Source organism: Phaseolus vulgaris, chromosome 7 (assembly GCF_000499845.2).
Source record: "Phaseolus vulgaris cultivar G19833 chromosome 7, P. vulgaris v2.0, whole genome shotgun sequence".
In the NCBI taxonomy this organism is placed as follows: Eukaryota; Viridiplantae; Streptophyta; class Magnoliopsida; order Fabales; family Fabaceae; genus Phaseolus; species Phaseolus vulgaris.
In genome coordinates this window covers 30,743,638-30,814,983 of record NC_023753.2, presented here as the reverse complement: position 1 = coordinate 30,814,983, position 71,346 = coordinate 30,743,638, and the positions used below count along the sequence as shown (strand labels likewise).

Sequence of the window (71,346 nt, the reverse complement as noted above, 5' to 3'; positions counted from 1 at the left end):
ACCTGCAGCACCCCCAGCAGCACTGCTAATAAAAAAAGTCCTACTAATCCCATGTTTGCTTTGGAAAGCCTTTTCCTTGCGCTCATGATTAACCAGCATGTCAGAAGGCTGAGGATTAGCACCAGAGAGATCTGTGTCATTGACCTTGAACACCTCCACCCCATTGAGTAACGCATCATAAAATTCTGGCTTTGTTTCAGGTGCAGGGTGCAAAGCAAGCCAGAGTTTATCATCACCTGGCTCATCTTTCACATATATTACATAATCCTTGTAAGTTGGCACTCCTTTACCTCCTGACCACCCAAGCACATCAGCACTAGTCTCCGCTGTGAGGTTGTTGATGTAGATTTTGAAAGCAATCTGATTCAATCTGGAATAGTGATATTCGCAGAAATGCAACCGGGCAAGATACATAGAATCCGGATCAACTTGGAATATCCACGTAAGATTATAGCCCATGTTGACATTCTTATCGCCTCCCATGGATCGAGAACTGGAGTAGACATTGAGAGGAGCAATGGACTTTGGCAGGGTTTTGTAGTCAATTTTTTCTTCCTTGGTAGCTTGGTTGGTGACACCAGTGGCAGAACCATAAATATAAGGCCTGTCATCGTACCACATTCTGGTCAGACCAGAATCTTCATTTGGAGGTATGTATTGTCCTCCAACGTTTAACCTGAACATGGTCTGAAAATGCATAGTCTTGGTATCCATGGTTTGGTCATCGAAACCCACCAAGGGAGCCTCGTCAAAGAAGTCAGGCATTTGGATGAGCTGAATCCCATTAAGAAAAGCAAAAGCTCCATCGTGCTTGTCAGAGGGCGTGAAGGTGACGGTGAGAGTGTCGGAATCCAAAGGCGCAAGGGAATACTCGCGGTCGAGATAGGCTTGTGAGAGAGCTTGGCACGTGATGGAGGCGCTGAAGTTGGAGAGAAGCTTGAGGCCGTTTGCCGTGACGGAGAAGTAAGAGTTAACGGGGTCGTAGGTGTTGTAAACGGAGGGGTAGAAATGGAGCCTGAGCCAGTAACGTTTGTCGCCTTGAATGGGGAACTTGTAGGATGCTTCGGCTGTGAAAATTCGTGCTGTCATGTATGGAACCTCGGACAAAAGCGAAGGGTCTTGGAAAGAGGCTTTGAACGTGAGGGAATTGGTCTCTGAGAGGTACTTATCGTCGGGGGTCCATTGTCTTCCGTCGCTGTCTTTGCCACCTTCTTTGGCCAACCCACATCCCAGCAAGAAGGAGTCGCCGGCAGCATTGTCGGAGGAGGGTGCGGCGTTTAACAAAACGGGGAAACAAAAGAGCAGCAAGAGACTGGCACGGGTGTGCATGGTTGAAGCAGGGAATCGAATGAGAAGTGGAAGATAACAGGATGGGGCGTACAGGAAAAGATTTTGAGTTGTGGTGTGATGATCGAGGAGCCAAAAAGGTGAATAAAAGGTTTGCTTTCTTCCGTTTTCCTGTACGCCAGAAACTAACAACAAACGGTTTTGGATTGGTGTTTGTGCTATGTGATGGAAACGATGGTTGCAACTCTATTCCATCATCGGCGTGGATCGTTCATGCAGGTGTAAACGTTAAACCTGGATTGGTGGAACCGGACCAAACCAGGCAAGAAACACGACACCACCCTGAATTTTATTTTTATGAGGAGTTAGTTTAGTTTGGTTTGGTTTGCTCCCCAATTCGGATTTCGGATTTTTTTTTTGTTGCCCTCTTAGGAACTGACGATAGAGAGCGAGAATCGTAATTGAGCTTTTAGGGGTTGCCACATTAACATCAGCTATTTTTACTCTTAAAGTGCTTACTTTTATATAATTTAATTATATACAAATGTTTTGTTTAGAAAAGTGTTGTAAGAAATTTAAAAGATGTAAATAATGTAATTTACTAAGAGCTAGTAGTGTAATTTTTTATACAATGGGACTCCTACATGTTGTGAGAGTTTTTTTAATACAAAACTGGAAGACACGTCACGTTAAGAAAAAACTCTCACCAAGTTTGATATTTATTGGATAATCAATTTAGGATAATAACTAATTACTTTTTTTTCCTTTCTGAAAAGTGTTTAAATATGAAAAATCATAACCATTACTAGCTAAAATCATGCACAATGAAATCTAAGAGTGTTTAAATCCAAATTGATCTGAAAAAAAATCTAAATAAATGATTTTTTTTTGTAAAACAATATATATATATAGTAATTAATATGGTTTATTTATTAATTCCATTATATTTTCAAGTAAGACTTGTTTTTACTAACCTACTTGCATTGTCATAAATAAAATGAATGGATATTTCGTGACGGTCAAATCTTTTAAGCCATATTTGTAAAAACATACATATTTTAATAGACTAAAATAAATTATGCATTTGATCTTGTTACACAATCATATGCTGATTAAAAAAACAATTATAATATGAAGCAAAATTTTCCAAGCAAGATAATACATGTACGCAAAGTATGAATCTAAAACCTTTTGAGAGTTTAAAAAGATAATTTTTCTTGTGGTTGTTCTTGTTTATATTAAACTTTTTTTAACAAAATAAATTCAAACTTTTAGTTAAATTCATTGAATAATAAGTCAATCTTGAACCATCAACTTATTTGTAAGTTAATTACAAGTTACAGGACCCTCATCAACTTAGTTCCACTGCTTATGTAAGGTTTGAAAACTTATTTCAGTATTTATTGCATCAATAGAAAAATTAAATAAAAAACGTGTCGATAAAATTCGAATCATTCAATCAGAGCAATAATGAGTTACATCAGATTTTTTAGGCATCCAATGATAAGTTCTTTTGATATTTAAATTGCATAAAATTTTAACTAAAAAATCGATGGCAAAGTACTCATCCTGAAATCCCCCAAGTGATTGTTAAAAACAAAGTGTTGGTTCAAATTAATTTAAGGGCATTCGCGACGAACAGTGTAAATTTTTTTGGGTGTATAAGCTAACAGGCATAAATAAATAATTTTTTTATCCTTTATTCATTCTAGTTTTCTTTTACTTATTGATAGGCCTAGGTTTCATTTCGATCTTTATTTTTTTTTTTTAATGAAAATTTTCATGTTAGGCATCACTATGCAACTTGACATCTCAGCTAGGCTGACATCTCAAGTAACAACAATCATCTGCCATCACATGAAAAAAGTATTATTAAAAAAAGGAAAAAGAAAGAAAATACAAAAATATGGGGGGACTAGACCAAAACCCACATGTTAACAAAAACGATACATAGGTAGACTATACCTATTCATAAAGAATTCTAAGAACAGACTAGATGGAAGTCTATTATACCAATGAAATGATTGTCTATGAATGAACCCTAAATTAGCCAACTTATCAGCACATGCATTTCCCTCACGAAAAATATGAGTAACCCTAAACCTGATTGTCCTACAGAAATTAAGACAAGTATTCCATCGATTACGAAGCATCCACGGAACAGTAGTCCTAGCAGTAAACGCAGCACAAACCAAGACAGAATCACATTCAAGCCAAACATTAGTAAGTCCCATCTTTTGAGCTTCCTCCATAGCATGTATAACTCCATAAAACTCAGCAACCAAAGCAGTTTGAACTTCAAGAAACCCTGAAAAAGCACCAATAAATTCTCCCATACTCCCACGAAAAATACCTCCACAAGTAGCAAGACCAGGATACCCCCTAGCAGCCCCATCAGTGTTAATTTTAACCCAGCCTGGTGAAGGAAATTCCCATCTAACTGGAAGAGGATGAAGAACTTTCCCACTACGAGTCTTAATACCAAAAAACTTAATCACGTTGAAATCCAACATATCATTCTTCATTGAAGCTTTAGACGAATTTCCCACTAGACGAGTTAAATCTTTAATTACCGAAATAGCCTTAGAAACCTCAATCTTATCCTGAAATCTAGCATAATTCCTCATACGCCATATCATCCATATAGAAAAGGTTGTCACAGCAAGCTTAATCAATTTAACCAAAGGACTACCATCACTCTTAATAAAAGAAAGAAGATCATCCTTATTAGAGAAATGAGAAGTAAGAAAAATCTGTCGAACCCAACTCCAAATATGTAATGCATTAGAAAATTCAAAAAATAGATGTTGAATAGATTCTTCATGCTTTTCACAAAGCGTACACATAGAACATATATGCAAACCCTTATTCTGAATATGCAGATCTATAGGAAGTCTCCCATGAAAAATTTTCCAGAGTACTAAAGTTTTGGAAGGTGGAATAGATGAAGACCAAATGAACTTACCCCAACCACCTGGAACTCCTGGTTCCAAGAAAAAAGTCCTAGCCGATTTAAGAGTGAAACGACCAGACTCATCTAGAATCCAATTAGGAATATCTTGTTCCTCTATAACCATGATATGATTAAAAAAATGCGGCATCTGCTGTAAAGATAAAGGAATATTCCAATCATAACCTGACCAAAATTGAGAGACTGTATCCGGAATGTTAGCCCCATCAGATAACCCTGCAATATTTGCTAAAGAAGTAGTAGAACACCATTTATCATTCCAGAAATTAATAAAAGAACCTGTACCAACAGTCCAAGAAGTATAATCAAGTATGATAGAATAAAATTGTTTAATTCCAAGCCAAAGAGAGGAGGATCTATAAACCATTCTAAACTCGTATTTTGATTTAAGAACTCTGGCTTTCAAGAGTAAAGACCAAGGTTTGTTGCTATAAGCGAAGTTCCAAGCAAGCTTAAGAAGATATGAATTATTTTCATGATGAAGATTAATAATATTCAAGCCTCCATCCTCAAGAGGTGAACAAATTTTCGCCCAATTAACAGTAGCGATACCTTTTTTCATAATATCACCAGTCCAAATAAAATTCCGGCACCAACTTGCTTAATAAGAGAAACTGGCCATTTATACATATTAAAACTATAAGCTAGAAATCCAGTAATCACTGTATTGACCAGCTGGATCCGACCCATCATGCTAAGAGATTTACCTTTCCAAGATGCTAGCTTCAATTTGACTTTATCAGCCAAAGGTTGAAGAAATCGACACTTTGGAGCACCAACAAAGATAGGCACTCCTAAATAATTGAAAGGCAAACAACCATGACTACAAGAAAGATTATTTTGAATTTTGGTGACAAATCTTGGAGAATTATCCATGGTGAAGAAACTAATTTTAGAGTTATTAATATATTGACCAGAAAAATCACCATATGTTTTAAGAAAAGTACTCAAATTTCGAAGAGACTTAATATCCCCCCTACAGAAAATAAAAATGTCATCAGCATACAAAATATGAGAGGGAGTGAGATAACCTTTCGGACTAGCCATATTTAAAATCTTCTTATCATTCACAAGTTTAGAAATACCTCTACTAAGAACTTCCTCTGCAAGACAAAAAAGTAAAGGAGACAATGGATCACCTTGTCTTACACCTCGACTGCAGGGAAAAAAACCCACCAAACTACCACTTATTCTGATAGAAAGCATAGCTGAACGGAGAATTGTACTAATCCAACTGACAAACGAGGGGTGAAAACCAAAGCGTTTCAAAACTAATAATAAGAACTTCCAACTCAGAGTGTCAAAAGTTTTATGAATATCAACTTTGTAAGCCACATTACCTCCTCTAACCTTTTTAGAAAGCATATTAATAGCCTCAGAAGCAATACCAATGCAATCCTGAATCTGTCTACCCTGCACAAACCCATATTGATTAGGAGAAATGATTCTAGCAGCCACAAGAGCAAGCCTATCCGCCAGTATCTTGGAAATAATTTTAAATTTGAAATTAGCAACAGCAATTGGCCTGTAATCTTTAATGGAATCAGCACCCTGAATCTTAGGAATAAGAGATACCACATTACTGTTCATTCCAGGGACATCTTTATTTATTTATTATGATTTTGTTGTAATTATACGCCTAGGTTTTTCTGATTTTCACACTGGGATTGGTCTCCCCTTAGCTTCAGTCAGAGTCAGAATGACACAGAAAGTAACGTTGAAATTAGAAAATAAATTAAAATTTATTTTTAAATTATAATTCTTCGTGGTAATACATTGATGTATCTGTATGTTTAAGGTAGTTGGATATAAAATTGCATTTTTTTGTCCGAGTATGTGAAATAAATAAAATTATACATATTCATTCTCATCGTAATGTTCAATTTAAAATGTTCAATATTAGTCAATTCAATCTCTAGATATGGATTCAAATAATATGCATGTTTATGATTCCTGTTCACATAATTCAATCTTTATTCAAGTTGAATCTAAGCGGAGATAATTACTATTGTGTATACTATAATTTTTTTAGAGTGGTCACTTCTATCATAGAGCAAGCAAGAAAACAAAGAATTATGCAAACTAAATAATAGAGTTGTAAACCCTGATAAAACTCAATGTTTTTGTTTTAATTGCTATCTTAAAAACAATCTTGAAGCTAAAACGTGCGTAGCAAAATGGGTAAGAAAATTCGTATGTAGCAAAAGGTTGTACAACAAACAACAGAGATAGCTTTCAAATTCCTATGGGTGACTATCACCAAAGCTTATTCTGGCTGATGGTGTATTGTAGTAAGTCTTCATCTCTATGCTATTTTTGCCTTAAACCTTGTCTTTGCTTTAGATGGTTGGGAAAGGTATGTTTAGTGCTTGCAGGGAACATGAAAACGAGTAAAGGAAAGCATAAAATCAGAAGAGGTTGCAACAGTTTTGGAGGTCCTTGACGCTTGAGGATGTGTAACAGCAGACACCAATGTGCTCAAAGTGGAGGGCATCACAACAGAGTCTCAACACTCAGGTGGTATGCAGAAGAAGGATAGATAGCAAAACATGCATATGCTTTGTTTCTGCATCAAATGCTTATAATGACAGAGATAGAATGGCAACAGAACCATAAAAGGAATAACTTCGGCTTTTGAAGTTAAGAAGAAGCAATATAATTGCTGGTAAGGAAAGTTGAACCATGGGATCTTTGCTGGAGCACTCTCAATCATCGTACACATAAGACTTTTTTCTGATACATAATTGTAGTGATGTTTTTGAATTGCTAACACTCTCTTCTTCTAGGACAACACTTCAAGAGTAGGAAGTTGCATTTGTGTATTTGGTTATCACTGTAATTACAGGTTCTATGTATAAGGTTATAAATGAGTTAGGTGGTAGTGATTTGTAAGGTCTTTTTTTTATGATGATTTAGATAAGCCTTTAACCTTTCTATATATGCGTTGGAGTATGCTCAATATATTTTTATTTTTCAAAATCAATTCCACGTACATTCTTACGTATATAACTTTCATCACTTTGACTTGCCATTGATGAATAGCCTTTATGCTCAATCCAATTTTTGATTAATTTATTCAATAAAAAAGTAATGGAAATGAAAGTTAAAATAAATTGTTATTTATCAAAAATATGTATTCAATTTTGCTTCTTCTCTGCTTTCCAACCAAATATATAATCATTTACATTTTCTGTTCATTTACTTTCTCATTTAACTTCGATCAAACGATTTCATTTTTCCCTCATTTTTTACGCATTCATTTTCTCTTCCACCTTTTCAATTTCTTTCATTGTGACCAACAAAGGCTAAGGGCTATGTTATAAAATTCTTTTCATTTAATGATGATTTTTTCAAATCATAAATATTTTAGAAATATTTATATACATTACTTAGAAATTAAATAATGTTACAATTAGTTTGAATATAATTTAATGATTTTTTTTTTAATTATTTATCATACTAAATAAATCAAACGATATAATATTATATATTTTTTCATTATCTCATGAGATAAATACAATACTCTTACAATATTAAAACTTTTTTTCTAGTTAAAAAAACATTTTTTTTTTTACTTTTACCAGAGTAAAATGTCGTTAATAATGAATCATTATTGGAATGGCCTTTTAAATAATTATTCTAAAATTTTAAAAAATTATGTCTTAAATTTTGTAATTAGCTGATAAAATAAAATTAATTTACTCAAATTCTTTTAATAAAAAATAAATATTCTAAAAAATTCAGATTGATGGAAAACTAAAATACTTTTATATATCAAACACTCAACTTAATCTCTAATGTATAGAACTATTATAGTGGTTTATTTTGTGGTTGATTTTGTAATATAATTCTACACACCAGGCCTAACAGAGAATTTGAAAACAGTGAGGTGCATTCGAATTCTGAAACCTAAGCAATAACTAGAAACAAGATTACTTCATTTGATGCGTGAAATGGGGTATATGTTCCTTTATTTTCGAGGCTTAACGAGGAATTTTTTGCATGAATTTAGGTAGTGATGGTTTAAAATGCAGAAGTGAAAAGAAGATTGAAGTGGACACGTCACAGGGAAGTGAATGAGTTGTGATGGCAATATTAAGCAAAGCAAAACCTTCTTAGTTGAATTATTGTTACGTATGATCCCAAAGATTTCACCAGAATGTAGCAACGCCCTTGAATAAAGGCGAAGATGCAACATATTGTACTAAATATTGCTCCTAAAATGTTGGTGCTGACAGTTACAAATGGATGGTGGAATCTCAAAGCCCCACCCAAAACCTGCCAATATTAGAACACTCTATCCTCTCCCTTTTCCCTATCGCACTCCACCAACAATTCATTAATTTATCCGCCATAATCCGTTTTCCCTTCACGGCGAGGACACGCAGGGTGCTTCCCCCTTGCTGCCTCCGCCGTCACAACATCAATTTTAAGTCCTTCATAACCACCCTTTGCCTTCCAACTATGCGCGAGGCAAAGCAGAAGGAGCATTATCATCATCATGATATGACGGCCTTTTCCTCCTCTTCTTCTTCTTCTTCTTCTTCATCGCCCAGCGAGTCAGACGAGGAGTTGCAACACATGTTGTTGGCACCGCCGTTGTGGTCGAACAATAAGAAGTTGTCGAAGCAGTTATCTATGTGCGAGAAGCCAAGAGACATTGCATGGGAAAGAAGGCGAATGCAGGAGCGGAGGAGAAGTTCGACGGTATGTGATGATTTGACGGACGAGGATCTGCATGAGCTTAAAGGGTGTATAGAACTAGGGTTCGGATTCAACGAGGAAGATGGCCAGAGACTGTGTAACACCTTGCCTGCACTCGACCTTTATTTCGCTGTCAACCGCAGGTTGTCTCCCAGCCCTGTCTCCACCCCTCAGAGCCGTGCCTCTTCCCTCGGAGGTCGTTCTTCGTCGTTTGGAAGCCCTAGAAGTGACGCTGACTCTTGGAAGATTTGTAGCCCAGGTCTCTTTATCTTCTTCATTCAATCCTCTTATAAACTTTTTCTTATATCAAATATGCATGTAGTTTCTCAGTTACTTTTCATTCTTATACTCTTTCTTAACTTACATGTTCTGCAATGTTAATTGGCATAATAATGATTTGGTAATTTGAAGGCATGGTAAAAGTAAAAGTATTTTTTGCAGGGGATGACCCTGAACACGTGAAGACCAAGTTAAGGCATTGGGCTCAAGCCGTAGCCTGTTCTGTGATGCAATCTTCTTGAGAAAATAATTTGTGGGATGTTCTATATACAGTGAGGGGACGAAAGAAAAGCAGAAAACATAGAAAAAAGGAAGAAACTGGGAGAAAAGAAAGAGTATGCTTAAAGTTTGATATGATTAATCTTTGAGAAGGGATTTTTTGTTGCAGACTAAGAAATTGAGTTTGTTGGATTGAATTTGGAAGTTGGTTAGAGCAGAAAATTGTCTTGACGTATTCTCTTCTTGCTGTTCTAATCCCAAACTGTCTCTGGCAGGGCGTATAAGAATTGGTATAGCTACTTTTGGGTGGCAATGGTAAAAAATACAATAACAATAGCAAACTGGGTTTAGGATAAGACCTCTCCTTAACATGCACTGTCAAGACACTCAAGAGATTTCACACCAATCATGAGTATATATGTATTAAGTAGATTATCAGTTATGCCCTTCCTTAGCTTAGGACATCCTTTGATTTGTTGTGACTTGATTGTAAAACATACACTTGCAAAATGTAATTGTTGATTATGCCATATTGCTTTTCTTTCCCTTCTCACTATCCTTTTCTTTTATTTTCTGGATTCTTGCTAGTAAAAACAAAAATTGCCCTATTATTTTTTATTTGAAATACAAATATATTCATACATGACTAATTCTTTTACAAAGAAGGAAAGAAATGTTTATTATTTACCTGTCAAAATATTTATTAAATGTAAAAATCAAAACAAAGAAATTTTTTCTCTTGAAACTTTTAATGTAAAAATATTCATATATTTTCTTCTCTACTACTAATAACATAGAAGAAATTATAATTTTATAAATTTTTAAATAAAATATAAATAAACTAAGAGTGTTTTAATAATTTAAAGCATAGATAAACAAGTATATATATCAACATGATAAATATCTTTATGCCCATTCATGTATTTTATTTGAGAAGTTAGGTACTTATATCATACACAATAAATTTAGGTATTTCATGCTAACATCAAGACAAAATTTAGGTATTTTTGAATATGAAATTTTTGGATTGTACTATCATAATACATATATTATAATAAGTGGGTGTTACGAATTTTATAATTCGGTATGCACGAAAAAAAGGGAAAAAAATTAGTAACAGGAAATTCCAACATATTCATAAGGGTAAGGTTGAAATTAAAAAAATATATGAAGGTGTAAGGAGAGGTATGGAGGTGTAAGAAGAATTTATCCTTCCTCAACTTTAGAAGTAATAGCCCAAAAGATATCTCCACTATGAAAGTAGGATCACAATCTTTTGTTTCTCTCACTCTATGAGGATAACAATGAATCTCACCCAACTAAGATGAAATACAATGTCTTTCTAGCCATTCACTAGACTTTCTAATCTCACACTATGCTGAATATCAATTCTCTCATTTACTCACTATGTTGTTCTTCTCACGTGCTTGTCTTTGTCTTCCTCACAAATACTCTTTTATATAGATAAGAACAAAAATATTTATTCATAAAGAGATAATGCACAATTAATGTTTGTCACATTTTCAAGATACTTTGAAAAAACTATCTTCAACTATTTAGACCGAACTTCATAGTCTTCAAGAGTTAAGATATAATTTCAAGATTTTGGAATGGTCATCACTGAATATATTCAGTGGATTATTTATCAAGATTCCTAACAAACATCCTCTTTCCTGATTTAATTAAGGGATATCATTAATCCAAGTCCTAAAAAATAGTCGATTAACTTTTTAACTAAAATTGTCTTGGTCAACATGTCAGACCAGTTGTCCTTTATATGAATATTCTCTAGCTACAACTTAACATATTCAATGATAACAATAATCAATGTACTTTGTCCAAAAATGAAATGTAGGATTCTTAATTAAGTGGATTGCACTTTGGTTTTCATGGTGAAGAACATTTGAGCATGACCCAATTAATGGTTTTTTAGATATTTTACCTCTTTCCTAGCTTCAAATGTGGCAATGTGCTCTGCTTTAGTTATTGATAAAGCAACACACCTTTGGAGTTTGGATTTCCAAGAGTAGTTAGATACCCTGATGTGGATTTTCTAAAATCTACATTTCCAACCATGTTTGCATTTGTATATCCTACCAACACAAGATCTTTATTACCAAAACATAAACATATTTTGGTAGTTCTCCTAAAATATCTCAATATCCACTTCACTACATTTCAGTACTCTTTGACAAGATTGGACAAGAACCAACTCAGAACAACAACTACATGGACAATATCTCGTCTTGTGCAAATCATGACTTACATTAGAGTTCATATCACAAAAGAATAAGACACTATGCTCATTTCTTTCTTTTCTTCTTCATTGTTGGACATTGCATTGTGCTTAGCTTGAAATGTTCAAAAAGTGGAACACTAACACATTTTGCCTTATCCATGTTGAATCTCTTGAGAAATTTCTCAATGCACTTCTCTAGTGATATCCATATCAACTTCTTGAAATGATCACTGGTCACCTACTCTTTTTCAGGACCTAAGTCTTTGATGGCAAAAGATTTGCTTAAAAAGTTATTCAAACCAACAATTTTGATTTTATTTTGTCCAATGATCAACACATCATCGACATATAATAGTAGGATAATAAAGTTCTCATGTTCATACATATTGATGAACACACAATGGTCACCAATTATCTTCTTGAAATTGTGCTTAGTCATGAAGGATTCAAACTTCTTATACCAATGTATGAGTGTTTGCTTTATACCATACAAACTTTTTTTCATACGACACATTAAGTGTTCCTTGCCTAGTTCTTCATAGCCTATTGACTACTCCATATAAATTTCTTCTTTTATGCCTCCATGTAAGAAAGTTGTTTTAACACCAAGTTGTTCAACTTTTAAGTCTAAATTAGCTGCTAGACCTATTTAAGAGAACCAACATGTTAAAGAGACTAACTCAATTAACAAGTGTCGACTAACTTAATTGTAATTTATCTATGAATTTTCTTAACAATAAAAAATCAACGTACATAAAATAATTTTTAAAACAAGTTTTATCGAAGTCATTCTCTTTCGATTTTAATGTAGTTATTTGAATTTAATATCCATAATTAGACGCGTAAAATAAGTAAATTTTAGTTATTCATAATAAAACCAATGAATGATATTTAAAAAATGACACGTGTATATTATTTTTTTATTATGATTTGATCAGTAGCAAGTTTAGTAACTTCAAAAAATTGAATCTATGATATCTACGGCTCTTACATGAATAAATTAAACTGATGTTTGATATGTCGCATTAAATTAACTTTTAATGCTCATTTTCAACTTAAGTTTTAGCAAAAAGAGTTTATAATCTGAGTTTTAACACTACTTTTTGAAATTTAATAGATATGCAGTAAAAGATGGTGGAAATGTCATCCTAAGGTGTTAGTTTTTAATAGGATTCTTCAAAATTTCTTTGGAGGAGCATTACCTTTCAAGTACCACGATATTGGAACTTGTGTTGTGTACATGAGGCCAGAGTTTATTATTAGTTCCAGAAAGAAATGTAAAACTTTTATTTTAAAATCAGTTATACCACAAAATAAAACTTCGGCACAAAGAAATTTTAAAAAATTGCGTTAATACTAATAAATAACGTATATATATATATATAAAAATTGGAGGGTGTCATAGTTTTGTTAATTAATATTATCATTATTAATAAAAATAAGTAATGATGAAATACTATTTATTATTATTTTACTTTATTTTTGTTGCATTTCTTTCACTCTATATTTTTCATTATTTTTATTTTCATTCTGTAAAAAAAATTAAAATGTGTGCTTTGTGCTGGTGGGCGTTAATTTTTATTCTGCATTTTTTTAATTTATTTTGCTCAAATAATATAGTAATAAAGTGGAAAATAAGATATTATTTTGTGGAAAGTGAAATGGGGAGAAAGCAAAAGAAAAGGAAATCAAAGGGCTTAAAGAGAGGGAAAAGGAAATAAAAAAAACTCAAATCAATTCCCAATTAAATCGTATATACAGACATGCCACACTTCCAGATCTAATCTACACTCACAAATGTCCAACATTTCCACCGCCGGCTACGGCACCCTCGCCGGCGCCACCGCTACCACTCCACCGACCACCACCTCCCTCGTCACACCCCCGCCATGGCGCGAGTTCCTGGACTTCTCAGCCCTCTCTCGCCCCTCCTCCTACGACGATGCCATGATCCGACTCCGAAGAAACCTCAGCTACTTCCGCTACAACTACGCCGCCGTAACACTTCTCATCGTGTTCCTCAGCCTGCTCTGGCATCCCATCTCCATGATCGTCTTCCTCCTCGTCCTTGTTGCCTGGTTCTACTTCTACTTCTCTCGCCACGGCCCCATCGTCGTGTTCAACCAAACCCTCGACGACCGAACCGTGCTCTGCGTTTTGGCCGTTATCACTGTAATCGCGCTCGTCTCCACTCACGTTGGCCTCAACGTCTTGCTGTCGTTGATCGTCGCCGTGGTGTTCGTTGGCCTGCACGCTGCGTTTAGGGTTACTGAAGATTTGTTTCTTGACGAGGAAAGTAGATTGCTTTCCGTAGTGGGAACTCAGCCTCTCAGAACTAATTATACCCCCATTTGATTAAATCCAATTCCGCCACCACCATCGGTTTTTTGAGTTTTTTTTTTCTTTCAAAGTTTGAGAAGCATAAATGTGCAATTGAGAAGGCAGGGCTCAAATTTCGAAACCAGGTCCTTGGTTTTGAAGACTGCTCCGAATTGCATGTATGTTGATTTCCAGAGAGGGGATGGGTTTGTTACTGTGTTTGTGGGGAGGCATTGATCAGCATTGAGTATTGGAATTAGGTGTTGTTTTTATCGATTTCTGTCATAGAGGCACGAGGATTTTCCGAGGAACAAGATTCGATCACCGTGGAGCTATTTTGCTTATTTATCAGTGTTCCTTGTTTAGATTCTATTTGATAAGTTTGGGTCTATTTCTGCATAACCCCATTTTTTTTCCATCGCAAATCTGTAGTCTAGTTAAGGCGTCTTACTGATGACGGTTCTGTTTCTGTTGGCTGCTGTGTTACTCGTGGTAATTTTGACCATTTGCTCAACCTTAAACTGAATGTTGTGTATTTTGTTTGTAGTCTTCGAATTGTTCGTTTTCTCAAGTCTTTTACAGGGGCCCTATCATATTTTATTTTGGCTTGCTCTTTATTTTGTCAATTTTCTGTAACAATTTTTTGGGGGGTTTCTCTTGATTCTTTAAGCTAAAAGAAAGAAGAAGTCTAGTTCTGAATGTTGGTGGGAATAAGGTAAAGCACACTGAAATGGTGAAAGAGGGGATTTTGGGAAGAAAGGTATTGCAAGATTGTAGTGAAGCGTGGGTGAATATTATATGCAATGATGAGCAGCCCCCATGTCTGGCTTGAATTAGTAACCAGCTTTTGCTCCCTCTGGTTTTTATAATGTTTATGTGTGGAGAGAGGATGAATGCAATCATGAATGCTGGTGTGACAATGTCATTTGTCTTGAATATTTTAATTTTTGGTGATTTCCAAATATGATTCTTGATTTGTATGCCACTATTATTAAAATGAGAGTAATTTTATTGTTGATGTTTAGTTGTTTTGGAGGATGCTAGTCATGAAGCTTATTCTTTGGACGACATGCAAGATGTCTCCCCATTGTTTATGGCCCTGTCCATTTTGATGGTTATTAACGTGTACAGGAACTAAGAAGCCATAAGGTATGAAATATTGGAGGTGTGTTTTGAAAGTTGCATCAATAATTTTCAAGAAAAAAACCCAAATATTTTAACTTTTTTCTATTGCAAAGTACAAGTCGATTTCTAAAGAATGTATTAATTGTATTTAATCTAGAATTGAAAAACATAAATTAAATAAAAAAAATCAATTTACAAATTCAATACCCAAATAATTCTCTTATAAGTTTTGACAATTAAGCAATTTCAATTCAATTAATCAATTAAATGAGTTATAAGAACCAAAGTAACATCCAATATAATTTGTAGCTAATTATTCTAAATTCTAAACTCTAAATTCAATCTGATTTGTTTTGATTGTCAAGATTAGTTCTCCATTAATGAAAAAATTGAAAACGAAGTTGAGAGAAGAAGACAAAAAGTCAAAGCAAAAATTGAAAAGAAGAAGAAGAAGAAAGGACACGAAGATATAATTTCTAAAATTGAAAATTACACAAAATAAGTTTAGTATATATATGTGATTAAATTTCAAAAATCATAGAAAATAATAAAAAAATCCAAATATAATAAATTATATATTCATTTGAAGTCCTAAAAATATAAAATCCAAAAACAATAGCTACATAGACATTGACAATGAACTGAGGTGAGATGAACCGAAAATAAAAAAAATTAAAACAAATATATTGAACTTAATTTATTATTATTAAAAGAAAATGAACTAAAACTTAAAAAATTAAAACAGAGAATAATTTTAATGTATAAAAAATTATAAATGTGTGTAAAAAATCTGTGATGAATAACTTATTTTATGTCATTTAAAGTTTTTTGTCTGCTAGATCTACTCTTAATTTAAAATGTAGGGCTTCCCTTTTCAAATTCTCATATATTTGGAGAATACATTTCATGGTGTGGCATTAATGGTGACTTTGTAATTCATGTAAACTTTGTGAATTGTGGACGACTGCTTTTCTATACCTCATGACATATTAGAAGTCACAATTTGAGACGGTAACGAACATTGTTAGTTTAAATGAAAATACTATATTTACAAAAAATATTTGCATTAATATTCACTATTTGGATCAAGTAGTTTGGGTGGAAGTGTGGGAAAGTATATTTACATGAACAATGAAAATCATGTTTTTCCTGTATACAAAGATTATCGTGAAAAGATATGTCAACATTGATGATTTTCTCAATTTATCCTAGGTTTTGTTTTGACATGCCGAAAACAAAAAAAAAATAAACAGGACAAAGAAAAATAAAATAAAAATAAATATAAAATCGTATTACAAAACAAAAATATTAAGTATATTTATAATAAAAATAAAATTATTATATATAATTATAATAAAATATATAATCGATTATGTATATAAATTTTATAACATAATCGATTATATTAAATATTTGATACATTCCCAAAATACTGTGTCTACTAGAATCATTTCTCCAAATTAATATGAGTTTGTGTCGGGTAGACAAATTCGTGATTGTATTGGTATTACTTCTGAAGTTATTAACATGTTTTCTAAAAATGTTAGAGGAGGTAATGTGGCTTACAGATTATATATTCATAAAGCATTTGACACTTTGAGTTGGAAGTTCTTATTGTTAGTTTTGACACACTTTGGTTTTCATTCCTTTTTTGTCAATTGGATTAGTACAATCCTTCGTTCAACTATGTTTTGTATCAGGATAAATGACAGTATGGTGAAATTTTTTTTTCCTTGTAGTAGAGGTGTGAGACAAGGTAATCATTTATCTCCCTTGCTTTTTTGCCTCGCATAGGAGGTTCTAAGTAGAGACATCTCTAAGCTTGTGAATGATAAGAAGATTCCGCATATGGCTAGTCCTATCGGTTACATCACTCCCTCTCATATTTTATACACTAATGACATCTTTGTTTTCTAAGGGCAGATAATAAGTCTCTTAGAAATTTGAGTATCTTTCTTAAAACATATGGTGATTTTTCTGATCAATGTGTTAATAATTCTAAAAGTAATTTTTTCACCATGGATACTTCTGTAAGATTTGTTACCAAAGTTCAACGTCTTCTTTCTTGCAGTCATGGGGCATTACCTTTTAATTATTTAGGGGTGCCTATCTTTGTTGGTGCTCCAAAGTGTCAAGTAAAGTCAAATTGAAGCTAGCATCTTGGAAAGAGAAATCTCTTAGCATGATGGGTTAAATCCAGTTGGTTAATACGGTCATTACTGGCTTTCTAGCTTATACTTTTAACATATATAAATGGTCGGTTTCTATTCTTAAGCACGTTGAGCAGTGGAACATAAATTTTATTTGTACGGGTGATATTATGAAAAAAAAGACAATTATAGTTAATTGGGTTAAGATTTGTTTTCCTCTTGAAAATAGAGGATTAAAGATTATTAATCTCCATCATAAAAATAATGTGTATCTTCTTAAGCTTACTTGAAATTTTGCTTATAGTAACAAGTCTTGGTCTCTATCAAAGTACCAAGTTAGAATGGTTTGTAGATCCTCCTTTATTTGGACTCTAAAATCGGATATACTTTCTCAATTTAGACTAATAGTGATTGGAGTATTCCCTTCATTATGGAAAATGGTTCATTTTTTTGAAATCTTATAATTAGACAGGGATGAGATATTCCTAATTGGATATTAAAACTCTTTCTTTTTTGAAATTATATATTATTATTTTTATTTGATAACCATCTGTAAATAAACATGTTCAATTACCTTGGCGAATTTCAATCCAAACTAAAACTAATAGATATTTAAAACCTGTAAGTTTTTTTTATTGTACTAAAAATTAAAAAGGAATAATAAAATAAAATAACAAATATTTTTATGCAAAATCAGAAACTTAACGAAAAACATTTTGAAATTTGCAAAGATAAAAGGGTCGAGTTATGTAATTGCAACGACAACTGTAACCATAACTGCAACAACAACTGTAACCAGTAAACGATGCAGTTTGAAATAACATTTTTTTTCTGTTAATACTCCTCCCTAGAGGAAATTTGTTCAGTAAAATGTTTTCGATATCTTAGAAATTTTAAAGATAAGTTTTGGTCTCTCTTAATATTGTATTCCTTCCAAGTCTTTCTAATTTTAAAATGCACCACTTTTAGTTGACAAAATATTTTAGATAACCCTTTAGAAAAGAAATAAAAGTATTTGAAATAATGGTTTAGAATACTAAAAGCACTGTTTTTCAAAAACAGTTTAGAGAAACTAAAATCAAACTTCAATTTTTCTTAAAGAGATTAAAAATTTACTTCATCTTTGATTACTCGAGCTTGACTACAAAAACTTAATACAACTATACTTAGAACTTAATCTCAAAACTATTAGTTAAACTAAGACAACCTTGGACAATAAGAGGCACACCCCACCCTGAGGATAAATTAAGGGAACATGAAATGCAAGAAGCCAAAGAAAGCAGAAACCTAGGGCCAACGATTGAAAGAAGTTCAAGCAAGACAACAAACATTCTAAAATTGAAAGAGACAAAATGAGTCAAATTCCAGAGGTCCAACAGGTCATATTAACAAAAAAGTAACAAGTACATATCTATCAACAAGAACTCACTAATCCTCCTCAAGATTGATTGAGTCATTGAACTTTGCATACAAGATTTTCTTCAGTTCAGCCATCTGAGCAACTATAGATGCTTTCTCCTCTTCAAGTTTTTCTAATTTTTGAGTTGTCACCTCTTTCACCTGTTCAATCCTGTTCTCAACTTCATCCTTTGGCACATGAGCAAACACTTCCCCTATTTGAAACCGAACCACCTCTTCATCTGTGAGAATCAACTCATTGCTTGCATCCTCCAAATTATCATTTGTTTCCTGTAAAAAATACCTTGTTGTATTTGCATCATATGAAAAACAAAAGCCATAATAAATTTACCAAGGCAAAATGCTTGGATGGCAGTGTAATTAAATCCATAGCAGGACAAGCAGAACAGACACTTCACCAACAAGACAACAACTAAATTTCATTATTTCTTTGTGCGTTTGTCTAAATATATTGAAACAGAGTAAAGCAGATGAATTAATAAAACCAAAATCTAAACCTTTTGTGCCTGTGTTGAGGATATTACTTGAGAAGGTTACTCAATCAAAATTAGAACTAGTTAGTCCACATACATAATTTAGGAGGATATAATCATGTAATTGTCTTCTCTCTTTCCTCTGATTTAGTTTAGAATTGAAACACAATTTTCTTAACTTCGCACAGTATGTATGTGTTCTTCTTAGTTCGCTGCTAAAGAGTGTAGGCAAGATTTTTTACATGAATATCCTGATCCAATTCACAGGGATCCAGGAAAACTTTTGATATTGATGCAAAGAAATTATTCACTTACATCCAGTCTCTACAAAAGACATCCACCACGGATAGATAGATATATTGATATTGTTCTTGACCAATGAAAACCTAAAAAATATCAGGATTTACATACAGTAATTCAAGACTACTTTTGGATTACCCTTTTTCCACTTTCAATTTACATGAATCCCAGTAAACTCAATCTGGTGATGTTCTCAGTTTGCAAAATGAAATTCATTACATTAACTCTTGGAGCTCGTCCTAAATTCTTAATCTTAAGCATAGATGGATTTCGAGAAATATAAAAATGTGCTGCACATACACTAAACAGAAGGGCAGATAGTGTAGAAATTGACTGCGAATTAAGCAGTTGCACAAAATACCTTGGCGATTTTGATCTCATCTTCAAGTTCATGAAAGCGATTATTCAACCTTCCAAATTTGTTGATGTTCTGTTGGTCCTCCCATGTCACTTCCGTCTCAGATCCTCCCCCCTTTTCGGATTAAAAAAAAGTGATAAGCTTTTACATGAAATCGGAAGAAATAACACAGGGCAGTGCAATCTCAAGAGCTATCAGGGTTTTACATTACCTGCTGCATCTTGTGATTCGAATTCAAATTAGGGTTTCGATGACAACAACTATACCTGGTTTACTAATGACTCTCTCCTTGTTAGGTAATAGGATTTGGTAGACTTAGAATGAAGAGACATGCAAAACGATTCGTTTTCATATTTTATTTTGTTTTAAAATATACTTCATTATACATGAAACAGTACAAAATAATATTTTTATAATTTTCTTTAAAAATAAAGTAAAAAATCAGAAAACACTTTAAGACTAAATTAATTTCGCAGTTTTATAATAAATATTTTAAAACAAACATTTATATTTAAATAAATTATTAATTAAATCATAAATATTTTAATAATACTAGAAAGAACATATGTATTCACATTTTTATTATATTATAATATAAATAATTTTATAATTTTTATAATTTTATAAATTTAATATTTATAATTTTTATGAATAATCAATTAAAAATAATACAATTTTAAATATATATAATTTTATAAAAATAATATTAACAAAATTACATAGCTATGTATTTCATAATTGATCGATTTAAAAACAATAACTAATCAAATTAAAAAAAAGTAATTTATTATAATATATTTTTTTATAACAATAAAAATAATTATAAAAAAAATAATTTGACCTACCAATCCATTCAAGACAACACCACCTATAGTCGAGGTACCAACCCACCTGACTATAAACTTGACACATTCAATTTCTACTTTCACAAACTCATTCGAGTTCAAGAGTGTGAAAACATTTTTTTTAAGGATTTAAAGATTGAGAATAGGAAAGGATTATAAATTACTTTTCTTATTTTTAAAATCATTTTTATGAAATGTCAACAAATTTGTAATATCTTATAATCACACCAAATGCTTTGATATTATAACATTTAGTCATATGATTGCCAAATTAAATTAAATTTAAGAAATAAAAAAATGACATGCAATTAGTTAAGGACAAAGATTGATAAGAAAAATTGTTGACAGACTAAAATTAATTAACAAAATTTTGAGCAATTAAGATATAAATCAAGTTTACAGTTCACCTGAGAAGCCAGATTACACTCAACACAAAAATATCCAGTTATTGTTTAACAAAAAAAAAAACTAAAAACACTAACTGATAAAATTTTAAAATTTCTAAAATTCAAGAAACTAAAAACATATTTTGCTAAACATAAAATAAGTGTTCATGAAATAAATAATTTTTAAAATATCACTTGAGTAAATAAAACGTATGGGAATTGTTTCTTAAAATAAGAGAAAAATAATTTATATTTGTATTTTACTAATTTGTTTTCTTACTATTATTCAGTGTCTCCTAACTAAATCCTTGCTTTCCCATTCCAGAGATAACTTAAATGCATAATATTAAAAACAGTACTACCTTTAAAAAAAACATGGAACTTCAACTCTTTTTTTAAAAATTTATTTTGGTATCAAACAACACTATTTTTTTTCCAATCAAACAACACTACTTTGATTTCATAAATAATCTCATAATAATACTAGGTACGTGGTCGGATAAGACAGGTAAACACTAGCTCTGGTTCCACCATCCAACTTATGATAACCATTTTATGTTGAAAACGTTGAATCTTGGGTTAGAGAATTTTGGAAGAGTACTGGTGAACATTGGAAACATCCACATCCACAATTCATTAAAAAAAAAAGCGTTTTCCAGAGAGCTGGACGGAAAATCTACTGAACTAACAGTGTGAAGAAAGTTGGCATTCAAACAAAAGTATAAAAAATGCAACTAACACAGTTGAAGTGGGCGTAACATTGTTTCTGACTTATAAGTTATAACCACTCTCATTTGATGCTTACAAAGGGGGAAACATGATTTGACAAAAGGGAAATATTAAATGTTAGATGATGGAAAGAATAACAGTAAATGAAACAGAAATAATAAAAATGGTGGCTGCACATACTCAGTCACTAGCAAAACAAAATGGTACAGATTCCTCGCCAAAATGAACAAATCTCTAGGCAGTAATATGTTATCGAAACAGTTGAATAAGGAGGAAAATAATATACATAGTCAAGAGGACAAGGCCTTTCGACAATACGATAAAACCATCACAAAATCTTTGGCTGAGGACCCTACTGATGCTGGTATCCTCTTTGAGGTTGAGGCTGTCCGGAACCATAGATCTACTAAATTATGCAGTTGTAATGATGGGAGCACTGTCTGACCCCGACACATTATTTCCACCTGTGCAAATTACAAACACTAACAATATATAGCACCCAGATTTTGCTTACGTAAAACTTCAATTATTTCTTTTGCTCTGAAAACTAAATTTGTTAATAAGTTCAATCTTATGACAACTGAAGGTTCAATAACATGCAAATCATAAGGCTATTAAAATTCACATAGATCTTCCCATTATAATGTGGTGGTTTATCTATAGCTATATCTGATGCAACTGGACCTTAGGAACAGAGATGCATAGGAGACAACAAAACTTGAGATCAATATATGCGAATTTCAGGTATTGTCCTATTTTCAGTATCTTCAATGTTAATTCAGTTCTTAGTGCCTACTTGGTAACTTTAACCCAAGAAATTTGTTTCCAATAGTTTCACTCTCTCTACATGTGGGTGCATGGACTCGTGTCAGCAGTTGTGTGCATTTGTAATATTTACTGTCTTTTACTATCTAGAAGCATACAAAGCTTAGTAAAATTCTCAGACAGCCCATAAATTCTAGGCTTCATAGTTGTACTCTACTCTTGTAATAGCCTCAGCCAATGCCAACAAGGACAGCGCTGTGCTCTTGGTTTCCTATAATTTCTCTAGACAACCTTATTCAGCAAATAATTTAGGACCACAAACTTTCTGTATAATTACATCCTTAAACCAAAATTAATTAGAAAAAAAGAGAGGAGAGAGAACGTGCGGGAAATTCCTTTTTAGATAGTGATTATAATTTACTAACCTCTGCTTCACTGGAAAGATTAAGTTTCTTCACAAGGTACTTTTGAATAAATGAGACGGGCACAGTACCATCCCTGTGATGAGCTCAGAAACAAAGAATTACATAATCATCACTAATAAATTCTTATCATAAAAAAGGGAATATATTTAAGAAAACTAGGAAAGAAAAAGAAAGGGATAAAACAACAATACAATGAAAGCCAGAAAAGTCAAAGCATTTCAAATTATTCAAAATGGAAGTTAAGTTTTCCTTCCCTAAAACTGTGATTCAGACAATAATCACCAATCTGTGCATCTGCTACCTAGAATAGCACAGCAAAATGAAATTGACATATGACTTATAGCTTGTTTGATTTTGCGTCACAAAAGTGTCACGTTTGATTCCCACAAAAAGCCACAAAAAGGGAGAAGCTAAACAGATTAGCTTTGGATTTCCGAGTCCCTTATGTGTTCCTGTGCGGAGTGAAACCAAACAAGCTGTAAAACAATTATCACTAATTTGCTTATTTTTGAATCTATGGTTGTTCTGAGGAAATGAGTAAGTCTAAAACTAAGTTATAAAATTTGAAACATTAATTTTTTACTATTTGCATCCTGAACTTTCATAGAATACAAGATGGGAGTGTTTGCCTGAACATCTGTCAGTCATATCTTTGATTGCAGTAACATATTTTTTTCTTGGGTTCCAATATAATCCTTAAAGCTTGTGAACTCATGATAGAGCGTATAAAACGCACTTTTTATATCTTATTATTCTCTGTTAGCTTAATTTTGACACCAAAATGAGAAGAAGTTATATTCTATTCAATTCACAGGCCAAAGTCATAGTCCTAGCCAAAGAAAAACTTTAAATTCAAAATAAATAAATAAAATAATTAGACAAACAAAATGGCATGAGATCAGAAGAATTACTTTATTCTTAAATAACATGCTGAGATCTGTGGCAAGGGAACATCTCCTTTCCTGAACAATAAAATCAATTCTTTAATGACCACAGAAGCTCAACATTGTGTAAGTAATATGATTGTTGTATATAAAAAGACTTACTGGTCCTCTGAAGCAACCAATGAAAACCAAATAGGACTGTTTTTTCTATTGCTTTTGCTCCCTGTTGCATTTAGTGGAGCTGGGGATGAGGCAGACATCTCAGATGCTGCAACTCTTTTCTGACCAGCAGGACGCAACCTTCTTCTCTTCACTGGTCCTGAAGGCAAGCTGTTTGCATCCTTGTCGTCCCCAAATAATGTTTTATGTCCAGTATCCTTATTTTTGGATTTTGGAATGTTTAGTTCACTCTGGACAGAAGCAGGTAGGTCTGTTTTGGTTGTAATTTCAGGTATATTTTGTCCACCATGAGGAGTAACTAGGGACTCTAATTTGGCAACAGCAGTTGCTTGTGAATTTGACCTGGAGGACTTTGTTCTGTTGGCAGCTTCAACAAGACAGTTCAGTGGTGTCCAGAGATCAACCTTCCCTTCTGCATGTTCCACACTGTTCTCTTTATCTTCATTAGGCTTATGCTTTTTAGAAGGCTCAGCCATGAAAGAATCCTACAACCATATAAGGAACCAATGATTATACATGACCATGATCACATTGTGCATGACTTACATAACCATGATCACATTGTGCATGACTTACATAACCATTATCACTTAAAACTGAGACTTAATTAATGCCACATAAAAACCAGAAGAAGTCCAAAACACAAATAGAAAACTTAACACCAGTTCCTGTTGCCCCAACAGCCCGCATCTTACTTACATTTTAAAAAAGGTTCACGAATCCAGTAAAATTGAGCTTACCGTATTATCTTCACCATTTGTTTCTTCCTTCTTTATGGATTCTTCAAGAAGAAAACTGCATCCACGTAAAGCAGCAGCCTTTCTTGTACTGGTTTTAGTTCTCTTTCCTGTAAAGCCGGGTTGCATTGAAACTTTGGGGGCACTGACTACCAATGATGAAAGTGATCTTTCCTTCCTTTTAGTTGGCAATGATATTGAAGACAAAGGTTCCTGGGCCTTGATCTTTTTTCTTCTAAACGGGAAAATTTTTGCCCTTATATCTTGCAAATTATGGTCTGGCCTGTATATAATCAATAGGAATCCATGATTATTTTGCAAACTTCCAACAAATTTACTAAACTGCGTTTTTATATAAATCTACAGAAATAATTTATTCATGCAGCCTCTAAGAATAACTCATTCAAATCTAAAATGCTTGAAGATGTGGGAAGACGTCAATCTGAGTTTCATATTGAAGATCTATTATATTAAAATATCAGTCTTCACCAAATGTCACGAGCTGCAAATGAAATTCACATATAAGATTCAATCTCAGTTGAAAATGTTAAGCTATTGGCAGTCTTTAGACTTTAGGATGAAGGGTGTCTTCTACAATATAATAGATACTATTTTTATTATACAGAATTCTGTATCTGAATTCTTTAGGTCAACAGTTAAACAATTATCTGTGACAAAATTCAAGACAGGTGCAACTTATATATATATGTGATTAACATATCTTAAAGTAGGGAAGAGAAAAGTATAGATCCTACTTAAAGAAAGAGAATAAGTTCAGTGATGACAATTTGCAAGACACAGTGAGAGATATTCCAGACCACAACCTTCATTCGCTCACACCAGATAAATAGGTTTTATAATAAGAAAGAAAAAGGTAGAGATTGATCACGAGGAGAAGACGAAACAGAATAGACAAAGTTAACAGATATTAATGCATCCCCAACGAGAAATTCCAGCAGAATGTTAGTTCAGTCCAGTTCAAAAGAAATCATAAATTGCACAAAATGCAATATTAAGTTGCCAAATAAAGACCAACCGACCTGAGCTTTTCCACCGGAAGGCAGCCTAAATCAATGTTGCACACAGGACAGCAATCCATCTCCTCATCCGATAGTTTATCATATATGCACTTCCTGCAAACTGGTGTTCGAGTGATACTTCAGTGAATTGCACAGAAGATCCTTGCAAGAGTCCACAAATGAACTCAAAACATGTGCAAGCAAGAAGACGTAAGTGTGTGATTCAGGAATGTCATAAACATCACACGGTGCTCGAATTACCAAACAAACATATCATGAAAGTCCATCGTATCCTCAAAAAACTTCACAACAGTACGCCACCTCAAAACACAATTAGGACGATTCCATTCCTTACCCGTGAAATCACAGAAATCCAAACAACCAATAAACCACATACAGAAAAGTTAGCCGTGTAAGCCCAGCTATCATGTCAATCTTATTGCTCTACCAAAGCCACAAAACAATTATTTAACGTTCTCTTCACGCTACAGCAGTAATCTAAGACGAAGGTTTCGTAGGAAACCAGATCATCGAAATCACCAATCACAAGTATCAAACAAGCGCATTGAAAACCCAAATCATGAAAATCCAGGCAATTGGATATAAATTAGAGAACAAGAACAAGGATGAGCAAGAACCCAGAGGGATTAAAGAAAGAGCAATGCATTGCAGATTGCGGGGTAGGTAAACTTGAGCAACGTCAAAATCCGGAAAAAAAAATCATGAGCAGCATAGAAATCAAAAGAGCACAGAAATCGAAGGGTAAGAGAGACGAACAGGTGTGAAGGCAGAGAGAGATGGTGGTGGCATCTTTGTATAAGTTATGGCAGAGAGGGCATGTCATGCATGGTCGTAGCGTATTTCTCTTCACTTTCACTACCTGGCTCGACACCATCGCTACGATAACGAATAAATTAATTAACTTTGCATTCCAATCCTGCCAAGTAAATCACAGCACACCACGGTGGTTTTGTCCCTGTTGGATTCGACGTGGAACCGATATGGATCTGGGCAGGGAATTCAAGTGGCGGCTTTTGGGGGCCAAATCCCCAGATGGGGTTCGATTGTTGGCACAAAAACTACGTAAAGATGAACCGGGCACCGTCCAATGTTGTTGTCGTTGTTGGTTTTGGGTGTTGTTGGTGTTAGAGCGAGACAAGGAAAAGAGAGCATGAAGAGAAAGAGAAGGAGAAGCAAAGCAATACACACGCCATACACACACTACTAACAAACCAACGCTTCTTGTGCCGTGTGTGTGCTTGTGTGTCATTCACATATTTGACTTCAAGTCTCCCAGATTATTACTGTTTACTTTGGTAATAACATGTATCACTATTCCTTAACTGTTTATTCCAACCTCCTCCTTTTTTCATTCTATCTTCTCCCCTTCTAGTTACCATTTCCCCCAAAATAGCAAAATATTCTGTTACTAACACCACCCAAACACACATACACAACTTCTTATGTTTTCCCAACTTCTCATATAGCATGTGACTTTCCTCCTCCTATTAAATTACGTAAACAAAATTAAATCTTATGGCTGAATACGAATTAATTAACATTGTAACTAATTTTGTTTTTTCACTCTTGCATTTATCATATGTAGTTCGTATAAATTTGGACGTGTGTAATTAAGGTGTCCTTGATATCTGTGGCAAATAGTGTGTAACTCTACTTAATGGACAGAAGCAGGAATATTAAATATATAGGTTGCCATTTGATAAAAGAAAATATACAGGTTGGGAGGCTTCAGATTTGGTAGAAACATTGATATTTAAGAATCTCTTATGAGAGCTAGATCCTATCTAGGTTTTTGCATCAAATGGTGCAACTTTTCCCAGAATTTATCACAATGGGCAAAACAAATTTTAATTACGTATAATGGGCAAATCAAATTTTACTTAGGGTAAGTTGTGTTTGAGTTGAACAACTTCAAACAAAGAAGTTATGTTTAATTTCCACAATTTCTAATCTTGAATTTTTTTTAAGTGAAATTAAGGTTTAACAACACGACTTTGGTATAGTATGTATCAATGAGAAATTCATACCTCTAAGCATGAGTTTAATTAAGAAAAAAGTTGTCAGTGACGGTTACATATTTACTGTAAAGTGCGAGCACACATAAATCGTGTTCTGCATGAACACGCAAAATCTAAGTACACATAAGTCATGTTCTGCATGAGCACGCAAAATCAAAGTACACATAAGTCGTGTTCTGCATGAACACAAATAAGTCGTGTTCTGCATGAACACAAAATGGAAGTACACATAAGTCGTATTTTGCATGTACAATTTATTTGTAAGTATTTTTGGTTTTCAATTATTTAATAATTTTGATTTAATAAAAATAATAATTAATATATGTGGTGAATGAATTTTTTAATAAGATTTATATAGAAAACTATATAATTTTAAAAATTGATTTTATATAATTAACAAAATTTGTAAGGAATAATTATTTGATTAATTTAATAATTAATAAAAAAAAGTAATTAAAAATAAATTTGGTACAAAAATTATTTAGCAAATTATTTAATTGAGTAATGTATTTTTTTTAAATTGTAATAATTTTTTTTGACAAATTATATAATACGTACTAAATTATTATTTTTAATTATTTAATTAATTTATTATTAATATATATGTGAATGAATTTTTAAGATTTGTTGGTTTTATAAATTATTTAATACTAAAATAGTTTTTTTTATTAAATGTTAATATGTGTTATGGTTAAGTTTGAGTACGTCTAATTTGATTTATATTAATGTGTCGTATATGTATTTTATTTAATTGTGTAAAAAAAGTATTAGTAAATAAAAGAAATAAGACTATTAGATTAAGTAAAGGAATTCAACATGAAATTATTTTATTTTTTTTTGTCTTGAATGTCATCTTGTGGGTCTTGCTCGATAGATGTATTAGGACATGAGGGAGGTGGGTTATCATGTAGTGTAAAAATTATACAACTAAAGTCTTCACCTCCATACATGACTTCACTTGTATAATTTTTAACTAAAGTTGTGATCTTCATGCATAATTGTTGTGTACTTACACTTTGTACTGAACTTGTTATTCTCATTGAATACTTTCTTCTTAATCAAATCCGTTCTTAGGATGCACGACTTTTCTTAAAATGTGAATTTTAAATATAAATCAACCTTATAAAATTAGTTTGTAAGATGAGGTTTGTGTCCACTTGTATAGTATGAATCAACCTTATTATCTCTAATCAATAAGGGATCTCCAACACACCCTATCACGTCGAGGCTGTCAAGTCGTGCATGAAATTAGATATTTACAAATGGTCTGATAGCAGGTGACACAATAGTCCCAACATAAATTCTCGCTAAGATAAACTTTAAATAAATCTAATAACATTTTAAAAAGTTGACTTTAAGTCTAACTCAATTTTATAAAATTGGCTTGTAAAGTGAGGTTTGCACCCACTTGTCTATTATGAATCAATCTTATCTCTATATCTCTAGTTGATATAGGATAATTGATAAGATATATGTTTTTTTTTTATATTTCATATGGGTTTAGTTTAAAACTATTTTTGCTTTGTACATGGGTTGATGTTTAAGACCCATTTTTTTTTGCACCTTCCTTTTCATTTTATCAACTTTTATATTGTAAACTCTCTTTCTCGAGATTGTGACATAGTGTAATGATATGCAATTACTTTTCTTATTCTTTATCGCTCACTTTGTTATGTGATGTACTAAGGTTTATTTTGCCCCCTCTGCGTTTTAACTAGCGGTTTTGTGTTCGTGGTTCTTTGTTTTCACACAGGAAGCATTATGTACCTTTATCTTCTTTCCAATATGGTATCAAAGCTCTTCATCTGAAGAGCTCTACTGTGTACTCTGATATATTTTATCTTCCTTTTTTATTGTTTTAGGTCTTTTGTATTGATCTAACTTTTTATTTGGGGCTTTCTTTCTTTTTCAAGTATGGAAAGTAACAATATGATCAAACCTATCTTTCCTTACACCCTAACGAAAATTCAGCAACATCGTTGGTCTCACCGATTCCTGACCCATCCAACTACCACCCATGGAGGAGATCAGTGATGATATCTCTAAGAGCGAAAAAATAAAATAAAGTTTATTCTTGACACACATTCTTGTTGAGCCAAGAATCATCCTACTTTTTTTTTGCGTGAAATCGTTGCAAAAACATGATTGTATCTTGGGTTGTACACTTTGTCTTTGTCTCCAATAGGGAGAGTATTATATAGATGGATTTAGGTTGCATGAAAAATTGTTGTGTTTTAGTTTCAAGAGCCACCCATCATGTTTGTGTTTTCTTAACTAATTTGGTCTCTCATAAAGGCATTAAACATGTACTTATAAATCTTCCCAATGATCATCATGTGTTTGCAATGCGTAACTGTTGTCTTGAATTATAACTTCTATTTCATTAAAGTTCTTCATGTCCCACAATTTTCTTTCAATTTAATTTCTATTTAAAAAATTTCTTCCAATTTTGGTTGCAGGTTAATCTTTTCTTCAAATAAATGTCTCTGTTCTTGTTTTGTACACGAGTAAGTGTTTAAGGCTCATTTATTTTTGTACCTTCCTTTTTTTTCTTTTATCAGCTTTTATATTGTAAACTCTCTTTCACGATATTGTGATACAGTATGCACTGATATGCAATTACTTTTATTCTTCTTTCTCGTTCACTCTGTTCTTCTTTCTCACTCACTCTGTTCTGTGTTGTGTTAGGGTTTAATTTTTCCTCTTTTACTTTGCGTTTCAATTGACAATTTCGTGCTCGCAATTTTTCTTTTTCACACAGGAAACATTTTCTACCTTTATCTTCTTTCCAATAATAACAACTTCCTCGTTAATGCATCATACACCAAAATCGTACTGCTCAAACAAGATTTTAACTAAAATTTTCTTAAAATTAAAAGTTGCTCAAACAAGATTTTAGGTCTGATTCAACTAAGTGGGTCAGATTGAGAAAATGAATACTTAATTTGTGTTATCTAAAGTATTTGAAGGTGAATTTGTTAAAAACGTGGATATGAAAAGCCAATCCAAATACAATGTTAATTTATTAACATAAGTTATTTCATATTTATCTTTTGGGATAGATTGTTGTGTCTCCAAATAAAACAATATACTAATAAGTTAATGAAAACAGTGTTAAATAGATTATAGAATATTTTATGCTGTGTGTGTATATATAGATAAATAGATTACGTTTATACTTGTTAAATACAACTTATTTTATATATTAACATGTTTTAAAAATTAAACCTAATTGCCATGGTTTTATTCAAAAGTTCATTTATTTTACTATAAGTCTTTCACTTAAGACACCGATTTATCATTTAATAAGTTTATAATATTAGCATAATTAATCTACGTGTAGGTTAATCTGTCTATAAAAAAGTCTTACATAGTTTGGCTCGATGTATGTTAATTAGGTGGTTGTCGAGCAACCTAAACCTATTTCAATCCATAAAGTTAACGAATTAAATTATTTACTTAACTATATTTTAGTTTATTTAAATTAAATTATTGAATTTTCTCGTTTCAAAATATTATCATCCAATTATATATCTTTATTTTGAAAATTAAATAAGTTTGATTGTATCATTTAATAAATCATTCATTTGGTTCTTATGGTTAAAAAATATCTTTTAATTTATATTCTTTAACATATTATTCTAGTCCTCACATATATCGATTTTATTTTCTTTTTGTCCTCGTTCTATTGATTAAAAAAATATTAATATCATATGTATAATAACTAAAGTGATTAAATGTGTAGGATTTCTTAAAAAAGTTTAAAGATCAAATGAGCAATTAAATTTACTGCATTTGACTCAAAACACTTAAATAATTAATTTCATCCAAATTTTTCCAGGTTTACGATGAACTTGAATTATGAATTAGTTTAGGTGAGAGTATAATCTGTAGAATTATGAATTAGTTGAATTATGAAAATATAAAAATTTATAACTAAAGTTTATATTGATTAAAAAAATATTAATATCATATGTATAATAACTAAAGTGATTAAATGTGTAGGATTTCTTAAAAAAATTTAAAGGTCAAATGAGCAATTAAATTTACTGCATTTGACTCAAAACACTTAAATAATTAATTTCATCCAAATTTTTCCAGGTTTACGATGAACTTGAATTATGAATTAGTTTAGGTGAGAGCATAATCTGTAGAATTATGAATTAGTTGAATTATGAAAATATAAAAAATTATGGGATTAGGTAAACTAAGGTGGTAAGATTCAAGAGACTTTCTTGTAGTGAATAATAATATTTTCCAAAACTATTTTTAAATAATTAATGTACGGAAATAATAAAACCAGACTTTTAATTAAAAGTAAAATCTTGGGCATTCTAATCTTTTAAAAATCATATCATTCATTATTTATAGAGAAAACAATAAAATAAATGTTTATAAAAAAACATTTTGGTAGAAGGTGTTATAAGATGAGAAGAGGAAGTATTATGAGCATGTGTGAGAATATGTGGAAAATGAGGGTTTGGTCCTTGGCAGGTAGCAAATAGTAAAGAAGAACACGTGCAAGAACCCCTGTTTCACTCCTCAACTAATCTATTTATTCTTGTTTTATCCAACCACGTTGTTTAGGAGCTGTGTGGCTGAAATGGGGACTAATAAAAAAAGACCAATTTGGTCTGTTGTCTGTTTGTAAATGGTTTTATCTTTTCTTACTATAAATCGTTTGAGGCAACACCAGAAATTGATTACAAAAAAACAAAGTAAGCCTCTTAATGATAAGATGAGAATCATAGCGATAGAAGATGGGTCAGAATCATCATGCATCATTGTTCTGTCTATATATATATATATACTGACAAAATAAAATGGTTGGGACTTCCAACGAATAAGCCCATTTTTAAGTTCTGGCCGCCTCACCTCAATTTTGTTATTGGTGGACTGTGTATGAAACTCGAACACTTCTATTAAATAGTGTGTCGGTGTTAGATACTTATATCGGATATCGATACTCGTAGGATACGTATTCGTAAAATATCTAATTTAAAAAGTATTTATTAGATTTCTGATAATTCTAGTACGATTATAACATAATTTTTTTAAAAAAATACATTAATTTTCTAAAAACTTAAACTTATTGTATAAATTTATATTATGATTATAAAAATAAGAAACAAATCATTTTGAACCAGTTATGAAAAACATCTTTATGCTCCAAAAAATAATCTGGAACATACTTGTGCACATAAATCTTTATTATTAATTTATATAATTCATAATTATATAATATATATATTCGTATCCCCATGTCCTACATTTTAGAGATTATATGTATCTTCGTGTCTGTGTCTGTGTCGTATCAGTGTCTGTATCAATGTCAGTGCTACATAGTCAAGTAACTCATAAATATGCACTTATTTTTTATTATTTAATAAAAAGTTATTGTTAGAATAAATTTTTACATATTGTGGTAATACTTGTTAATATTTCCAGTATTGTTTTAAGACTTAAAGAAATCCATGTCCGACTTTTATTTATCATGAAAACTGAAACCAAATAAAGCAACAAATCGCAACTTATACAATTTCATACATTTGTAACTACTTAGAATAAAAATAAAGAAAACCATTTGATACGGTATCAAGGGAACGTTCCCATATATATCCACAAAAACCAGTTCTGTTGGTTTGGTATAGATAATAGAAGAAACATATATAAAACGGTAACTGATGCCATTTAGCAACAGCAAATGTCACAGAAAGAAGATTGTTTACTGCAAGCAACATTATATAACATACATATTTGCATAATAAGATGAACAATTTTAGCATAAACCAGCCCAAACCGTGCATGCCACAATTCAAAGGGAAAGAGGTTTCAATGTAGTATTATAAGCAGAAGAGTTACTTTGTTGAAAATATGGAAAAATATAGATACCATCTTTAAGTTTTCTTGAAGAATTATCTGCTTGATATCCTGAGATTTTTAACAAAATAATGGTTAGCATTGAATTCAAAAAATACATAGTTATCTAAATTTGTAAACTTTGAAAACACTTATCATATTTTTGGTTATTTTTGAAAAAATACACAGTTATCATAGTTATCTAAATTTGGCATACTTAATTCACTACTTTTGACAACATCATTTTCATGATTTACAAATGTTTTTTATATTTATATCGTTGTTAACATTAAAAAAATCATAATGATAAAAAAATACTACAAGAAAATCATTAATAAAAACAAATTTAATAAACTAAAAAAAATTAGTTACTATATTGACTAGATTATATACTATTTTATAGACTAATTTTTCTTTTGTATCTAAAATAGTTTTTGTTATTAATAAAATTTATAAACTAGTTTTTAAGTTGATATCTAATTAGCTATCAAGGTTTTAACTACCAACTTTAGAATCTAAATTAATTGGTAGCTAAAACATTGATAGTTAATTAAATACTAATTTAGAGCCTAATTTATAAACAAAAACTATTTTTTATACCAATAATTTTTTAATCTTTAAAATAATATTTAATTTATTTAATATAGCAACTAATAAATTTTGGTCTCTTAAATTAGTTTAACCTTTTTTTTATAGTGTAATATGATGAAAAAACTGGTTATGGGATACTATAGAGGATTAGGATTAGAAAGAGTGGATGGTGTTTTGAGCAAAGATGGCTCGTTGCAAACAAGGCTAGTTGCCTTCATTTGTTGAAGAAAAAAACTAAGATGCATGATCAGTAATATTAGAATTGGTCGTGACTGGTAAAAAAGGTTAAAAACAACGACTATTTTCACTACAACAGCGACGGAGCGAATAGGGCATAGTGAAAACCCAAACACCAACGTTGAAGACAATAAAACAGTAGTGACTTTCGAGCAATGACAGAAAAGAAATAAATAAGAGAAACCAAAAAAATACAAAAACCAATGGTAAAGAAGAAGTACAGAACTCGAAACGAACTTACCAATAGCACGAAGAAGACAATGCAAGCTCGAGGAAGATGAAGAAGAAGCATTAGAACAGAAGAGAAAACAAAGCGCTAGAGAAAGGAAGTATGAAAACGTAAGTGACACGCTCTGAATTGGGATAAAAAATAGTATAAGAGGATGACTATTTGTTATAGTCGCCTTCTTAAACAAAGTGTTTTGTTTTAGGAAGACAGTTATACCAAATAGTCATCCTCTTATAGAAAGTTAATTTAAAAAAGTCACCGCATTTTGAATGACAACGTCTAAACTGGAAAAACGTCTCAAATATAATGTTGAAATAAGTATTTTTTGCACTGAAGTACCAACAATCAATAGTTGTTACATATTTAACATTGAATATGGTGATTTTGGAAAGAAAAGGAAGGCGCAAAAATCTAGGGAGTTTTGTTAGAAATCTTGGAGCCGAAAGACCGCTTTTGAAAATCATTATTTTGAAAATGACCACAACCACCTCTGTTATTATTGCCAGAAAATCCATTTCCATTTCTTGTTTGATTGTTTGATTGCACGGTCCATATCCGAGGTTGGCTTGAAGGATATGTTGGTTTAGAGGATCAATAAAATGTTCTTCTTAAGCTAACATAATCTCAATATCTTCAACATTATAAGGATCAATTCGTAACACACGATGTAAAACTGTCATATTGATTAGACAGTCCATATAAAATAACTTCAATATGTTCATCCGATGTTAAAGGTGAACAAATGGCAGCAGAGTGTCAACAATTTTCTTTATTTCAAGAAGATATGTTGTAGTTTGACCTATTTTTCTTTTGTAGTACATAGTATGTGTGGAGCTTTATCTAAATTTGAAAAGAAAAATCAAAACCCACCATCATGGTGAGAGCTAGAAGTTATGCAACAAGAAATTGATCTTGTTGTTCATATTCAGAAACACAAGACTAATGGTATTGGTGGCAACATCTTCAGTAGTGATGAACTTCGGTGGTATTGAAGAATCCTCCAAGAAATGCATGAGATTAAGCCCTTTAACCGTGGCAATGCCTGTTATCAAATGAGAAAATTGTCATCATCATTTTAAGGCTAATGAGGGTGTTGAATGTATGAACGGTGAAGGAAAAGATCTTCTTGAGGTAAGAAAGTAGTGATAGACATGATAATAGAGAAAAAGAAAACTCTAAATACTATGTGATAATAGCATAGAAGATGAGAAAGAGAAGGAGAATATTACTTATTGGAAAAAATACATAAAGGATTCTCTCACCTAAAGAGAGGAACCACGGGAAATAGGAAATATATAACAAGCACAAATATCCCATGCATGATACAGAGAGATGCATGACGTATGTTCAATGCAATCTGCGACTTCATCTAAACATTCACTGGTTCCACTTGCTGTTTATAATTATACACGTTACACAGTCTTTAACGCAATTAATTTCGTGCCTCACATCTTAATCATCTTAATTGCATGATAACATAATAAATTTAACTAAAATCGATTTGTTAAACGTATCCCTGATTAGTTATCTTAGCTGAGATTCGATAACATCATAAAAGTTTTACTCAACGAATAAAAATAAATTAAAAAAATACTGCTAGATCGCAATGATAAAATTGACAAACATTAGTATTAGTATTTTGACTGTATTTCTTAATTCTGATCATTTTAATATTAAGTGCTGTTCAAGTAAGATTTTTTACACTATTGGTTGAGTTTGTTTCTATTTTATTTATATACCTAGAGTTTGTTTTACACTATTATGTCACTGATAAATTCATAGTCTTGATTTAAGGTCAATCCCTTTCTCTCCCGTTTTTACCTTGCAATAATCTTCAACATCATTAACATTTACAAAGCCATGCTGACTTTTTTTGTTTAATGAGCAAACTACATAACTATTTTAGTCACACAAAAATCTGTAGAAGTTAAAACCCAGTCCTAAGTACATTACATCTATACGTTTTCTAAAACAAAAACGTTTGAATTTTGCATGTTAAACTTAATTTAATATATAATATTAATTATTTTTAACTAACGATATCAAACCAAATCCATGAACTCGCGAATCAATGTTAACAACATACACTTTATATATATGCATACTGCAACTTTGATATTAAACTCAAAAAGGAAAAATAAAAGAAAACACTTCATCAAAATCCACTAAGACTTTTATTGTGAAAAAATGAAACTGAATAAAACAACAAATACACAATATTTTTGCTTCCAACATGCATTGCAATAGGTAACTAACAATAACTTGTTTATTATCTTGAACTTCTGTAATTGAATATAATAAGAATGAGTAATCCTCTTGGATCTGCTAGCCCTTCTGCTGAATTACAAAGACATGTTTAGTCACCACAGTCCACAAATTCATAGTGGACGATAAGATGGCCTTGAGCATTCCCATTTCCGTCCGAGTCAAGTCTTTGGAACACACTAACGTCCAAGTCCAGACCCCCGTTTTGGCATTGATCCACAATTCTAGCCATTTGCTCATCTCCTGTTCGAGTGTTTGTCACCTACAGCACAACCCATCAACAATAAACTATTACTGTCATCAATCAAAAGCGAAAGTATGCATATATGTGCATGTTAAGGAGGTTGCTTGATTAATTTGTTTTGCAAGAATATCGAGGGAGTGGTGCAAAGCATAACATAAGCATGCATACGTACCCTCAAGCACTTGCCACAAGAAGCTTCGCCTTGAGGCCCTTCAGGTCCACAGAAGGCTGTCCATCCATATTTGCTCCGCCATGAGAAGGGCTGGTTTGCATCCCAAGTGGCGCAATACGCACTCACTGCGAGCAAATCCCAGTTATGCTGCTCAGGTTGGTATAAATGATACGTAGACTCCACAACTGCACTTTGCGCAGAGGCCAGGCCCAGTACACAAACCATCGACAACACGAATAGGGTAAGCTTTGCCATTATTGTTATGATCTTAAGCTTCATTAATTCTCTGGTTAGCTAGTTTGCGTTGCAGTTTATTGAATTAGATGTGCTGGATTTATAGATTCTTTGGGCCGGCACAGCTATGATATATAGTGAAAATCAAAGCTCTTGCAAACTCATTGTGTTCCCTCGTGTTAAGTTGGAGTTGCATTACAATGCTTTACATAGTCTTTAACGTAGTTCGTCACTCACATATTCTTACTTTTACAACGAATATCCATTTTTCGGATAGAAAATGAATGGTTTTTTTTATCAAATGATGGCGTTATTTTTTTTTTTTTTTACTAAAACAGGGTCTGATTAAAAAAAAATTACAAATTTAGGCAAGTCGTGTCAATTCGGTACGACTTCATATGCAGAAGTCATCCCAATTAGGTACGACTTCGGTCCCGTCATATAGAAGTCGTGCCAACTTGGCACGACTCTTCTGCCCTGTCATACAGAAGTCGTGCCAACTTGGCACGACTTCTGCCACATCATAATTTTTTTTTTAATTTTATTGTTTATATATTGGGTAGTAAGTTATGTAATGTTAAAAATTAATTTGATACATAATTCTAAGAGTGTTAGTTTTAAGGAACAAAAAAATTGGATAATCGTGTATGAATCATGTTTGACGGTAATGTAATACAATAACTTGATTATTTTATTAACTAAAAAATGAAGAAAATTGTTATTGAATTTGGAAATAAATACATAAATGAAAATTTATTGTATTTGGAAAATAAATAGAGAATTATTGTTGTGAATTTGCAAAATAAATAGCTTGAGAAGTAATGATTTTACAGAACACGTAATAATGAGAAAAGATTAATTAGAACTAAACAAATTAGTAAGATTCATTACAAGATATAAAATAAAACTATAAAGTTGAACTAGAAGTAAATTATTTATGGGAAGACGTGACACAATGTGGTCTTTGTATTTGTCGTCGAGGTCTTCATGGAAGAGGATCATCAACGACATGTTCATCATCGTTGTTATTGGCTTCATTATGAGATGCTGGTGAGGGCATTGTGGGTCGATAGTGCATGGATGATGTTGGATTATATGCAGAAAGAGGGGAGAATGCCGAAATTCCATATATATTTGGTGGAGTGAAAAAAGCACCTGAAGGAGAAGATAAAAAGTTATACGTGTAAGGAATCTGATGGTGTGGAGAATGAAGTGACAGGGCAGAAATCGTGCCAGTATGACATGACAGAAGTCGTGCCTAATTGGGACGACTTCTGCATATGAAGTCGTGCCGAATTGGCACGACTTGTCTAAATTTATAATTTTTTTTAAACGGATCCCATTTTGGTAAAAAAAAAAAAAAATAATCCCATCATAGTAAAAAAACCAAATGAATGCGGTAATTGATCATTCTAGACAAAGTATATAGAAGAAAGAAAAACTAAGAGTAAGAAATATTTCTAATATGAAAAATGAATTAAATTCATATCAAAGATTACAACTTTAATCTGCTTGAAATAACGAGTTTATAAGCTTTTATGTATGTTTTTTTTAATTAATATAAGATTTAAGCTCATATTCTTAATAATATTCTACCAAAAATGTTTAATACTCCCACATTCCAATAAATATTAATATTTTAATAATTTTTAATTTTTATCACCCATATTCTATACTCCTTCAATAATTGACATCCTTCTTCCTTTTCACTCCGTTACATATTTTATTATTATTATTTTAATAATTTTTTATAATATTTAATTACAAATCTACGTTTTGTTATATTTTTTATTGTTAAAATTAAATAGTCAAAATCAAGAATTAGAGTTGTATAGAACTCTTTTAGATGTCAAAGTATATTTTTGCTATATATATTACGAGGCTAAACTATTATAACACTAAATTATGATATAAAATATTGGCATTATATCTCTCGTTCTGATATATAATAAAATTTCTAATCTTGATATTTTTACACTCTTCATATTCCATATACAACTATTACTATATAACCCATATATAACTGTTTTTGATAATATTTTATTTCTTATCAGATTATTCATTTAAATATAATATTTTTATTGTATTATGGTTATTTTAAAAAATGGTTGTGAAAAGATTTTTTATTTTTTTCCTAATTTAGCTTCACTCTAGATTTAGATAGGACAAAAGGTTCGGAGACAAAAAATTGAGGTGGCCGCAAATTGCGCCTTTCTTGTCATTAAAACGAAAAAAGGAATTGACAGAAAGAGACATTGTCTTGTCCGGACATGTTCACGGGATCTCTTAATACCCCTAACATTAAAAACATATACTTAACATCTTAATAAATTAATTTTTTATTATTTTTATTTTATTTTTTAATTTAAAAATATTATTATATTATTATAAAGAGTTATGTATGTTATTCACTATTCAAAGTGTTAACAAAAATTTTCTCAGAAAATAATATAATGTTGTTTAGATTTGTTACGTTAGAAAGGGAATGTGTGAGAAAAATTGATGGGAGTTTGTGAGTGATGTGATAACTGTGAGGGAAATTTGAATTTTTATTAAATGTGTAAGTATTACTTTACAATTTATTCTTATTTATTAAAAAAAATTATAATGAAATGAGTTTTTTTTTAAACATTCATAAATTTAAAAATTATAATTAAAAACTATAAATATGTATTAATTGTAAATAGGTATAATTTAAAAAATATAATTAAAAAAATATGTATTTAACAAATTAAATAATTTCTCTAAATCTAAACGAAAAACAAAATTTGAGTAGAAAAAATAGAAAATAAAAGTATTTATGAAATAAAATTTGAAACAAAAATTTTCTGACACAAAGTTCGATAAACTTGAAACAAATATGAAAATTCTAAAAAGTTAGAAACTGAGAAAATGTAAACAAAATTTGAACTATAATATTTTTCTTAAATCTTTGGATAAGAAAAGCATATAAAAATATAGAAGTTTTAAAGAAAAATATCAGTTTCAGAACTTATATAATGCGTTCGAAAATCAAAGCATCATAGATCTTCTTAGTTTTTATTGTTTTTTCTTTTGGGATAATTTTATTGTATTTTCACAATAAATTCTAGAATTCTGCAATTAAAGTATGTTCTTCGATATCTTATACTCAAAATAAATATGATATTTTCTAAGTTCAAATGTTGTATTAAGAATTGTTCTTTAACACACGTGGATAATTCAATTTTATTTTTAATTAAAGTCTTGTTTAATTTTCTTAACAATATCTAAGTATGGTATAAAATAAAAAATCTTATAAGTAAAAATATGAATAGACACTAAATAAATTAATGGATATATGTTTTTTTTCATTAATAAAATTGAATTGTTTTTTATGATACAAATTTGGTCATTGTTTAGATGATTGAAATATATTTATTAAATGATGAAAAATTTATTACTTGTCAGTATTATTATTTGTATATAGTGTTCAATAGTGTCTTAACTAGTTTTACTATTATATTTGTTAGACGAATTATTCAACCACAAATGTACTATACTATAATTTATCTGGTGGTAGAACATTACACTAAAATTATTTTAATTTAACTTTTGACATTATCAATTATATATGTTATATATTTTTACTGATCAAGGTGTTAAAATGTATTACAAACGACTTTTTGTTTTTTACTTTGGATTATAAATATCTCCTCAACACTTTTAGTAAAGACAAAATATTTATGAACCATTTAATGCTACAAAGATAATATTTGTAACCACTCGTTTCGTTTTTTTCAAACAACATTTTTTGCTTATTGTTTTTATTTCTTTTTCTTTTCTTTTCCTTCTACCTGTAGCAGTAAGATCTCATTATTAGCAGTTTTACAAACAAATTTAAGCAATAATTTAAAATTCCTGTTTATTGTCTAATATATTTAATTTTTAAAGAAATATCTTGTATACTATATACATGTTAATATTTGTATTTTGACATTAGTAGACGTGTGTCTCTTCTCTTGTTATGTTACATCATATTCATTAATCCTTAAGTACAGTTAACAGAAGTTCTATATAAAAAAAATAGTGAGGCGTACCAAACTAATTTAATTTTCATCTACCATATTTATTTCGCCCATTAAACATTAAATATCACAAAGAACATAAAATTCTTGTCATTTCATTTTCGAACAGTTATGATGGCCCCAAAGTGTGAAACATACATAGACGTGCGTGGTCATTTATTGGGATTTTTTGTTCGTAATTTCTGCAGTAGGTTGAATATATATTAAGTCATGTAAAATATATAATTTTTTATGTGAGTTCTAAAATAATAGATATAATAAATAATAAATTGGAAAATGTTACAGTGTAATATTAAAATTGGTCGATCTCTTAAGTAGGATCCACATTTTAATTAAAAATTACTAATGTGGTGTAGGAATTTCAATATATTGGAATCTAACAAAAAAAATTGATGTCCTTATTTTACTAATTAACATTAACACTTATTTGGACAAATCCTGCAAATTTGACTTATTTGGACAAATCCTGCAAATTTGGCACGACTTCATATCTGTACGACTTCATATCTAGAAGTCGTGCCAAGTTGACACGATTTTGTCACGTCAGTCTGAAGTCATGCCAAGTTGACACAACTTCTACCACGTCAATCCTGACACGACTTTGTCCACGTCATATATATATATATATATTAATTTTCTTGTAAAATTTTCTTATTTAGATATTGAGTAGTAAGTTATGTAATATTTAAAATTAATTTGATACATAATTTTCTAAGGGTGTTAATTTTAAGCAATAAAAAAAATGAATAATTGTGTATGGATCATGTTTGAGGGTAATGTAATATATTAATTTGGTTATTAGATTAATAAAAAATGTTCATATTGCAGAACCGAAGGTTACAATAGAAGCAATTGTCCGCATAAACAAGTTTGATAATAAAATTCAATTTCAAGTTTGATTATTAATTTCCTCATTTTCTTTACCTAAGTATTTATTCCTTCATAAAAAATTATTTATCAAATTAATTTCAAATATTACCTAACTTATAATTTTAATTATAATTAAATAATTATAATATATTTATTTATTTAAAAACAATAAAATTTTAAAAAAATGATGTGGACAGACACGACTTCAGGTTGACGTGACAGAAGTCGTGTTAAATTGACACAACTTCAGGTGGCAAAGTCATGCCAACTTGGCACGACTTATCCCAGATTTGTAATTTTTTTATAATGACCCCATTTTCATAAAAAAAAAAAAAAAAGTAATCATGATGGTCAAGAAAACCTCCTCAGTCTCGTAGTCACCATCCACAGCGGCATGTTCAAATTCTCACTCAGTCTGTTCTACACAAGTGAAGGTGGTGGTGCTCCCGTTGCATTGACACTTGATACAGGGTGGTTCATGTCGCGTGGTCAATATGGTGGCGAGGTCAACCTAGTCGCAGCATTTGCATGGTTATGACAAAGAAGAAGGAGGTGTGGTGGCAGAGAAGGAAGAGATACGGTATCGGATAAAAGAAGATAAAAAAAAAAAAGCGATATCGTGATTAAACATGGATAAAAAAATTATTATTCCTCACCTCAACCACTAACAGTATATGCCAACATTAAATCACGTCTATTAATGTGTTTGGTATGCTAATGAAAATTAAGCAATATATCTAGTAGCTTGACTCTCTTAGTTTAGACTTGTTGAAGAAAACTGAGTGTGATGCAACATGTTGAAGAAGATAATTTATCGACTGAATTTCGGAAGTGATGCCAGAGCATGTACTCAGCCTCCAAGGATGAACGCGAAACAATGCCATGTCTCTTGGTCTTCCATGAAATAAGGGAAGCTCCAAGGAAAACACAAAATGTGGTGATGGATCACCGAGTATTTGGAAATGAAGTTCAATCAAAATCACTGAAGGCTTCAATTTTAATGAGTATCAGCAAGAAAAGAAAATACATTGTCACGGAGAACCTTTAATGTAACAAAAAATTTCTGTGAACAACTTGATAATGTAGTTTGGTTGGAGACTCTAAAGATTGATTGGGGAACTAGACAACGAAACATATATCCAGTATGGTATTGGTTAAGTAAAGAAGACATGCTATGATCCTTTGATAACCTTGTAAATCATGGACATGGTTATTTTGTTCAAACAGACTTTTGTATCCCTTTCAATGGGTGTAGATGATGGCCTTATACCACACATCCCAGTATCTGAAGGAATAGCAAAACAATATTTTATTTGCCACACGTGTATACCTTTGCAAGATCTTTGATATTTCAAGAACTAAGAAGTAATTCAACTATTCAATGTCGTTAAATCTAAAGAATTTGTTTCGTACGGAGTTGGATCCAAAGAACTATTGAAACTGCTCATCTATTTTTTTGTCTTAGTCGGTCAGTTTACTCTTACATTTCTCTTTAAACAAACTCTTTCCTCTCTACTTGCTCCACTCTTCGACCTTCACGTAGTCCTGACCCGGATGGTACCTGCAGAAGGCACTCTGATGCTCAAGTCAGATTTAGTATTCGACACTCGGTATTTTGAGTGTTGTGTAAGAACGTACCTGATTCTTGGAATCTGTGTTATTTATATTATTTTGGTGGACCTTTCTTATTGGGCCATAAGGGAGTTGAGTCATGTTTAGAAGTGTATTACCTAGCTCTTGATTGCTGATTAGCCTCACTAACTCTGCTTAAGCGTATTTGGATTTGTGGTGTCGGTCGGCGTAACGAGCGAGTTCGAGACATGATCTCGATCGTGCAGACTCTATCAGGACACTTGCCCCTAGGCTCAAGGATGATTAATCCGAAGAGTCTTTGTCCAAGACCGATGTGACGATTGGGCTTCCCGAGGTCTGAAGTGACATTGGGCGGCACCTGGTCGAGTGATGTGATGTGCATTAATGAGGGATTTTTTGGCGCCATTTGATGAGGGTCATTGGATCAAGGGAAATCTAACAATTGAGATGGATGTGACGCTTCATCTCCCGATTCTCTCTAAGGTTATAAATATAGTGGTACCGTACAGTGTTGAGACACTGCTCTTGCTTACTTAGACATCCGAAACCCTCACTCATTCTAGCACTTTGCTTACCGTACGACCCAAAAGATTACTCATGTCTTCCTCGTTGTCCTCCTGTTCTTCTTCACCTTCACCTTCGTCTTCTTCTTCTCCCAATTCCTCTATGACTGAGCCCTTGTCGGTCGAGGCAATTCAGACATTGTCCCCTTTGGAGGATGTTGTCCGGGGGAACTATCCGGAAGGTGTTGCCGACTAGTCGGATTCCCCCGAACAGTCGTCTCCTGTCTTAGAGCTTGACTGGGTAGACCCCAAGGTGATTGGGTTTACTTCCACCTTTTTTTACGAGTCCTTCGTTTCTTCTTTTTTGGGGAGGGTCCTGATTTTGAAGTCAGATGTCAACGGTGGTATTTTGACCGTTAAACCCTGTCAACCGACCGATACCATATGTATGGGTCGGTCTCCTTCCGAGGGTCCCTTTTTCTTTTTTGTACTCTTGTTTTTTTTTTCTGATTTATACGTTTCCTTTCCGTTTGATGATTTCACGATGGGCGTCCTTCAGGCGCTCAACGTGGCTCCTTCCCAAATCCACCCGAATACATGGGCATCTCTTCAAACCTTTCGTTTGATATGTGATGTTTACCGTTTGTCCCCCACTCCTGCCACCTTTCTCAGTTATTATACCTCCCACCCGGTCGAACCTGCTATCTCACATTCAAATCTTCTGTGAATATCCAACCGGAATGGAACATGCACGACCCGATCCCGTTCTCCACGTTCTCTAAGCTCTCCTTCACCGTTCCCGAGCCTGAAAACCTTCTCCTCTGCGATGCTCTCGAATACTACGATCGTTCATGTGATCGCATCACCCCCAAAAATGAATGCCGCCTCAAATGTCTCAAGAATTAGAACTTCTTCAAAGTCACCATCACCGACAACCCTGTTATATGCAGACTCACGAACGAGGACAAAGCCACGTTGAAGGAGAAGTGGATCCGGCTGCTAGTGGCAGAACGAGCTTGAAGGCAAGGTTGAAAGAGAAAGAGAAACTCACATCTCTCTGTCTCTCTGCCACATAAGCCCCTCTCTCTGCCACATAAGCAACACTTAACACCATAAACGGAGACTTAATGGAAAGAACAATTTTGGATACATTTTAAAAAATATAGGGAACAAATTGATTTTTTTTAAAATCATTATACTAAATTGAATATTGGTCATAAATATAAAGACGAATAAGTTAATTAATTTTTTTTATCATGTATAGTTTGGACAAAAATAGTGAATGTTTGAAATATTTTTTTTTAATTTTTTTAAGAAACTAATAAAGAATATTTTTATTTAAAATAAATTTGAATCAAATACCATTAAATATCTATTTTGTTCTAATATGTGATAAAGGAGAAACTGCCCTGGAACAAATACATAACTACAAAAACTACTGTAACTCCCAAAATTAGGGTAAGAGAAAAGAGAAAATGAAGATTATAATCAGTACTGAAATTTTATTTATTTATTTATTTTAAAGAGAAATATATTTATATAAATAAAAAGTATAATTTGTAATATACATTAATATATTAATTAATACTATCCCATATTTTAGATGACTTAATTTTGTTTTGGGCTAAAATCTTATACGAAAATCCAAAGTTGAAGTGGGCTAACTTCTTCTTGCCAGGTTTACCTTGTATGTTGTGGTTGCTCCTCCTTCCTCACGGTGTTCTCTTCTCTTCTCACACATTCTAAACCCTAAACATGTCTCTGCAATTTCGGAGGCTCTTACTCCGTTCTGGTTCCTTTTCTTTGAGATCTCTCTCTCCGATTCATCCGCCTCCTCCTCTCATTCCCGGAGATTCCACTACCCATTTCCATTCCAGAACTCTCTTCTCTCCTTCGCTCTTCTTAAACAGACATTTCTCGTCGGAAACCCAAACAGATCCAATTGCGAATTCTCTCTCCTCGGAGCTTCTCAAAGAACTAGACTCCGATCCTCTCTCAGTGTCGCAGCGCCTGCACCTAAGTTTCTCCCACATTACTCCAACCCCCAATTTGATTCTCCAAACCCTAAACCTCTCCCCTCAAGCTGGCCGCACTGTATTAGGCTTCCACCAATGGCTCTCTTCCAATCCCCAATTCACACACACTGACCACACACTCTCCTATTTCGTCGACTACTTTGGTCGCCGCAAGGACTTCAAAGCCACGCATGACCTCCTCTCCGCTGCTGCTGCCGCTTCCGGACCTAAGACGCTGGAGTCAGCAATCGACCGCCTCGTCCGCGCGGGCCGGCCCAGCCAGGCGGTTCAGTTCTTCGAGCGAATGGAGAGAGATTACGGGTTGAAGCGCGATCGCTGTTCGCTGAAGGTAGTCGTGGAGAAGCTGTGTTCTAAGGGCTTCGCGAGTTACGCGGAGAAGATGGTGAAGGAATTGGCGAGGGAGTTTTTCCCCGATGAAGCTACGTGTGATTTATTGATCAGAGGCTGGTGCGTTGATGGGAAGCTAGAGGAAGCTCAGAGGCTCGCCGGTGAGATGTATCGTGGAGGATTTGAGCTTGGTGTAGGGGCTTACAATGCCATGCTTGATTGCGTGTGTAAGCTTTGTCGCGAGAAGGATCTGTTTCGGCTTGATTCGGAGGCAGAGAAGGTGCTGGTGGAGATGGAGTACCGTGGGGTTCCCAGGAATGTGGAGACTTTCAATGTGTTGATAACGAATTTGTGTAAGATTAGGAAGACTGAGGATGCGTTGAACTTGTTTAGTAGTATGGGAGAGTGGGGGTGTTCTCCTAATGAGTCTACTTTTCTTGTTCTGATTAGGAGTTTGTATCAGGCTGCTAGGTTGGAGGAGGGGGATGAAATGATTGATAGGATGAGATCTGCTGGGTATGGTGAGTTTCTTGACAAGAAGGCTTACTATCAGTTCCTCAAGATTTTGTGTGGCATTGAGAGGATTGATCATGCTCTGAGTGTGTTTGCTATGATGAAGGCTGATGGGTGTGTACCCGGGGTACAAACTTATGATTTATTGATGGGGAAATTGGGTGCCCACAATCGTATTGATAGGGCTAATGCTTTGTTCAATGAAGCAAAGACTAGAGGATTGCCTGTGATTCTTAAAGATTATGCTGTTGACCCAAGGTACCAGAAGAAGAAGAGGGTTGTCAAGGCTGTGAAGAAGAGGGAAACCTTGCCTGAGAAAATGGCTAGGAAGAGAAGACGTCTGAACCAGATTCGATTGAGCTTTGTGAAGAAGCCCCAACGTGCAATGGGTCGTTAATGATCATATTTTTTGTACTTCAAAGATTTTGGAATAGATTTCCCTATTTAACCATCGTTTTCTTTGTCTCCTGGTTAGCGTTGCCTATTCAGAGGTAAGTTTTTGTATGGAAATGGTTCCTTTGTAGGAGTATGCGACATATTTAGAAATAATTTTTTTTGTACTGGTTTTACGTTGGTTCATCTGCGGGGGATGCATGCAGAATCAGTATAACGGGTTTATAATCAGTTATTGATATGGACACATGAACGTAACAATAATGTGACTACTGAACTTTAGAAGGTCCTAGATTCACAGAAGGGCAACACGTTAATTGAATGATAAAATGTTGTCAATTTAATTTTGTTTTATTTAGTTGTCTCTTTTCATTATTTATCCCATTCATAAGCCAATATCCAATGCTTCTGTTGAAGGTTTATTGCCGAATTTTCAGTTTTGGAAACTAGAAAGGCTAGCATAAAGTTTGAGCACCAATCAGATTGTAATAGCTAACTCTGTAGTTTATGGAGCAGGAAAAGAAGTTCGATTATACCTAGAATTATTCAGCACCAAATGTTCAAAGAAGAATCTAGCTGTAGAATTGGCTGCTGGAGCTCAGGCCACTGGCTGGCATCATTGTTGTTGTCATCTAAATCTCTTGCGAAGAACTATCGGATTGTGCTGCTACAATATTTTTCAGTTCTGAGCCAACTAGATCCCTTTGATTGGACAGAGAAGAGAGTATTGTTGTGCATTAAGTGAAAGGCATAATTGAGAATCGGAGGGGGGAAAACCAAACCTAGTAAAGATACACCGGAAAACATTATCATTAGCTTCCAATAAACAAAGTCAAAATTTTCTAACAAAAATGGGATCATATAAACATCTATAGTATTTCTTCTCCCTATCCAATTTCCAACTATCTTCTCCATATAATAATACACATAACAAATTTATAAAGATGACAAAGACATAATAATAATAATAATAATAATAATAATAATAATAATAATAATAATAATAATAATAATAATCTTATTATTCATATATTAGACTCAATCTTGCTGGAGTCAATTTGGTTCCTTGTGCGTTGTGACTGATGCCGATGAACAACCAAGTCGATTGTTGTTGCTGATTCCTAAAATGAGTTCAGATTCTGTTCTTGCACTTCTCCACGGCTCTTGGCGCTGTGAAGTTGGAATAAACAATGTATGTAAGATAATATTTTGAATGTTGTTTTTATTTGTACTCTAAAGTTGTTAGGATATGAATTGTGAGGAAGATGATGATGACTAACCAAGGCCAATTGCCTCATAACCTTTCATTATGCAGAGGCGCTTGCATGATTGAACGAACATTCTGTGAAATTTGTCAGAAATAGTAAGATGGAAGTAATTAACGTAAAAGAAAGAAAGGGAAGTGAATGAATGAATGACACTGACTCCCAGGGAACATCACCGGCGAGCATCCAGTCTCCGTCCTTGTCTCCATATGTGGGCACATAATCGGAGCCATTCAAAAGATTTATCAATACCTTGTATGTAGTCTATATGATAACAAACAAAAATGGATGGAATGATGTGAACAATAAATTATCAAAAAAAATTGAATGACTGATAATTTGGACCCATATGGGATTTGGTAAGGTGATTTTTGTTGATTAAAAAAGTTTTAATCGTTTGAAAAAAAAAATTATAGTGTTAGCATTCTTAGAATTGTGAGTAAAAAATATCAAAGTAAAAACCAATGTAAGAAAAAAAAATGTTTGATCTCAGGAGTAAGCTTACCATAGGGTCCCAAATGTCATAATGTTGAGTGAATTCGTGAATAATATTCTAAACTAAGCAAGATGACAAGTTTAGCAATTAGAATAAGTAAAATTATTTGGAATATAAAAAAGAGTTTTGTTCCTAAAAAATTAAAGACTTTCCTAGATACCCATGACCAAATCTAAACGACAAACAGATGTATTCTTAAATGAAAAAACAGGTTTACAATTATTCTTTCTTTGGGCGAAGAGATAACATTATAATCCTTCAATAAGATTAATCGTGCTAAACTTCTTGGAATGAAGTCTTTCCTGAATAAAAAATTATTTTTTAAAAATGTGATGGAAAAATCACTATGATCCAATAAAATATTGAGAGACAACAAATTAAAATTGAATTGAGGAAATAAAAACACTATTAAGTATTAATGTAAAAGAAAGTTGAACAATGTAAATAGTTACTACAATAATAACAAATGGATTTGGTAATAGAAAGATTTTATTATTAACAAATATGTAAGATTAAAATTATAACAAGGAATTAGTTACATGAGTACTCATACATGAATAAATGATTCAATTACCTTTAATTAAACAAAGGTTTAATAGACATAAAAAAAATAAACCATTAAAAAAATGATTAACTTCTAGAGTAGAGAGTTGTTCCAGTCGTTTGACCAGAGCGTGTTTCGTGCGTAGCTGCGACTTCGCGTAACAGAGACACCTTCGTCTTGGTTCCAGATCTTCACCCTACTCCGTCGTGAGTACCTGAAACAGAGAGAACAAAGGGTGCCCTCGCGGCCGTTTGCACTCCGACGATATCAACAAGCAGAAAACACCAAACACCTCCGTATCGGAGCACCGTAACTGAATGCTCTAAATGTGTATATTATAGTAAATGAAGATGAATATTCCTTGTCTGATGTGATGCTTTAATGTAGCGTACGTAATCGCACGTAATCGTAATGAAGAAAGAGAGGTTTTGATGAACCCTAATTGTAGAGAAAAATAAATATAAAAGAAACTTTTATTCACTTGTATATTAGAGAGTAAAATACATGGTGTATATATAAGAAAAAGATTAAGACCTAGCTGAAACAGAAAAGGAAAGTTGGGTTAAACAAACAAAACCCAATAATTTAAAATAGAAAATTAAATATATTAACACCCTTCAAGCTGGGGAGTAGATATTTGTCAGGCCCAGCTTGGATTTGAGAGTAGAGAATTGTGCGGAAACAAGGGGCTTGGTGAATATGTCAGCAACTTGCATTGCAGAAGTAATGGGTAGTAGTTTGAGGAGACCAGAGTTAAGTTTTTCACAAACTAGGTGACAATCAATTTCGATATGCTTGGTTCGTTCATGAAAAACTTGATTGGAAGCTATTTGAAGGGCAGATTTGTTGTCACAGTACAGGGTTGCAGGCTGGGAGAGAGAAAGATGTAAATCCTGAAGGAGGTAAGACAACCATTGTAACTCACATGTGGTGGTGGCAAGGGCTCTATACTCGGCTTCAGAGGAGCTGCGGGAGATAGTTGACTGCTTCTTTGATTTCCATGATATTAGGGAGTCTCCTAAGTAGATGGAATATCCAGTGACAGATTTGCGTGTGGTAGGACATGTTGCCCAGTCAGAGTCACTAAAACCACAAAGATGAAGTGAACTAGTGTGAGAAAAATATAGTCCTTCACCAGGGGTGCCCTTGAGGTAACGCAAAAGACGTGAGACAGCTTGCTGATGATGAGTTGTGGGTGCAGATATGAATTGGCTTAAATTGTGGACAGCGAAGGCGATGTCTTGTCGCGTGTTGGTTAAGTAAATTAGACGTCCAAGGAGTCTTCTGTATTGAGAAGTGGCATCAACATCGAGAGGTGAGCCTTGGTCGGGAGAGAGACGGGAGGTGTGAGTCATAGGAGTGGCCACAAGTGCAGAGTCAAACATGCCAGTTTCTTGAAAGAGATCAAGAGTATACTGATAAGTGTCTAATTTCAGTAATATTTCATATTAAAATATAGGCACTTATGAGGATTTATTGCTAATTTACATATAAAATAATCCCTAATTTATGAATTTATACCTTTTTACATTTTTTATGATCTTTATTTGAATAAGAGTATTTTATTCCCAAATTTGGTGTTAATTGCAGATTTCTAAGGAAGATTGGAGATTTGGATTAAAGATGAATGATTTGAGCTAAAAAGATAAAGATAGAAGGTCCCAGAATGGAAAAAGATGCAAAGGAAGAATGGGCCTTTTTTTTATGTTTTATCATTTAGCCCATTAGTGCGACACAATAAACAACCTAACCCTAGAAAACTAGGATAAATAGAGGGCTAGAGGCTCAACCTTAGTGTGCCAGATTGAGAGGAAAACACCATAGAGTGAGTTGTAACCCAATTGGGAGAATGGAAGGTGATAGAAGTATGCGTGGCTAATTTTACCCTTTGGGATTGGGAGTAATCTACTCAAACTCTTATGTATTTAGGTGATATTTTATATATTAGTATTCAGTTCTTGATTGATTATTGGTATTGTTGTTTTACTTTTAATTTTCCGTGACAAATTGAGAATCTTAAATCTGACCGGGAGGTATTTTTAGGGTTCGGACCTAAACAACAATACTTAACATATTTGAGTGCTAGGAATAAACTTGAAATGGTAATTGCTATTAAACGTCTGAGCTTCGTTCTAAGTTGTTCTTATAATTATGCGAGGGATCGATAGTTAGGGGACATTCTTAAGGATTTTATATGCGAAGAATCGATATAAATGATTTTTATACGGGCATCAATTTCAATCAAAGAACTTAATATTAACATGCTAATCAAAATACTTGAGAGTGAGAGAGATGAAACTAATCCTTATTTTTCCAATTGAAACAACTAATTCTTTGTTTGTTTTCTTATTGATCAGTGCCAACACAATTAATTCAAAACTCTGTTCCTTGTGGGATCGATATCCGTCCTTAGGGACAATTATTACTTTTGACAAACATGGTACACTTGCCGTAAAAAGTCATCAAGTTTTTGGCGCCGTTGCCGGGGACCAGATTTGATTTGTTGAGTATAATTTCCTAAATATTGTAAATATTTTTTTTTATTTGTTTTGATTTTGTTTATTTTATTAAAATTAGATTTGATTTGATTTTAGTATAGATTTGCTGTTTAAAAAAAAAAAGTTGTTGATTTTATATTATTTTTTTTTCTTTTCTTTACGTTATTTAATTTAGTTTATTTTTATTTTGTTTTGTTTTGATTTTGATTTTGATTTTGTTTTATTATATTTTATTTTAGTTTTTTTAGGATTAGTTTAGGTAGTTTTATTTATGTTTACGTAACTGTTATTTATTTATTTTAATTATATTTTATTATTAGTTTTAGTTTTTATTTTTACGTAAGCTAGTTAGTTAGAATATTAGTTGTTTACAATTATAGTTTTCAATTTTTTTTTAACTTTATTTTATTTTATTTTATTTCTAGTTTTTTTTAGTACGTTATTTTTTGTTTTTAGAGTTTTCTTTTATTCTGTTTTTAGTTTTTATTTTATCTATATTTTTTTTTTTTGAATATTTTTGTTAATTTTCTCTTAACGTCATTTTAGTGTTTTATTTTTGTTTTTTGGTTTTATTTATTTATTTATTTTATTTTACATATTTTGTTTTTATTTTTATCTTCAAATTTATTTTATTTTATTCTTTTTAAAGAAAATAAAAAAGTTCTCTGTTTTTTTCTCTCCACTAATATGTTTTAGGAAGAAAGCAACATGACAGAACAACAAGCACCACCTACTAAGAAGACACTTGGAGATTATGTCATGTACCAAGGACCAAGTCATTTTTCTAGTATTGCAATACCTACTACCAAGGCCTTGGAAATAAATCCCGATTTTCTCACTCTCATCCGTGCCTATCAATTTACAGCAATAGAACATGAGGATCCATATTCACATTTGGATACATTTTATGAATTGGTAGGAACAATGGGTTTTCAATCAAGTGATCTTGAAAATGTTTATATGCGCTTGTTTTCTTTTTCATTGGCAGGAAAGGCTAAGGAATGGCTCAAATCACTTCCAAATCAGAGCCTCACTAGCTGGAAGGATGTAGAGGAAAAAATTTTGCAAAGATTTTTTCCAATTTCTCGCTACATCAAAGCAAAGTCTGAAATCTCTATGTTCAGACAAGGAGCAAATGAAGTCTTTTGTGATACATGGGAAAGATTTAAGATGATATTGAGAAAATGCCCAAATCATGGGTTTGAAGATATTTCTCAACTGAGCATATTCCTGAATGGTCTCAGATCTGACATAAAGATGCTCCTAGATGCTGCAGCTGGTGGCACAATGATGGCCCTTGATGTAGAACAAGCGACAATAACTATTGATGCATTGGCATCAACTGATTATAAAGCCCAACATGATGGACAAGATCTTCAGAATAAAGGGTTGTTAGAAAATGCACTCTTGGCTAAAAATAAGATTCTGACACAGCATATTGAGCAACTAACTGCACAAATGGCTAAATTGCCCCAACAATTATATGTTGTTCATTCATCTCAAAGCCAAAGTTAGTCAATCAGGTGTGATTTTTGTGGAGGTGTTCATCCTAATGGTCACTGTTTTTATCAGAACAATTCACCTGAAGTTGAGGATCCATCCATGCTTGAAAGAATGATTAAAGTTGAAGACGCTCTGACAAAGATTGTGAGCGCGCAGGACAATAGCATGGCCATGATTAGGAGTATAGAGATCCAGATGAGACAGCTGACCAAACAAATTTCACAAATTGTGGAGGAACAAAGTGGCCAGTTTTCAGTCAATAGGCAAACCAATTCAAAAGAGCATTGCGATAATGTAGTGGCTGAAAAAGAAGAAAAAGATGAGATAGAGGGGAAGAGAGATGAGAAAGAGAGAGGTGAGGAGGAAAAAATAAAGAAGAAAAGTGAAAATAAGGAGAGAGGAGTTTTTGAAAAAGATTTATCATATCCTCATTCTCCTTCAAAAAGCGAGAAGGAAAGAAAATTCTTTGATAAATTGCTCCCTAAAAATTATTTTGCAGGAAATTTGAAGCAAGATTCAACATTTGAAAGATTTCGAAAGAATAGGAGCTATATTGAAGAAAAAAATATAGAGCTGGAGGATAGATACAGTGTCATTATTCAAAAAGGCTTGCCTAAAAAATTCAAGGACCCAGGGAGTTTTAACCTTCCCGTGTCTATAGGTGCTTTATTAGTAGCCAATGCTTTATTGGATTTGGGAGCAAGCGTAAATATAATTCCTTTGGCAATGTTGAAGAAAATAGGTGATTTGGAGATTAAACCCACCAAGATGACTTTAAAGTTAGCTGATCAAGTAACCAAGTATCCATATGATGTGGTTGAAGATGTTCTCGTCAAGGTGGATAAATTCATATTTCCTGTGGATTTTGTTGTGATGGACATGAAAGAAGATGAGGAGGTTTCCTTGATACTTGGAAGACCCTTTATGAAGACTGCTAGAATCATAGTTGATGTCGACAAAGGAGAGAAACAAGATGAGGAGGTAACTTAAGATAATCCCTAATTTATGAATTTATACCTTTTTACATTTTTTATGATCTTTATTTGAATAAGAGTATTTTATTCCCAAATTTAGTGTTAATTGCCAATTTCTAAGGAAGATTGGAGATTTGGATTAAAGATGAATGATTTGAGCTAAAAAGATAAAGATAGAAGGTCCCAGAATGGAAAAAGATGCAAAGGAAGATTGGGCCTTTTTTATGTTTTATCATTTAGCCCATTAGTGCGACACAATAAACAACCTAACCCTAGAAAACTAGGATAAATAGAGGGCTAGAGGCTCAACCTTAGTGTGCCAGATTGAGAGGAAAACACCATAGAGTGAGTTGTAACCCAATTGAGAGAATGGAAGGTGATAGAAGTATGCGTGGCTAATTCTACCCTTTGGGATTGGGAGTAATCTACTCAAACTCTTATGTATTGAGGTGATATTTTATATATTAATATTCAGTTCTTGATTGATTATTGGTATTGTTGTTTTACTTTTAATTTTCCGTGACAAATTGAGAATCTTAAATCTGACCGGGAGGTATTTTTAGGGTTCGGACCTAAACAACAATACTTAACATATTTGAGTGCTAGGAATAGACTTGAAATGTTAATTGCTATTAAACGTCTGAGCTTCGTTCTAAGTTGTTCTTATAATTATGCGAGGGATCGATAGTTAGGGGACATTCTTAAGGATTTTATATGCGAGGAATCGATATAAATGATTTTTATACGGGCATCAATTTCAATCAAAGAACTTAATATTGACATGCTAATCAAAATACTTGAGAGTGAGAGAGATGAAACTAATCCTTATTTTTCCAATTGAAACAACTAATTCTTTGTTTGTTTTCTTATTGATCAGTGCCAACACAATTAATTCAAAACTCTTTTAATTGTTCTGTTTTTATATTTAGCGATTATTGTACTCAATAATTCATTGTTCCTTGTGGGATCGATATCCGTCCTTAGGGACAATTATTACTTTTGACAAACACGGTGCACTTGCCGTAAAAAGTCATCATATACTTGCGTTGACTTAAATGAAGACCAGTACTGTTGCGAGCAATTTCCAGTCCCAAAAAGTAAGTGAGATTACCTAAATTTTTTATCTTGAAGTGATGGTGAAGGGATGCAGTAATTGTATTGATTTCTTCCGTGTCATCACCAGTTAAGAGCAAGTCATCAACATAAACAAGAATAACAGTGAGTTTATCATTATTATATTTAAGAAAAAGAGAGTGATCAGCAACAGAAATAGAGTAATTATTTGATAAAAGAAAAGTAGAAAGTTTGGCGTACCATTGGCGACTAGCTTGACAAAGGCCATACAAAGATCGTTGAAGCTTGCAAACATGTTGGGGAGAAGGAAGAGAGAGGCCAGGTGGATGGGTCATGTATATCTTGTTGAAGATGGTTGCTGCCCCTTCAAGATTGTGTTTGATGAAGACTTATATGTACATTTCATTTGTACTTTGCTTTGCTTTAAGTATGTCTTAGGTAGTGCTTAGAGGTTGTCTAAGAGTGGGCTTTTTGCTGAGTAACTCACCTCATAACCACTGGCCATGTGATAAGAACAAGCATAAGTTTTCTTAAACTGTTTTTCACATGTTTTACAAAAAACACATTTACTGCATAAAATAAATATGTTCTTTTCTAAATAAACAGATTCATTTTTACACTGATGCCTTGGCTAAGTCTTGTGAAAATTAGATTTTGTGCATCAGGTATTTTGACTAAGTCTTCTACCTTTCAAAACGACTGAGTTTTAAACAGTTAAACTTTCTCTGTTTTCGTTTTGAAAAATAAATCTGTTCATCTGTAAATGAATAGATTCTTTTTGTCTCTGGTGCCATGTCAAACTTAAACGATTTTCAGTTTTATCTCAACACCAGAATGGTTGACTAAAGTCTCCTCACTTAACAAATTCTCTAACTGTTTTTTGAAAATAAATCTGTTCATTTTATTTTCAATCTGTTCATTTTATAACAGCTTTAACTGTTTTTCAAAAATCTGTTATAAGTTGGTTTTCTATAAAATGCAAACTTGTTTCTGAGTTTAATAAGAGTTCATACATTTGCAAAAACGAGTTTTACAGCAGAGAATCAAAAGTTTACAAAGGATTAGCATTTGTTCTTCAAAGATTTCAAAAATCACAAAGTGCTTGTTCTTGGTTTGGTTCCAAAAGCTTGGTGTGAGGTGCTGCTACTGTTCTAGCAATCTTGCCTACTGGTTTAAGGCAGATCTTTGTATCCTCAATCAGGTGTAGTCGTTTCACTTCTCATTTCTTGTAATAGTTTGGTTGAACACTCTTCTTGATAGGTGTTCTTGAAGAGTGGGTGTGTGTGTGCTGAAATAGGTTTTTTCAGCAAGAGTACCTAAGTTCTTGTAGGTTTCAAGAACAGTGGGAATTGTACTTGGTTGTACTGTGTTTTAGTGATTTCCACCTGTTGTTGGTGAAGACTGGATGTAGCTCAGTTGAGTGAACCAGTATAACTGCTTGTGTTCATTCTCTCTCACTCACTGCAATTTCGTTTCTGCATAATTGACAAAACAGTAAAGAAATAAATCTGTTCAATTGAAAATAAATCTGTTCTTTCTGGGCACTGTGCATACTGTTCTTAATTTCTGAAAAAGTTGTTTGAATCTGATAAGAACATATAAAATCTGCTAAAAGCCACTGGAACAAATTGACTGTGATAGGTTGCTCAAGAAATTGTCAAAGCTATTAATTGAACCTTAAACAATTGCTTAAAGTTGAAGCTTGTTGTTCTGTGATTCCTTGTTCTTAATTTCTGGAAAACTGTCTGGTTTCAATAAGAACACTGATAATCTGTTAAAGACTAATAAAACAGGTTGTATGTGATAGATTGTCTCACAAATTGTCAAGCCCTTAACTGAACCTAAATCACATTAATTGGAATTAAGGTTTGCTGTTTTCTGTGTTTCACTGTTTTTCAATCTGATATCTGTGTGTGCATCTGGAAAATCTATCTGCATAATCTTGTGATTAACCTTGCTGTATTAAAAGCTTTTCAAACAAAAACAGTGCTAAAATAAATCTGTTCATTTTTACATAAATCGATTTATTTTCTGTAAAACTGTGTTAAACACTGTTTCTGCGAGAAAGTTTTAAAAGGTCAATTCACCCCCCCCCCCCCCTCTTGAACTTTGGCACTATTAAACCCAACATATCTCTTCATGGAGATCACCATGAAGAAATGCATTATTGACATCAAGTTGTTTTAAAATCCAATTTTTGGTAGTGGCAATAGCAAGCAGAAGGCGGAGGGTAGTGAGTTTAGCAACAGGTGCAAAAGTGTCTAAGAAATCAAGTTCTTCAAGTTGGGTAAACCCTTTGGCAACAACTCTAGCTTTGTGGCGCTCAACAGTGCCATCAGAATGGTATTTGATTTTATATACCCGTTTACAACCAATAGTTTTCTTTCCTGGAGGGAGAGGGGTAAGTTGCCAAGTATTGTTAGCAGCAAGAGCTTGAAGCTCATCTTGCATGGCAGATTGCCAAGAAGCATGTTTGGAGGCTTCGTTATATGTCCGAGGTTCAGGATGAGAATTGATAGAGGAAATAACATTTCTAAAATTGGAAGATAAGAAATTGTAAGACAAGTAATTATGAATAGGATATCTACTACTTACAGTGTTGGTTGCAGTGTGGAAATCTGCAAGATAGGCAGGTTGTCGGTGAGGACGAGCTGATCTTCTTGGAAATTGGGGTGAGATGCTTCCTGGAGATGCAGGCGGTGATAATTCTGATGGAGGTACAATGTTGGATGCAGGATCAGAGGCACTATTTGTTGGAAGATCATAGGATAATGAGGCTGGTGGAGGAACAGTATTGGGTGCAGGAGTAGAGGCACATGGCTCGACAGGAGGTGCAGTATCAGAAAAAAAAAATCAAAAGCAGAATTATATGCATTAGAAATAGGGAGAGATAAAGTGTTAGGGTCCTTAGGCAAGCCACTGTCCAATTTATATGGAAAGTGGTTTTCATGAAACTTTAAATTTAAGATAATATAACCTTTTGTATTTTGCGGGAAGCCAAGAAAAATACCTTTGATAGATCTATCATCTAATTTTTTCTTATGTGCAGTAATGGTACTAGCATAACAGAGACAACCAAACACTTTTAGAAAGGAAATGTCATATGGTTTTCCAAACAACTTTTCATGAGGAGTGATGTTATCAAGTAATGGAGTAGGAATATCATTTATTAAGAAAACAACATGATTTACATCAAATTCCCAAAAAATAGGAGGAAGATTTGCTTGAAAAAGTAAAGCCCGGGTTACATTTAGTATGTGTTGATGTTTACGTTTTACAATGCCATTTTGTTGTGGTGTTTCGACACAAGATTTTTTATGTATAATTCCATTTGAAGCATAAAAATTTGACATAGCAAACTCAACACCATTGTCAGTACGAATCGTTTTGATATTAGTTTTGAAATGATTTTGAACGAAAACAGTGAAGTTAATGATGTGTTGACGCACTTCAGATTTGTTATGCAGCAGAATAACCCAAGTATAACGCGAGTAATCATCAACAATAGTCAAGAAATAACGAAAACCTTGCATAGAAATTATGGAACATGGTCCCCAAATATCAAAGTGTACAAGATCAAAAATAGCAGAGGTAACAGTATTACTTAAAGTGAAAGGAAGTTTTCTCTGTTTTGCACAACTACAAGTGTCACATACATGGTGAGTATCAACAGTAATAAAAGAGTATTGTTTGCTTAAGACATGTAATCTTTCATGTGAAGGGTGTCCTAGTCTATAATGCCATAGTGTTTTGTTTGTGATATTACAATTAATAAAAGGAGCAAAACAATGCGGTTTAGAATGACTAGAAGCAGGCAAGGTAGTGACAAGGTACAAGCCAGCGGTGGCTTTAACTGTACCAATCCTCTCTTGAGTGAGATTGTCTTGTATAATGCAGTGGGTTGAAGTGAAAGTTAAAGTGCATTTAAGTTGGTGTGTGAGTTTAGAAACAAATATTAAGTTTAATTGAAAATGAGGCACGTATAACACATCAGACAAATAAAACTTATCAGAAAAACGTACTAAACCAGAATATGTGGCATAAACAATTTGGCCATTTGGAAGACTAATTAAGACAGGTTTAATTTTAGTATAAGTAGTAAAAACGTTCAAATTGTGACAAACATGATCAGTGGCACCAGAATCAATAATCCAAGATTCTTTTATAGAAGATAGTGAAGAGAGAAACTTACCTGTTGAAGAATGCTCCGTATTGGGGATTTCATCCATAGAGATGGTGCCGACTTGATTAATTTGAGTGTGAGGGGCAGGATCCTCAAGGTTTTGCTTACGCAAAATGTTGGTAAGGAATTGGCACTGTTGTGATGTAAGTTGAATCCCCTTTACATCCTGTTCTTTAGGAAAAAGCTCAGAAAAAGTGTCAGTAGTAATCATATTATTGGCTTGGGATGTCCAATTGGTGAATTTGTAGCCAGGAGGGAACTCATGCTTTTTATAACAGGTGTCAACAGTGTGGCCAAGACGATTACAAAAAGTGCAGACTTTTCTAGTAAAAGAAAACTTTGAGGTTTTAACATTACCAGAAGGAAAACCCACTTTGCGAAAACAAACAGCCTCAGTATGACCATATTTACCACAAAAATTGCATGTAATAGTGTGACTACTATTAAGACTATGAAGACTAGGGTTTTCATTAAACATTGCCTAAAAGATTTTTAAAACCAATCAAGATTTTGAAAGAGAACAGAAAAAAAATAAAAAAATAACCAAGAACAGCAAAGAGGGAAATAAAAATCAGAGAGAAGCGCAGCAGAACTCTTCATTCGAAGAGCTCTGATACCATATTACAGTAAATGAAGATGAATATTCCTTGTCTGATGTGATGCTTTAATTAGCGTACGTAATCGCACGTAATCGTAATGAAGAAAGAGAGGTTTTGATGAACCCTAATTGTAGAGAAAAATAAATATAAAAGAAACTTTTATTCACTTGTATATTAGAGAGTAAAATACATGGTGTATATATAAGAAAAAGATTAAGACCTAGCTGAAACAGAAAAGGAAAGTTGGGTCAAACAAACAAAGCCCAATAATTTAAAATAGAAAATTAAATATATTAACAGTGTGTAACTGAATTGTAACTAACTTCTCTCTCTCTCCAGTCACTCGTGCGTATAGTGAGTAAGCAAGCAAATGATCAGAGTGTGTGAGAAATGAGTAAAACGTACCTCACTAAGCTTTCAGAGAAGCTTATATACCTTGGGTTTCAATGCTTACTGCCACGTGGCCTTTCTGACTTAATCGCAACTCCATGTGGAAGGCCTTACGACGCTGTAACCCAACCTAGGGAAATCCCAGCATGTAAGTCTTCCTTCCTCGAAGTGCATCTGGCGCAAGGGGTGACTACCTGGGTGCCAACTCATGCGCCCCAGGTTCTAGTCACTCACCCTGTGAGTGTATCGGCCTTCCTCTCACACTATGCACATGGATCATCCCCCGGGCGTGGCCCTCTCCCGGATCGTATCTGTCCCAGGGATTCTTCAGAGGTGGCATGGGTACTTCATGAGTCAGGTTACTCCCTACTGGTACTGGGGATATGGCCTTGAAGTCACCTTTCTCTTTTCTTGATTACTGCTCTGAGGTACCGGGGCCCAAGGCCTCCTCGCCCGTACCGTGGCCTCTGATTGTGTCGTCCCCTCCATGATCTTCCCTTCTCGTAGGTATCGGGGGATGACAGCATCGACGCCTGAGTCTTGGCGACGCCCACACCTTGCGACGCCTATACCTGGCGACGCCCCAACCGGTCAACTCTGACTTTCCTCCTTGGAGCCCCCTTGGTGGGTCCCACCATATGTTTGACTTTGACTTTGGTCAACGCACGGGAACGGGTTGATACAAAAGTAGACATGATGATACCACTAGAGCAGTTAATTGTGACATTTAATGTTGGACCCTAAATGAAGTTCAATTGTATTGTTGTGATGTAAGTTGAAAAGAGGAAAAACCCTTATAGTCTGACTAAAACCTTGACCATTCTTGTTTTTAAAATTAAAAGAATGGATGTAGAAAGGACTGAATTTATCCATGAGAGAAAAACAAAAAATTATGGAAATAAATGTGAAAAAAATAATAATAACATATTAAAGAGAAAAATATAAAATAATTTATTGAATTAAATATATCGTTTATAAAAATATGAAAGTTATATGTAATCAATGTTTAAGGGCATATAACATCATAGATTATTATGTTTAAAGGCATAAGACAATTATTATGTTTAAAAACATAATCTATTGTGATCCAAATAAATAAATATTTAATTCAAGAATAATGTGGAGTTTGTCAAATACATTTTGCCTGCTTCAGTTTAAAATTTAAGAAATTCATCGGGATTACGTTATATGTATCATAATTAGTAGTATAAAATGCAGATATTTAATCATGATATATGTAATTCAATTCATACAAAATTAGTCAATTTAATTCATTTTTAATTCAAATTTAAAAATATAAAATTAAATATATATAACAAATTAATAACATTATTTCTAATCCAACAATATATCCTCAAATTTTATGCACTAAAGGATTTCCATATGGTTAGTTAATAATTTTTATGATAAATAATTTGTATGTTATCAATTAAAATTGATTAAAAATAAAATATATTGATAAACTCTACTTTTCTTTTAAATTATGAAAAACTTACTGAATAAGTGAAATGTGACTAATATTCATAAATTAAATTTATATAAATGTATTTAATTAAAAAGTTAAAGTATTTTTTCTTAATATTTTTTACATCACATAAATATTTTTTTTTAAAACTATTCATTATTCAAATTTAATTTATAATTATTTTCAAATATAACAAAAATACATTAGTATTCTTACCAAAAACGTGTTTTGAGGGATGAAAATCTTTGTATTCATAAAGGAAAATATTCACCTAAAAAAGACTATTTGATACTTATTTCAAGAGCACAATAACAACATGTGCGTAAAATATATAAGTGTAAGAGTATTGAATAAGATAAATGGTACTTACTAAAAATTTGTATTATAAATTTATTTTATGATAGCTTTGTGTTGAGGGTATGATAATCATTTATAACTCAAAACGTTCAATTGTATAGACTATTCTCCTCACAATTTGTCAATAAAAATATAATTATAATTTGATTATGCATAATCATACGTATAGTCCCATTTTATAATGGATAAATACAATTAATAATGAATTATATAACACAATTATTTTAAAAAAATCAGTCAGATCAATACTATTTATTATAAACTTTGCACTTAAATTTATTTTTTTTATCAGTCAAAATAATTTTCTTTTTTTCTTTCTTTTCCACTCCAACCGGTACCCAGTCCAAATAAAAGCATTAGGAACTTGATAGATTTACAAAATTATGTAAAACACTTATCATTTCCATTTCGAAAGAAGATTTGCATTTAGCTTTTCGAGGTGATGTCAAATCACGCTCATATTCTTTTGAATTTTAAAATAAATATTTTCTCCCTTATCATTTTAGTAAAAGAAACATTCACATCTTCTTTAAGTTTTAAATATGCATCCACTTTTCTTATATATTTAATAAATAAGATTCATTTTTTATTTTACTTAAATATATTATATTGGCTCAAATTTTTAATAATTTTCTATAAATAAATATGTAAAGTGATTACTATATTAAAAACATAAGAGATAATACTATCATCTCTTAAAAATATGAGAAAAAGTAAATATTTATTTAAAAATTTGTAAATGTCATTTTCTTAAAAAAAAGTATCTAGTTTAATAATAAAACGGAAATGAGTATCATTTAATATAATATCTGGGAAAATTCATCGATAAAACTTATCTTCCTAATACTATTGTTTTCTACATTCTTTTGTGACAAATATAAAATTTCTAACTAGAACATAATTCATAAGGGTTTTTTGGTAAAATTTTATTGTCATAGTATATACAGTATTTTTTTCATAAATATTTTTTATGACACGTGAACAAAGTGAAATTAGTAATTCACATATATATTATTAGTACTTTTTGAAATATGTTTAGTTTTTTATATTTGAATTATTTTTTCTAGTATATTGTCTTCTATCTTTTATAAAATTAAAACCATAATTAAGAGCACAATTAATTGGGTTTAAAATTTATTTTAAAATGATATGATTTATATGTACATATTGTTATTATTAAAGCAAGTAAACAACGAATTTTAGTGTTACATTTTAATCCAACATAAAGACCATTTTAAATCAAAAGTAATTCTAAACGCAATTAATCTCTTCTAATATGAAATGAAAGATATCATTTTTTTTTCTATAAAGCCAAGTTAATTGATATTTGACAGGACTCTAAGATGTTGAGCTTGAAATGAAACACACGGTAATAAATAATAAATAGCAATTCTATTATAGCATTATGAATATTGTATTAGTAAGAAGATAAGATTTTGAAGAGTAAATTATAGGAAAGTTGTCATTTTCCACTTTCTGAGGAAGCAGTGGGTTGAGTAATCTCGCACCTAATTTGATGGTGGAATTCACTTGTTTTAGAAGCAAACAAAACTCAATATGTCTTTATTGTTTTAAAATACCTTTAGCTTTTGCAATTGTCAGATGCTTCCAAACAGCTTTACAAGGTAACTAACCATATTTTAATTCAACTTGTATTAAAGTTTTCTCCACATAAATCATGCCTACCCATCCTTTCCTTTTAAATGGCCCCACTCCCCACTCACTCAAATTTAAAAAAACTAAGAAAAGAGCTTCCACTACAAATATTTAGTCATCCACCACCAACCCCACCACAGATATTTGGAAGAAAAACATCAATAAGGCCATTGAAAATGTTGATCTTCACTGTCACAAGGACATGCTGCGCTCTTCCGGTTTTACTCATTTGGAAAAGCAATTACTCCTTCTTTGACAAAACTTGAGAAGAGTGAACAGCTGCACCGACTACATATCTTTCTCCATCCAATCAGAAAATTATATAAGAAAGTAGAATACCCTTGTCATAAAGGAGGAGGAGTGGGAGCATTTTTTTTGGCTACACAAAATTATGTAAAAGTCTGTCACAACACTTTTTTACGGTTCTATCAGTGGCTGTTTGATTCAGGCTTGATGACTGTTGATGATTCTGATTGAGGCATACGAAAAATGGCTGAGGCTAGAGATATGGGCATGATACAAAGTGCCTTGGACTGAAGAAATTGCATAGCCGCACCCACATCTTCTTCCATAAGTTTAGCAACTTGTTGTTCTGTACCGTCATTGGACCACTTGTCCCAGGCTTGCTCATTGGCGCCACCTTCTATGTCCTCCCCTTGCTGATAGAATCAATAAAACTATTGTAAGAACCAGAATAGAAAGATGTATATAAAGTTAACACAATAAAAAAACAAAAAAACTAACATAAATTTACATGTGTAGTGCGCAGTGCTATGATTGCTATGATGTTATCTCTTATCCCGGTTTAGATACGTACCGTGGTACAAAATTTTGCAAGTAGTGCTTGACGAAAATAAAGTAAAAGTAGATTGAAATGATAAAAAAGGTATGAAACTAAAGAAAGATGAAGAAAAGTAGCATAAACTTCTTTCGAGTATTCATCACCTCCACTGCAGAAAGGGGAACATCAGCCACAAGTTGAGCAACTGCACCAGCTCCCCCCAGTCTACTCATGCTCAGGACCTGTTTGAAAATATCAATAAAATTAAATGATATGAAAAGGACAGAAGCTTTATTAATATATTTTGTTTAGACAATTGGTACCAAGAAATTAGGCAGCTTAACAAAATCTGGTAGACATCTCTTGTTCAATTGAGTGGGAAGATCACACACGACAAAATGTGTCTACCATTCACAAACACTCCATATAGATGAGTATGGATATTTCAGTATTAAGCTTTAAGCCTAACATGTACACTTGTACGGAGGCTCAGAAATTTGAAACAAGTTTCTCAAAAATAAAAACAATAGATTCAGTAAAGCTCTATCATGTGCCCGGGACTGATTTCAAAAGAAATCAATGGAAGTTCAACGTAACTTTTCTATAGGAAGAAATTTTTAATATAGATTAAGCCGTTCATGGAAAGGAAGAAAGTTTTATTGGAATACACATTCTTTAAGAGCTTACATACCTTAACCTGGAGCCTTAGGAACTTCACATAATCCACAATTTCATCAAGCATCGCTGCTCTGTCCGTCTGCAACCACAAATGGATTCACATTTGAACTGTAGAGAATCTATAAAGTACAAAACCGTATATTTTACTTTCTCAACGTACTCCATTATTTTGAAGGCTTTATAAGCATTCATCCATGTGTACGCTATTCTAAAGTTTTAACAAAATGGTTATTTATAAAATGGAAGTTTCTTAGGAAATGACTTTCTAAATGAAGAGAAAATATAAATGGTATGTTTATCATTGCATAGCAAATTAAAAGCACAAACCTTATTAATGCTGGGAACCAACTCTTGCAGTGCCTTCATTCTTTCAGCAATTCTTTCGCGACGCAACTACATCCAATACAAAGAATAAAGACATCATTGTTATAGGACAAAGGAATCCAGTAAGCAATATACTAATATCACTGATAAAACAATCTAGTCTGCAGTGAATTGGTCCATTTTGGTTGTTATATTATGTCAATATTGAAGCATGTGAGTTCTAAGAATAAGTGTGTCCTTAATTAATCAATTACCCGTTCAGCAATACTGTGTGGATCTGTGGCTTGCCCTCTTCTTGCTCTCACACGAGGGCGAATGATAGGTGCTTGTGGGGTACAACTCATTAACGCTGGACCTCCACCTCCCTGGCCCTGAAACGCCTGCAATATGCATGGGATCATAACCTAAATAACATCACAAATAACTCATAGTATAGTACATAACCAAACTCTATATATTACGTTCATTATCTCCATTACCATATACAGGAATATTAATAGTCATTGAGTCAATATATTGTTATTTCAAAAACTTATGTTATGCCATTGCAACTTGTGGCATAGTATATTCATCCAATCCAGATTATATTTTGCATGGACATATAAAATATAAGTAGACAGCGAATATTGATGCGTGCGAAAATCCACAATAATAGGACCCTTCAACATTAAAAAATGCAAATCATTTTTATTAATTTTGTCTGTCCTTTTACAATTTCTCAGTGCAGATATATTCGTTAAAATGTTGAATTTGAGGTTTTAAAGTCAAGACGGAGGATCCACAGCCTGAATATTAATGTCAAATGTCAAAAATCTCATGCCCTAACAAAATAGAAATATATGTCAAAACGGGTCCCACCCAGTACGAGGGCGTTGAAATTGAAACAAAGTCACTTGTTGCGAGCCTAGCTATTGGCTCTGCGTTGGAGCCAGAGCGATTGAGAAGTTGTATTCACCATTTTTGTATCAATACTAATTAATTTATTAACAAAACGTAAAATTTGACACGCCTATTAAACTCTAGAAGAAAAACGCGTGGTGAAAAAGTATACAATCTACTAATGAAAACAAGCACAGAAAACGCGTTGGCGGAAAGTAGTACCAATAAGTGCTCGTGCATAGCTGAAAGCAAAACCTCAAAAAAGAAGTTGGAATAAAGAACAAAAATGCTCCCGAAAATCGCAAAACACATCCAACAAACTTCGTAGTGAAAAAAAAATGTAAATAACATAATAAAAAAATTGAGCATAAAACAAAATCTGGGAATTTTTTAAACACGAATGCAATAAAGGCAATGATTCTTGGAATGCGAATACTGTGGTAGAGGGAGTGAAATTAGCGGAAGCGCATCCACAGGGAAAGGGTAAAATTGTAAAGTATGGGTCTGAAGCCATGAAATTTGGGTACTTAGGAAAAAGAAAACAAAGGGAAGGCATATAGAATGCAGAATGATTTCATAAGATGTTAGGATTAGTTAAATAAGTATTTTATTTGTGATAAAGAAATGAATGAATGGTGAAGGATGAAGCACTAACTAAACTTCCACAGGCATCTCTTCTTTATGCATTGTAAAGTGATCCAACTTTAAGGTTAATATACTATAATAGTTTGTCTCTATATAGGTTAGAGGTGAATTATTGGGTGAGGGATGGAATTATTATTATTATTAAGGTATAATAATAATTAATAATAATGTTACCTGTTGGTTATGGTGGTGGTGGAGGTGGAGCTGGGGCTGAGGAGGCGGCGGCGATGACAGCGTGGGGCGGACAGAGGGAACAAGCGTAGGACTGTGCAACTGTCCAAACGCTGAAAACAAACCTCTCACATGCATCGAATCGCGATCCTGCACGACTCACAAAAATTAACAAACAATAAGAGAATAAAATAAATAAAACCAGTCTCTAATCTGCATGCGCACTAGTATTGTTATGAGAAGATGTAGGATGGTAAAGGTGATGGGTGCATACGGTGATTGGTGCAGTAGAAGAGGGTGATGAGTTGTTATTGTGGAGAGTGAGGTGTTGATGGTGGTGGTGGTGGTGGTGGTGGTGGTGATTATTGTGAACGCTGGGATCAACATTAACAACGTCGTCAACTAAGTTTCTGGAATCATGGTGGCTTAGAAAAGCAGATTGCTCCAAATTCATGCCCAGAGGCATCATTCCACCACCTCTGAGAGCAGCGGCAGTTGAATTTGAGGACCCTAATTGCAGCATTCCAACGTCAGTGGCTACGGTTCTGCCATATCCCACCGGAGCTTCAGGCACTGCTAAGATCTGTTCGAAGAAATCATCTCCTAACCCCTCCGAGCTACTATTACCTGCCATCTCTAACAAACAACCACCGAGCGAGTGTCTGAGATTATGAAGCTACCTTTTTCTTATTCAGGCATTTGGGGTTTGAAAAACAGCAAGAGCGGAAAACAAGGAAGGTTGTTGCGTTGTCTTGTTGCGGTCTGTGAAAATGGCGGATGGTCCGAAGCTCGATGAGCCGGGAATGGAATTTGGGTTACGGTTTCCGAGAATGTTTTGCGTTTGTGTGTTCTGTGTGGAATTTGAGAAGAAAGAGAGTGGGAGGATTGGATTTGGTAGTGGTTTGCTTTGGATGGTTCTTTAAATTTCAGAGTTTAAGCTTTTCAGCTTTTGCGTCTTCTGAGTGCTTCTCACCTGACCACACACGGAGTAGAGAAGACAATATTAGTGCGCTCTGCCTTTATTTACACTAACCCATACATATATTTACAAACAATTTTCATCAATTCTCTTTCTAAACTTTTTTTATATTATTAATCATCAACTAATCATGTATTTACATAAAACTACAAAAAAAAATATTATATATCATGATATGTGATAATACAAAAATAAATTTCTCATATATTTTAATTACATTTTTTCAATAACTTTTATTTCATTTATCATACATTAATACTCTATATTTATCTCTTTTATCTATTTCCTTGTTAAATTATTTTGTAGGGTTTTACCATTTAAATTAAATTTTTACTTTTTTTTCTCAAAGACAAAACAAAAGAAGATATGTACTTGAAAAAAAGGAAAACTTCTTCATGCACATTCATAGCTTCCCCTGCATTTCATATTTTTCTTTATTTTACGATACTTTTCACAGATAGGAAATGTAGTGTATTTTTATTTTCAAGTGGTAATAGTTGTTTATGATAATTGATAATGAATAGGAATGATTAAGACAAGTTTTATAATATTTTTATATTTAGTGATTATTTTTTGTTATTTTTTTAAAGTCGTAAAAAAAAAAACCAACAAAGTATAAGAATAAAGTAAAAAAATTTTAAAAAAAAAATATTCACATTGAAAAATATCAAATACAATAAATTTCCTTATCAAATGTCTTACCCACATTCAAATAATAAAATTGTTTTTTTCAAACACTATAACCATAGAAAAAAATAAAAGTGTTAAAGACAAGTATACAACAGATGTATACGCCTAGAACAGTAATATAAAAGTACATAGATGTATAGCTTAAATTATTTAGAAAAAATAATTTATATTTCATTTAAGTTATTTAAATTTTTTAAAAAGGTTTTTTATAATTAATATTAAAAGAAGAAAGTATGAAGGTGGAGTAAGAATTTATAAAAAAAAATCCTATTAGAGAGACCAGCCTACCCATAAAACATAAATGTAAGAAAGAATGATAAGCACTGCATACAAGATCCAACAGCCTGATTAGTGAGAGCAATTTATTTTAAAATAATTATATTATTATCGTATAATATATTAATTTATATATTTTTATGAATATATGATATTATAATTTAATACTGAAATTAATATATAAATTTAAAAGATGCAAAATATGAAAGTATCATGTATTTATTTATGACTTTAAAAAATTGAGGAGTGCAAATAACATGGGTTCGCCCGGCGACACTGTTTCTAATAATACTTTTGTTTATTAAAATTTATAAATTAAAAGAGAAAACTATTAAATAAAAAATTACGTTTTTTTTTTCTCGAAAAGTATACTAAAAAAATATATTGTAATGCTTTTCTTGAAAAGAAAACACAAACGATAATGGTGCTTGTTACGTGCACGATCACGGAGGCTCTTTCGTTTTGTTTTCTTTTCCTTTATTGGATAGAGATTTTGAACCAAACTTATGTTTTTGTAGGAATTAGCATGAGATGATTAAAACTGTGAGGTTTAACTCAAAATTAATGGAAAATATTGAAATTTACTTTAGTATTTACAGAAAATAATTGTTTACATGAGTTTAATTATACCTATTATTTAAGTATAATTATGTACAGAAATAGATCTTAGGTGAAAATGAATGTTTGTTGAAAAAGGGTGATATAAAAAAGATATGAAATGAAAGTGGTGTACAACGTAACATACTTTTAAAAGAAAGCAGGTCCAATTCTTCATTGGCTTAACCTGCTACCATTTAAGGATAGGTTATTAATGAAATTTGAAGTTGGGGCCAAACAAACGCTTTGCTCAAATTTTACTTCAAAAATTATTTATCACCATAATTTTTTTAATCTATGTAAATGAATAAGTCATATTTAAAATGATAATTGTTTAAAAATTATATTTCAAGGCATA

The 71,346-nt window shown here is 32.6% G+C and overlaps 9 protein-coding genes and 1 pseudogene across 9 annotated transcripts in view; 4 read left to right on the top strand and 6 right to left on the bottom strand.

Annotated features, from left to right (window-relative positions):
• The window catches only part of LOC137828151 (receptor-like protein kinase ANXUR2), a 3,276-nt gene extending 1,623 nt beyond the window's left edge, over nt 1-1,653 (bottom strand). Inside the window, exon 1 of the mRNA XM_068634603.1 lies at nt 1-1,653. This exon is cut by the window's left edge and continues 1,623 nt beyond it. Within this exon, the coding sequence (XP_068490704.1) occupies nt 1-1,329 (1,329 nt within the window). The 5' untranslated portion in view covers nt 1,330-1,653.
• A 6,928-nt stretch (nt 1,654-8,581) lies between these two features.
• Nucleotides 8,582-9,991, top strand: LOC137828526 (uncharacterized). Its single transcript, XM_068635143.1, has 2 exons — nt 8,582-9,221; nt 9,404-9,991. Exons 1-2 carry the CDS (start codon nt 8,723-8,725, stop codon nt 9,481-9,483), a joined length of 579 nt encoding a protein of 192 aa, XP_068491244.1. The 5' UTR covers nt 8,582-8,722; the 3' UTR covers nt 9,484-9,991.
• Nucleotides 9,992-13,394: 3,403 nt separating this feature from the next.
• On the top strand, nt 13,395-14,589 carry LOC137829926 (PRA1 family protein E). The gene has a single exon (XM_068636949.1). The coding sequence runs from the start codon at nt 13,497-13,499 to the stop codon at nt 14,052-14,054; it is 558 nt and encodes a 185-aa protein (XP_068493050.1). The 5' UTR covers nt 13,395-13,496; the 3' UTR covers nt 14,055-14,589.
• A 4,004-nt stretch (nt 14,590-18,593) lies between these two features.
• On the bottom strand, nt 18,594-20,194 carry LOC137829924 (probable prefoldin subunit 4). Its single transcript, XM_068636948.1, has 3 exons — nt 20,055-20,194; nt 19,847-19,957; nt 18,594-18,982 (listed from the first exon to the last, which is right to left on the bottom strand). The coding sequence occupies exons 1-3, from the start codon at nt 20,061-20,063 to the stop codon at nt 18,722-18,724; spliced, it is 381 nt and encodes a 126-aa protein (XP_068493049.1). The 5' UTR covers nt 20,064-20,194; the 3' UTR covers nt 18,594-18,721.
• A 1,629-nt stretch (nt 20,195-21,823) lies between these two features.
• On the bottom strand, nt 21,824-27,268 carry LOC137829923 (E3 ubiquitin protein ligase DRIP2-like). Its single transcript, XM_068636947.1, has 7 exons — nt 26,591-27,268; nt 25,835-25,934; nt 24,798-25,077; nt 24,040-24,542; nt 23,905-23,955; nt 22,994-23,066; nt 21,824-22,267 (listed from the first exon to the last, which is right to left on the bottom strand). Exons 1-7 carry the CDS (start codon nt 26,706-26,708, stop codon nt 22,094-22,096), a joined length of 1,299 nt encoding a protein of 432 aa, XP_068493048.1. The 5' UTR covers nt 26,709-27,268; the 3' UTR covers nt 21,824-22,093.
• A 9,856-nt stretch (nt 27,269-37,124) lies between these two features.
• On the bottom strand, nt 37,125-37,704 carry LOC137828539 (pathogenesis-related protein PR-4-like). Its single transcript, XM_068635156.1, has 2 exons — nt 37,450-37,704; nt 37,125-37,295 (listed from the first exon to the last, which is right to left on the bottom strand). The coding sequence occupies exons 1-2, from the start codon at nt 37,702-37,704 to the stop codon at nt 37,125-37,127; spliced, it is 426 nt and encodes a 141-aa protein (XP_068491257.1).
• An 8,601-nt stretch (nt 37,705-46,305) lies between these two features.
• LOC137829922 (small ribosomal subunit protein mL104 (rPPR9)) lies at nt 46,306-48,120 on the top strand. The gene has a single exon (XM_068636946.1). The coding sequence runs from the start codon at nt 46,451-46,453 to the stop codon at nt 47,966-47,968; it is 1,518 nt and encodes a 505-aa protein (XP_068493047.1). The 5' UTR covers nt 46,306-46,450; the 3' UTR covers nt 47,969-48,120.
• A 5,355-nt stretch (nt 48,121-53,475) lies between these two features.
• Nucleotides 53,476-55,260, top strand: LOC137829388 (uncharacterized). The gene is made up of 3 exons (XM_068636193.1): nt 53,476-53,870; nt 54,012-54,252; nt 54,340-55,260. Exons 1-3 carry the CDS (start codon nt 53,476-53,478, stop codon nt 55,258-55,260), a joined length of 1,557 nt encoding a protein of 518 aa, XP_068492294.1.
• Nucleotides 53,864-53,969, bottom strand: LOC137830783 (small nucleolar RNA R71; annotated as a pseudogene).
• A 9,669-nt stretch (nt 55,261-64,929) lies between the features above and the next one.
• On the bottom strand, nt 64,930-69,509 carry LOC137829929 (transcription factor UNE12-like). Its single transcript, XM_068636956.1, has 7 exons — nt 68,721-69,509; nt 68,450-68,596; nt 67,006-67,131; nt 66,755-66,820; nt 66,441-66,506; nt 65,914-65,991; nt 64,930-65,627 (listed from the first exon to the last, which is right to left on the bottom strand). The coding sequence occupies exons 1-7, from the start codon at nt 69,078-69,080 to the stop codon at nt 65,397-65,399; spliced, it is 1,074 nt and encodes a 357-aa protein (XP_068493057.1). The 5' UTR covers nt 69,081-69,509; the 3' UTR covers nt 64,930-65,396.
• Between the last annotated feature and the right edge of the window lie 1,837 nt (nt 69,510-71,346).

Bases quoted from the DNA above. Each gene is read 5' to 3' on its own strand.
- LOC137829929 (XM_068636956.1), bottom strand. From the start codon at position 69,080: ATGGCAGGTAATAGTAGCTCGGAGGGGTTAGGAGATGATTTCTTCGAA. The intron at 67,132-68,449 runs GTAACATTATTA...TGCATATTGCAG, and splicing joins ACCACCACCATAACCAACAG to GCGTTTCAGGGCCAGGGAGG. The intron at 65,992-66,440 runs GTATGTAAGCTC...ATTTTCAAACAG, and splicing joins TCCTAAGGCTCCAGGTTAAG to GTCCTGAGCATGAGTAGACT.
- LOC137829926 (XM_068636949.1), top strand. From the start codon at position 13,497: ATGTCCAACATTTCCACCGCCGGCTACGGCACCCTCGCCGGCGCCACC.
- LOC137828526 (XM_068635143.1), top strand. From the start codon at position 8,723: ATGCGCGAGGCAAAGCAGAAGGAGCATTATCATCATCATGATATGACG. The intron at 9,222-9,403 runs GTCTCTTTATCT...TATTTTTTGCAG, and splicing joins TTGGAAGATTTGTAGCCCAG to GGGATGACCCTGAACACGTG.
- LOC137829924 (XM_068636948.1), bottom strand. The intron at 18,983-19,846 runs GTATTTTGTGCA...TATTTTTTACAG, and splicing joins ATGAGATCAAAATCGCCAAG to GAAACAAATGATAATTTGGA.
- LOC137829388 (XM_068636193.1), top strand. From the start codon at position 53,476: ATGACAGAACAACAAGCACCACCTACTAAGAAGACACTTGGAGATTAT. The intron at 53,871-54,011 runs GTCTGAAATCTC...GAATGGTCTCAG, and splicing joins TCTCGCTACATCAAAGCAAA to ATCTGACATAAAGATGCTCC. The intron at 54,253-54,339 runs GTTGTTCATTCA...TGTTTTTATCAG, and splicing joins AATTGCCCCAACAATTATAT to AACAATTCACCTGAAGTTGA.
- LOC137829923 (XM_068636947.1), bottom strand. From the start codon at position 26,708: ATGGTGTCGAGCCAGGTAGTGAAAGTGAAGAGAAATACGCTACGACCA. The intron at 23,956-24,039 runs GTAAGTCTTTTT...TTTATTGTTCAG, and splicing joins TTGGTTGCTTCAGAGGACCA to GAAAGGAGATGTTCCCTTGC. The intron at 23,067-23,904 runs GTAATTCTTCTG...AGCTCATCACAG, and splicing joins GCATGTTATTTAAGAATAAA to GGATGGTACTGTGCCCGTCT.
- LOC137829922 (XM_068636946.1), top strand. From the start codon at position 46,451: ATGTCTCTGCAATTTCGGAGGCTCTTACTCCGTTCTGGTTCCTTTTCT.
- LOC137828539 (XM_068635156.1), bottom strand. From the start codon at position 37,704: ATGGCAAAGCTTACCCTATTCGTGTTGTCGATGGTTTGTGTACTGGGC. The intron at 37,296-37,449 runs GTACGTATGCAT...GTTGTGCTGTAG, and splicing joins CTTGTGGCAAGTGCTTGAGG to GTGACAAACACTCGAACAGG.